General features: G+C 41.4%; 2 long non-coding RNA genes across 2 annotated transcripts; both read left to right on the forward strand.

Moving 5' to 3' along the window:
- Positions 1-20,014: 20,014 nt before the first annotated feature.
- On the forward strand, positions 20,015-21,020 carry LOC109200004 (uncharacterized). The gene is made up of 3 exons (XR_002060235.2): positions 20,015-20,194; positions 20,274-20,423; positions 20,498-21,020. It is a non-coding gene; the product is annotated as an uncharacterized LOC109200004 (long non-coding RNA).
- Positions 21,021-24,901: 3,881 nt separating this feature from the next.
- LOC109200005 (uncharacterized) lies at positions 24,902-25,608 on the forward strand. Its single transcript, XR_002060236.2, has 3 exons — positions 24,902-25,119; positions 25,199-25,348; positions 25,423-25,608. It is a non-coding gene; the product is annotated as an uncharacterized LOC109200005 (long non-coding RNA).
- Positions 25,609-72,089: the final 46,481 nt, after the last annotated feature.

Here is a 72,089-nt window from a genome sequence, read left to right on the forward strand (position 1 = left end):
GCTGTGGGTGAAAACCTGCAAACACCAGCTTGTCTGTAATTGTAAGACAGAGGTGGCAAGTTCTGATAAGACAACATTATATGATGCCTGTGCATAAGAACATCTCAAAACTTTACAGCACAAGTACAATACTAAAAACAAAGGCCCTTATTTTGGGTTTATGACTGCCAGATCCAAAAGCACCACAATTTTGCCAAAAGAGAACTATCAGAAAATGAGCAATTGAGCCTATCAGATGATAACACTAAACAACTTACTCTGTGGGTAATTTCCCTGATCCATTAATAAACAGGTCAACCATGAAAACCTTTCTCACTCACTATGTGTTAATAGACCACTCTGCATTGAATTATACGTGTTATTAATCTCTGTCTTTCTTCCACAGCATGTCTTTTATCCTCCGTTTCTACGGAAAAGGAAACACTGGGAGCCGCAAATACTTTCGGACATCTAAAATGAAGATAACACTGTGTATATTGTTTTTTTTTTTGTTTTGTTTTGTTTTTTACCTTTGCGCTTTGTATAAACAACTATAGTGTGTTGCTTATGAAATCCATGAAGTTCTACGGAGAAAATTACATTTTATTTATGTAATGAACACATTGTCAACCCTTAAAAAATAATAACTAAAAAGAAAGTCAACCAGTTGAAGGTCTCTTTTAAATGAATTAAAAAGCTGAACTTAAATTATCCATGTAGCAAACAAAAACAGTGAGCCCTCATCCTTAAATCGAGTGTAGCGGAACCTTGACCAGAATTTAAAAAAATAATTGGAAAAAAAGCACTATGCTCCTAAAAAAAATTTAAAATAAATATTTTCAAAATATCTGCATAATATTTATTTTACCTGGTTAATGTGCTTCGCGGGGCGTGGCCTGCAGTGACGCTGCAGGAGAGGCAGACGTACCTGAGTGGCATCCGCAATTACGCCTCACCGGCTTGCTCTCTCTGCTTTTGTGTTGTTGTTTGTATGTGTCGGGCTGTGAGCTGGAAAGCTACAGCCGGCTGTGTGTGTGAAAAGTGGTCAATAAAGAGATGCTGAAGAGCATGTTCATGTAAACATCGCCGGTTCTGCCGTGATGTGTTTACAATCGGACTTCTGCTCCTGCACCTCTGCACACAGCGTCTGCTGTACGATCGGGGCTGTACGAAGTCACTTTCATCTTTACGCAGGACTGTAAGCTGTCGTCTGTGAGGCATGAGCGGTGTTTGTTTTTAACATAGTTCATGGTGGAGAATAGCTGCTCACATACGTATGTGGATCCGAAGATCGACACTCCACAAATCAGGCATACTGGTAGGCCACTCTCGTCAGAAGTAAATACAAATGAATCTGCCCAGGCATAATTAAATGTTGTATTTTCTTCAAATATTTTTCTTTTGTTACATTTCTCCATACTTGGTCTACCTGGGGCTGAAAGTCTCGGTCAATGCACGTCGTTTCGGCGAGTATACCGGCTTCCATGAGTGTGACGCTTATTTTGAGCAACGAAAAATAATAAAATATAACTTTATTTTTATTATTCAAGATCACAATAATCTTCCGATTTAGAACTACAAGTTTTAAAAAAGAACTAACACAAACAAAATACACTTCAGTTAAATACTTATAATTTATTTTTCCAAACCATGCAGAGATTGAAAATGTGACGTCATTGAGGGGTAAAACCGCAAAGGATTCGGGGAACTCGTGGCAAGAGGTACTAGCGCATGCAGGCTTTCAATTAAAATCAGACACACAGCGATAAAAAGAAACACAAAAAATGGCAAGAAGCTGTTGTATTATTAACTGCAATAGCCGGTCGCATGACAGCCACGGAAGCCGATGGGTAAAGAGATCAGTTGTTATCGGATTACGTCGTTGAAGAGAAATTGTACAAGCCACGTTTCCGAAGTAACAAAGAGCCGACGGATGGCCTGGATTGCAGACCAAATATAACGTCCCAGAACACTCCAGCTCACATGTTAGTCTGCTCCAAGCATTTCCACAAAGGTAAGTGTTTTGTAGTAGTTAATACGTCATTTTTCTTAACATAATTGGTGATATAGGTTACAAGCAAGTCTGGCGCTGAGCAGAAATGGTCACGCTATGCTCCTTTGTTTATTGTGCATAAATAGTGAATTGTCCTGACACAATATTGTGTTTCGCTTCTGTTATTACCATGGTACATTGACAAAAACATTTTATTCACAGGATAAAACAGATTTTTTTTTGTATCACTACTTGCCCAGTACGATTACAGCATACAATATTATTGTCACTGCTACATTTCTGTAATGCGTACCAGAAATTATTTCCACTACTAATTAATTACCATTGAGCTCAAAGGTTATATTAATAAACGGTTAACGAATGTGTATTTATGAAGACGATTTGTGAGACTGGTAAACTTACGATACGTACGATGGTCTTTCGTTCTACACGGTGCATTTCAAGGTCCTGTACCCATCTGTCGGTAAACTGTACCTGGGCTTGTTGCAGTGACCTGAAGTTACTAAAAACTTCATGAGTGTATGAACTCACTCCAAGAACCGTATAATTATAAATATGTGGGTGGTGAAAGTTGGGCAGCACGCTAACATCTTTTGTCCACTCTGTGTGCTCGTAAGGGTCAAACCCTTTCACTCCTTTGATTTTTTCCTCGTATCTTTTCTTTGACTTTTCATCAAATCTGTCTTTGTACGGACCGGCATTGTTCTCCTTCATTTTGTACATAACTTTTTTGGGGGGCAAAGAAAAAGCAAGAAGGTATTGGAACCGGAGAATGAATGTTTTGCGGTGCTGCAAATGCTTGCGTTTGATGCATTGCTTTGATTGTTTTGCCACGAGTACCCGGCATGCAATGTGGTCTGTCAATGTGTCAAAGTCAAGGCCTGCGGGCCACATCCGGCCCGGCGTACATTTATATCCGGCCCGCGAGATCATTTTATATAGATGTACTATTATTGTTATGCATGGCCCGGCGATATGAGGCGCTAATAATATACAAACTACAGATCCCATAATGCAGCGCTGCAGCCTCCTTGCTGAACACTAGGCTAACTGGGAAGATTCCCGTGTCAATCAAGTCAAACTTCTGTTATTGCGAAGCTAGCCGTGCACAATGGTGGAGAGAAAAGTTGATTCTGAAAGCAGAGCCTTTCAGCGCCAGTGGGTGACTGAATATATGTTTACAGACATTGCTGGTAAACCCGTGTGTCTTATTAGTGGAGCTAATGTGGCTGTAATTAAGGAATTTAATTTAAGACGGCACTACGAGACAAAACGTCAAGATAAGCTGAAAAACCTAAATGCAGAGCAGAAAGTACAGAAAGTAGAAGTCTAAAGAAGAATCTGACATTTCAGCAGACTTTTTTCACCAGAGCAAAATGACAAAGTGAAGCTGTTGTGAAAGCAAGTTTAATTGTAGCAGAGGAGATCATATGATTGTTGGGTTTTTCTCTGTATGTATTATTGTCAGTGTTGGGGAGTAACGGAATACATGTACCGTCGTTACGTATTTAAAATACAAAATATGAGTAACTTTATTCCATTACAGTTACTGTTTAAAAAGGTTGTATTCAGAATACAGTTACTTGTTGAAATAAATGGATTACACGGCGGTCTTTTCCTGTTTCATATGTTAGGCTATGCCCTCTCTATTTTTGGTAATTCCACGCCGGTGGAAACTGAAGCGAGATCGATCAACTGGAGACCAGACAACAAACGACGGAGGCACCAGACAAGTGCAATCAAACGATGAGTTTATTAACAGGAGAGGAAACATCAGCATATGTCTTCCTCTGACAGAAATACACTGGGTTCTGGTTTTATAGCATAGAAAATTAACGCCCACACATACACGTCAATACAGGTCAAAAATACATTGTGTACAGTCATGAGCACATCTCGTACATCTTAATAACTATAAACAGTCATGTAACTTCTCTTTTCTATAACATTTGCCTTTTAAGGTAATAAACTTCAAGCTTCAGGGTCTCTAAGGGCTAATAATGGACCCTCGTCACCAATCACTAAGTAGACTGAATAGAAATGTTGGAGGAAATCTCCCAAATAGAAGGCTGCCAAAGTAAAACAGAGACACAGTGAGACAATATAATCAATCACATGTACATGGGGTGAGCGTCTCAAGAGACAGTCACCCAGTACTCTTCTTTATTGCAGGTTATATAGGCATGTAGGTTACACAGCAGACGGAGGCAGTCTCCGCCTGTTCTCAGAATATAGATTGCTTAACTGACAAATGCATATCTTACTAAACATTCTGTCCGTACTATACTAAACGTCTGCTTAAGTGGCATTTTCCGTTCTTCTTTACACAGGAACTTGTCTTCACAGGCATTTGATAAGCATAGGCAAGGCTTCATGTTTATCAGGGTGAATCGTCATTCAGAGTTTACACAATCACAAGCAAAGCATATTTGAATAATAAACAAAATCTTTTCACATGCAGCAAGTCTCAAAAAGAAGCAGAAGACACTTGGGCCTTCGCTCAGGCCTGCTACTAGATTAATATGTGTATTGTAAGCATGCATGCAATTAACCTGCTATGTTCTCATCTTCCATCAACATGTATCGCCTGGACACTCTCACAAGTGAAACCCTCTTGGATGGAACATCCACTCTAAACAAGCACAGATATGCAATGTGTATAAAATGAACTCTACCTGTGAATAGAAAGGTCAATGTGATAACAAACAAATTCAATGCAATATGAACCCTGTAAGGAATATTACTGATAAAATAATACTGTAAACCATGTTATTAATGCATTCATCATAAGGCAGATTATATCGTAGCAATAAAAGAATCTCTGAATCCCAACAAAACCCAAACAAAACACGCATTAAGAGGCTCTAATGCCTGTCTCAATCTCGCGGCCCATGTCACCTCTACTTGCGGCCTGCATAATGACGTAAAGAAATATTTTTAAAAATTATTGTTCAAAAAAATTATTAAATATGAAGGCAACGGGCAAAGTGTTACAGGCATTGCCCTAAAGAATGTAGCCTCATGGGCACTGTAGCCCAGTTGTAAGTAAGCTATTAAGACTCGACTGTACACTGTGTGTTTTTCTCCAAAACTACCCATATGGAAAAGAAATAGAAAAAACTTATAAAAGACTTGCATCAAATGTGGCCTACTTCATATAGTGAATCATATAACACTTATATGATTTACTCATAAAAGTGGCCACTTTCATATATTGTTTTTGTAAGTATCCAAAACATACAAGTTTCATTTATATAATTTTTCTAGGGATCTTATATCTGTTTTCACTCTTGTATGCTTTTCATACAAGTTTCACACAAGACAGATACAAACTTTATAAGATTTATATATATCTTTTCCATATGGGTAAAGCAGACTTTCAATGCTTCTTTCTGTCTCTCGCTAGCAAAGTTGACCCAGACAACAAAGTAAAGCTAGTTTTTGGCTACGAGCCCAACACGGACCCCGGCGTATTAGCCAGAGGTCCCTTTACTACGGTTCGGAGCCGCGGACCTGTTTTATATATGCGCAGAATAGTTTTCTGTACGAGATCGCTGCAAAAAGTGCAGCCTACTGTTACTCATTTTATATTAAGATTTTAAAAATCTAGTCGGTATTGGTATGGCGATTAGCCTTCACTAATAGTAATAAATCACACAGCAATAGTACATTCATGTTGTTGTAGAAAGCTTGATAATAAATTAAGTAATCCAAGTATTCAGAATACGTTACTCTTATTGAGTAACTTAACGGAATACGTCCCAAAATAAATTTTGGGGCATGTATTCTGTAATCTGTAGTGGAATACATTTTAAAAGTAACCTTCCCAACACTGATTATTGTAGGGTCTACCTTACAATATAATGTTGTTGTGATTTGGTGCTGTATAAATAAAGTTGAATTGAACTGAATTGAAAAGACAGCAATAAATGCCTCTGGTTGGTTTGTAGAAGTCATGTACCCACTTTTCTGGAAGTTTCAAGTGGTGCTACTGAGAGGGTGTGTTGAATAGCTGTGCAACTTTTGCCCTAAAGCAAAAGTTGAAACCCAGGGGTGTCAAATTCCAGGCCTCGAGGGCTGGTGTCCTGCAGGTTTTAGATAACACCCTGAATCAAATAATTAGTTCATTACCAGGCCTCTGGAGGACTTCAGGACATGTTGAGGTCATTTAGCCATTTAAATCAGCTGTGTTGGATCAAGGACACATTTAAAACCTGCAGGGACACTGGCCCTCGAGGCCTGAAGTTCGACACCTGTGCCCTAAAGCAATGTATGACCTGTCCTGTATCAAAACACCGGCAACCTCACTTTTCTGTTTAAATTCATGATACCCTCATCATACCATCACCATATCCTCATGAATTATCTCATGCTATCAGAATTTGCCATTTAATTGCCATTGTTCTCCTAAGTTTGGTAAGGAAGGGACAAAAATATTCTGACACAAATAAAAAAATACTTCCAAAAAAAGAGCCCATTTTGCTTGTTAGCAGGGTCAGGGTTTGGGGTTAGCGTCATCACTGATGACAACTCAAATGATTCCTTTTTTATCTATCAAAGTACTAGGAACAGCTGTGGGATGTGCTGTGATCATGTTATTGCAGGATACTTACTGACAGTGGAGGCAAAAAAAGAAAAAAGAAAAATGGTTCTTTCGTGTCCAAATCTTTTTGCTGCTTTCAGTCTGCAACCAGCATAGCTACCGGTGTTATCATTTCAGGGGGGATTATCAGATAATATATCTGTGTGTGATAATGTGTCTATAGAGCTAAATGTTCTCCCAATAACATTTTTGTTCAACTTATTTCTTGGATTGTATTCCTTGTTTGAGTTGTGGCTCCACCCACATTTCTTTCCCAGCTTTGATAGAAGCAATAAGTGAAGTATGTAAAGATGTCCTTTGGCTAAACAGATTTGCATAATGAATTCATTGAAAGCAGTCAGCCAGACTGCGACTAAGAATCTGACAAACCCAACTCATTCATCACTCCCACTCTTTTCGCTGAAGAGAGGCATAGCAATGACTGTCATGACTTCAGCTGAAACTAGCGCTTTTACCAGACCTCTGCCTGGGCATTCCTGTCACATCAGCTGTCTTCTGTGCTAAGCACGAGCTAGTAAAGGAAACCTATTTTCCTCCACTCAGTGGGTCAGTGTAAGTGTTGAAGCATTGCCATTCCTCAATATCCTCACATCATGAAGATCAACAGTGTGCAGTATCCTACCACTGAATTATGTGTTGGTAGACTAACAAATGAACAAATTAACTTTCCCTTGGAGTTGAAATTAAAAAAAAGAAATGCACCACTTACATTAATGCACATTAAAGCTTTATGCGGCCTGCAATTTGTTCTGTTTAGTATTTATTCTTGAATAACTGTTCTGAGCCTAGTGATCTTTAAAATCAACAAAATACACTGCATGTTTAAAAAATCCATGCTTAGAAACGCCAAAGTTGACCTTAGAAAAATACAAGCTGTTGTGACCAGTGGAGTGAAATTAATTCCTCAGTACAAGTTCTTATCTTTGCTTCTTCCAACCAAAGCGATAGGGAGTGAACCCAGCTGAACTGTAATGTATTATACATTGTTATGAAATGGTAATGTGAAAAATGAGAAGTCCTTCAAGCTGCAGAAAGCAGAGATGTAGAAATGGCTTTTTGCTCTTTAGACTACTTTACCCACTGATCTGGGCTGACGTTTATATTTATACAAATATTTTTATACGGTGGATATGAGTTTGCTTGTTCTCTGTGTAGTACAAGGTTATGCTCTTGCTTGATGGTGTTAAAATATTTATACATAATTCCTAAAAGGTTACAGATAATTTTTTAGTTGGATTTCTTAAAAATAAATACATTCATAATCTCTCATATAATTAATTCATTTTAAGTAAGTTTTAGAATATATCAAAAGCTGTGCATTCGCATTTTCTTCACACCATCCGAGTTTTTCAAACTGAATTTCTTCCTCGTTAGAAGACACTTTCTGTTGTGTGTGTGTGTGTGTGTGTGTGTGTGTGTGTGTGTGTGTGTGTGTGAGTGAACGTGCACATCAGACCTGTGCTCTTAAGTAATCAGTTCAAAGCCTTCCTCTTCCTCCCTCTGAATTTGTGCCAAGGAAGGCATTTCCGAAGGAAATGGGCATCTTGCACTGCCAAGTGGAAGAGAGAAATTGCTTGGCTTGGAAACAGTGTTAAAAAGAAAGGAGTATTGATGCATGGAGCCACTGGTTGTTGCTGGAAGTGTGAGGAGAGGGCACCTAATTCCCTGATTTACTTGATTTTTAGGATATTTATTTACTCAGCCCACATTTAGGGGGGTGCTTGCAAGTTTGGGGTGAGAAAATAGAATATGCATTTAGTTGTACTTGTCTTCAAATGCAAAGAAACAGTGCTAGTTAGTAGGTAGGGCTGTGCGATATGACCAAAATCTCATATCCCGATATAAGAATTCTATCGTCCCGATAACGATATAAATCACAAAAATGTAACATTTTCTGTAAAATCTGTGAATCTCGGGCAGCTGTCTTGCGGGAAGTGTTTCCAGCTGCGTGTCATGTAGCTGGAGTCGAGTGTTTTAACAGATGCATGAAATTATACATTTTTAGACATAAGTTGTAACAGCCGCCGTTTTCTTTGTATTTATTACACGGCGTGCTGCGGGGAAAAGCCTGTTCTAACGTTTTAGTCTAAGGTTTATTTTTTAACACCTGGCGGCTCTTTTTTACTTCTCATCCGTAAATAATCTGCTCTTTCACGTGATTCAGTTTATTTTGAAAAGTCTCAACAGGATCTTGAGCTTTATTGTGAAAGGTTTATGTGGAACATAAACAAGCGGACACGTGATGCTGTTACTATCGTTGTTGCTAACCACAACGCATAAAAACAGTCGCTTGTCCGTCCATAGTGTGGTTATATAAAATATAAGAGAAAGAGAGAACTTTAAGAAATTAATATAGCCACTACAGTGATCATCAGAACGATGAAAAAATATTGCCGTAAACAGTTTATTTTGCGACACCACGAAACAAACGATAGCGTAAAATGAAACGATAGACGTTTTTATATCGTCATCCGATATATATCGTTATATCGAACAGCCCTACTAGTTAGCCTGTTTGTATGCGTTGACTGTAATCAGTGAGGGCATAAAATAACACTCATTGGCAGAGTGTTGACTTTGTACATATTTAACCATGATCTCTGTGAAATATCACACCACATGACATCATGTTAAAGAACAATTTCAGTTCATTTCACTTTAATACTACTACTACTACTACTAATACTAATAATAATAATAATAAATTAAAAATAAGATAACAATTACTTTGATTTATATAATGTCTTTCAAGAAAACCCGAGGATGCTTTACAGAAGAGTAGCAAAAAAAAAGGTTAAAGGCTAAAGATTTTGTTGAGGAGGTGAGTTTTGAGAAGTTTTTTCAAGGACTCAAGTGATCAGGCATTGCGATGCTCATACAGAAGAGAGTGGGGTCCAGAGGGTGGGGGTCGCCACACTGAAGACTTTTTACCTAAAGGTATGAAGGTTTTTGCGAGGGACAGGAAGAAGACCTGTGGCTGAGGACTGTAGCACCCGAGACTGTGTATGGGTGCAGCAGGTCAGAGAGATACTAAGGCTATGTCCACACTAGCCCGGATAGATTTGAAAATGGCGTTTTCAGTCGTTTTCACAGAGTTGTGCGTCCACATTGAAACGGATGAAAACGCTTACGTTCCAGTCCTGCGAATGCGCAAAAGCGAGTGAGAGTTAAAGAATTTGAAGAAAAGCTATCTGGAGCATGTACAAACTGATATTCATCTTTTTTAGGGCTGTCAAAATTAAGAGCAATCACAACAACCGCTGTCTTTCTTTAATTGGTCACATGACTGCATCACATGACTAAAATACATCATCGTTTTAGAAAGTCTGTGTTTTCCTGTGTCCACACTGCAACGGGACAGCTCCGTTTGGAAATGTATGCATTTTCCGAGTGTCCACACTGCGACGGGACAGCTGCGTTTTGAAATGTATGCGTTTTCGAGAGCGTTTTCAAAACGCTGTGTTTTTCCTTGAGGAAAAACCCCCGTTTTCAAAACAGAGAGAAAACGATGCGTTTTCAAACAAAAACGCATTAGTGTGGACGTAGCCTAAGAGGCCAGGGCATGGAGAGATTTGCAAGTGAGAAGAAGGATCTTGTAAGTAATGCATGACTTGACTGGGCGCCAGTGGAGATTTATGAGGGTGGGAGTGATATGTTCAGAGCTTAGTGCCTGTTAGAAGGCTGGCGGCTGAGTTCTGGACATACTGGAGCCTATCCAGGGCTTTAGTGGAAATCCCAAAAAGGACCCCATTGGAGTAATCCAGCCAGGTGGTGATAAACGTATGGATGAGAGTCTCTGCTGCAGTCAGTTAGTGATGGCCAAAGTTGAAAGATGTTCTTTAGATGAAAAAAGTCTGTTTTGGTGACAAAATTTGACATGAACAGAGAATGAAAGAATGGAGTCCAAAATGACACCCAGACCACGAACTGCAAAGATGAGTTGAGGCAGCTGTCTATGTGAAGTAGGAGTAGGGCTTTGGGGGCCACAACCAAGAGCTTTGTTTTGTTACCTTTGAGCTTGAGTAGGTTATTTGACATCCATATTTTAATTTCATGCAAACAGTTGACAAGTGATTGTGGGGGGAGCAGGGTGGAGGGTTTGTACTGAGATAAAGTTGTGTATATTAAACATAGGAAAGGAAGCAGAGACTATGGCGATGGATGATCTGACCAGGGGGGAGCCTATAAATGGTGAAGAGAAGGGGTCCAAGCACAAAACCTTGGGGTACACTGTGGTTAACTGGAGCAGAGGTGGAGCAGGAGCGTCCCATGGTGACAAATTGTGCTCTGTTGGAGAGGTACGAATGACACCAGGAGAGTACAGTACCAGTGAGGCCAAGATAGTTGGTTAGGCAGGAGAGAATGATGGTGTGAAAAACAGTGTCGAAGGCTGCAGAAAAGTCGAGGAGGATGAGAATGCTGATGTGGCCACAGTTAGCTGCGAATGCAGCTGCTGTTGGTGAATGAGGGAAGAGTAATAAGGAGCTTTGGCGTGAGAGAGAGCTTCTTTATGGGGTTTCACGTGATATTTATAAGCCTCGTGGTTCTTTTGTAGAGCCTCTAATGTTGGCGGCCACTGGTCTTTAGGTCATGGAGATGCATAGTAAACCATGGGGCAGGGCAGGTAAAAGAGACAGTACAAGTTTTGAGGGTGGGAGAGAGAGTTGAGGCATTATAATAGTCAACAAGCATGTCAATCATGGTGTTGGGTGGGTCTGAGACAAAGTGGGTTTCTATCACATTGTTCAGAGCCAATGTACTGAAAACAGAGCCTTGTTTCTGGTTACTGAATGCAATGTGCAGCCTAGAAACAGGAACAGGAACAGAAAAGCAGACAGTGAAATGGTCAGAAACAGGAAGGTCCAGGCACTTCAGATTGGAAGGAGTAGTGCCAGTGGAGAAAACCAGATCCAGCGTGTGACCTCGGACATCGACAGACATTTAACATGCTGTGTGAAATTGAGACAGTCCGCTAGTGACAAGAATTCACTGGCAAATGAAGACCTACTGGAGTCAGCATGAATATTAAAGTCACCAAGTAGGACTGTGGCTGGAGACAAGGAGCAAATGGAGGTGAGAAGCTCAGACAACTCTGATATGATGACAGAATAGATTTTAGGGGAGTGGTAGATGAGGAAGACCTGGAGCTGTGTTGACCCAGCTAACGTCACTTTAAGGCACTCAAAAGAGGGGAAACTGGGTACTGGCAGTACTTTGACCAGGATATCGGCTTGGTATAATTTAGCTAACCAAACAAACAAATCCTGGGGGAGTGGCTTGATTAAGTGACATAAAGTCCTGCGGATTTTGCCATACCTCTGTTAGGTAAAGGAAATCGATCTTCCTGTCAGTAATGATCTCTTCGATTAGTATTGCTTTATTGCAAGCGAGCATTCAGCAGTATGAAAGATGCACTCTTGGTAGGTGAAGTTGAGACATCGCAGCTGTACCTTATAGAACCGCAAACACGAGAAGAGTCGTATCAGTGCCGCTGTAAGTAGAAAGGCCAGGATGGGGAGAGAGAACCAGAAGAGCACAGCATGGACGAATCCTTGCATTGATATGTCCCACTGAAGGCCAGGAAGGATTGAGTGTAGTCAGATGGGAGAGCCAGAAAATTGTTTGCTAGCTGCACTAGGCTATCAGCTGTTCAACAGACAGTCAACTGCTCAGTGGCATCCAGGTAACAGTAGACTTGTAGTCAAGACCGCCTAATCCGAGACCAAGACAAGACCAAGACCAGAGGGTATCAAGACCAAGACAAAGACCAAGACCAGAGGGTATCGAGACCAAGACAAGACCAAGACCAAGACCAAGTTGAGACGAGACCAAGACCGAGACCGAGTCGAGACGAGACCAAGACCAAAACCAAGACCGAGACAAAAAAAGTCTTTAAACTGCAGCCAGATGCTGCTTCGTTTACGGGTGTCAGGCATATTTATGTGTTTTTGCTTTCGCACAGCCCTCCTCACCGCTGTCTACTGTCTCACTCACTTACTGAGAGGACAGACGCACGCTCCACCTGACTGTCGCGTCTCTCACCCTCTCTGTTTTTCACATAATGATATTATCCTATATCCTCGCATGTGATTGGCAACAATATGGAGGGATTGGAGCATAACTGAGCCACTGTGTGAGAGCTGAGCAGCGAAAAGGAATTAAGTGAGGGTAGAAATGACTGAAAGATTATTAGGCTCTGTTTTGAGTTTTGTTCAAAAAAGAATGACTTCATATAGGAAAAAAAATAAATATCACATATGCAGGACACCTTAAACTAGTTTTTAATTAAGCAGCAAGGCAGAACAAAGTCGGGCCTGTATCAAGACACAGGGACTAAACCCCAATTCAACCAGACCCAGAACTGATCTGGAATTAAAACAGGACTACAACAGTTCAAAATCAGGACTACTTAGGACTTAACCAAGACGGAACCAGAATCAGAACTACATGATACTAGCACTAAAAATCATCATAGACCTGCACTACACTTATTTTTTTAATTCTACCAAAGTACGCTATTTAGATTCTGAAAAGTTTATATAATTATTTAGCCTTGTTGTGCAAACAAGCCTGCATAACTTAATAAATATAGAATTTGAAAAGTAACAAATGGTATCTAAAAAGAAACAGGTACTAGATACATGTTCTGATGAGTTTTGGCAAACAACCATTTGACTGACATGTGTGTCTCACCTGCTCTTGTTCCACCTCTGTTCTGCCCTCATTCTCCTCTCTCTCTCCCTCTCTGCTCCTCTCTCTCCCTCTCTGCTCCTCTCTCTCCCTCTTTGTGCTGACAATCAAGCCAAACACCAACATCATCAAATATGCAGTTGAAACCAGATATTTACATACTCTTCAGATAAAAATACAAACACTTTTTTAATTGTAACATCAAATCAAACTAAATGTTTATTTTTTTAGATTGATAAATATAAAAAAACATATTTGTTAACTTTAAGAGTAAAGAGAAAAACTATATGTATTTCTTAATTGCAAATGGCACCAAATTGTATTCAAAATTGAGCCACACTTATGGAGCTCCACAATTCTGTTCCTGGTGTTTTGGTTGACATCTCTTGATTTTCACATGTCACAGAAACAGGCTCTGTGTTTTGCCTTATATGCATCCACAGGTGTGCCACCAATTTACTCACATAGACTCTACTAACCTATCAGAAGCTTCTTAAGCTCAGAATGGAATCGTCTGGAGTTTTCTTATTAATTAACAATAAACTTAGTGTATATGTTCTCCTAAATTTGATGAAAGGGATAAAAATAGACAGCTCTGTCTCTCTTTATTCTGTCATTAAACTAATTCAAAAGATATTTCAACATTTATTTATCTAAAACAAAAGTTTACTCTAAATTAATGTTTAACAGTAAAAAATAGTTTTTATGTTTTCTCCCTAAAGTGTATGTAAATATCTGGTTTCATCTGTGAATATACTGCTGTGTATTGAAATTTCTCTTGTTTTGCATAGATATACTGAACAACATACAAAGCATAATATATAAAATAACATCTACCTGAGTTTTTTCTTTGAAAGAAGCTTCTTATGTCCATTGTTGTGTTCATCAGTACACAATTGAAACCGATTTAGAGAGTTTGTTTAGCCATGGAGGGTAACAACTGAAAATATGAAATGTAAGCTAAGACTCTCTAAAAAATCAGCATTGTTGTTCGGCTTTTTATTTATCCATTTGTTGATTCACTCGAAGAGCAAGTAACGCAACCAACTGATCAGTTTGATATCAATCTTTTGTGATACACTGTCATATTTACATTATTAGTTCAGTACGAATGATTTGCTTTGGTACCTGGTCAAACTTAAGCTGTCCTCTGTCTGCAGCAAACTCGCAGGCAGCAGCTTCTCCCCCCTCGCTCACATGCGTGTTGTGCTCAGTCGCCCAGTGCCTGAGCTCGGATCATACCAAAATTAGGGGGAATTTACGACGGTGCCCCATGCTTCTGAAAAAATGACCCGGGCTTAAGCCCAGTAAGCCACCCCCCCGCTCCGCTGATGGTTGACTCCAAATCTCCCGAACACTATGTCGATTTGAGAACGGAAGACCGAAACAGCGAGACCAAGACCGAGACAAGACAAAAGTCCGTCGAGACCAAGACAAGACCAAGACAAAAGTCCATCGAGACCAAGACCGAGACCAAGACAAAAGTCCGTCGAGACCAAGACGAGACCAAGACCACGTAAAAGTGGTCTCGAGACATCCAACTCTAGGTAACAGCTGATCGGCCAGGAAGGTAAGTGCACGCAGATACATGGAATCATACATACATACAGTCAACAGATGTAGAGACAAGATAACCAGGTCTAATGTGCAGTGAAAGTCAGGCTGATTCACACAGAAAGCAAAGTTTTATCACAAAGTGAGAGGGGGCAACTTGCCAGCATCCTCTCAAACCAGAAGAGTTGTAGATGTAACACTTTAGGCATATAGTGCTCTGTAAAACTTTTCACACATTATTATGTGAAAAATAAGAAGGAAAAAGTAATGTTCCACAGTAATATATATAATAGGGATGGGAATCGAGAACCATTTCTTGTAGAGAACCAGTTCCCAATAGTCCAATTTCTTGGAATTGTTATTCTGCTTGCCTATAAATCCCGCTTATCTGTTTTTGCACTCACTTTATAATTATCTGATTTCAGTTTGTGTGCTGGACGAGAAAAGTACTGGTGTGGATCTCGACATGCTCTCATTATAATTGCACAAAAGGGTGAGAGCAAGATGGTAAAGTGGAGACTTCATCCAGGACAGAAACAGCTACATTATGCTGCTAAAACAACTTCAGCTCTTAGCAAGCACCTGCACAGACAGCAGGCTTTAAAACCACAGTTCAGAATAATAGTTGGAAGGTTGTAAAGCTGCAATAGCTATCATGTTTTATCCACTTAAAATCATAAAATACTTAAGCTTAAGTTGTCTGCTACATTATAACCAATGATCTTCTTATGGCAGCTGACTCTGGTTTACTTTCCATTCTTATCCTCCTCGATCTGAGCGCTGCCTTCGACACTATTTCTCACTCCATTCTTCTCAGTAGGCTAGCCTCCATCGGTCTCTCCCATACTCCACTAGCCTGGTTTAAATCATACCTGTCTGATCGCACTCAGTTCATTCAACTCAAATCCTTTACTTCTCAGCCCTTTCCTCTGACCACTGGCGTGTCCCAGGGATCTGTCCTGGGGCCCCTTGTTTTCATTATTCAATTCAATTCAATTCAATTCAATTCAATTTTATTTATATAGCGCCAAATCACAACAAAAGTCGCCTCAAGGCGCTTTATATTGTACAGTAGATAGCACAATAATATAATAATAATTATCTACCTTCTACCGCTTGGACATATTTTCCGTAAATACAATATCCATTTTCACTGTTATGCCGATGACACCCAGCTTTATCTGTCCACTAAACCTGATTCTGCTCTTCCCCCATCTTCCCTCACCCTTTGCTTAGCTGAACTAAATTCATGGTTCTCTTCTAATTTTCTTAAACTCAATAGTAATAAATCCGAGCTCCTCTTAGTAGGCACTAAATCAACATTATCCAGAACCAACAGTTTCTCTATTACTATCAATAACTCGCCAGTCTCCGTTTCTTCCTCTGTGAAAAGTTTGGGTGTCATCCTCGACAGTACTCTATCTTTCAATTCACACATTAATAATGTCACTCGGTCTGCATATTTTCAATTGCGCAACATTAATCGTCTCCGTCCTTTTCTCACCTCACATGCCACTGCCATTCTTGTCCATAGCCTTGTTACTTCCCGGATTGATTATTGTAATTCACTTCTTTTTGGTCTTACTCAAAAATCCATCCACAAGCTTCAACGCATCCAGAATTCTGCTGCCCGTATCATCACCAGGACCCCTTCTATCCACCACATCACTCCTGTTCTGCAGCACCTTCACTGGCTCCCGGTCAAGTATCGTATCAATTTCAAAATACTCTTGTACGCATTTAAAGCTATTCATCATCTCTCGCCTCCATATCTCTCTGATCTGGTTAACATCACCGCCCCATCTCGTTGTCTCAGATCTTCTTCTTCCCTTTCACTCTCCGTCCCCTCCCCCCGTCTTGTCACCATGGGGAGCAGGGCTTTCAGCTGCTCTGCTCCTCGACTCTGGAATTCCCTACCTCCTGATTTAAGAAATATCTCTACCTTCTCTCTCTTTAAGTCCCAACTCAAAACCCACTTGTTCAAAATAGCTTATCCCACATAACCTCTCCATTCGGCTATTTTAAATTTGTTTATGTTTTATGATTGTGTAAACTCTTTGCTTTTATGTTGCTTTTTACTCTACTGTGTACAGTGACCTTGAGTGTTTTGAAAGGCGCTTTCAAATAAAATGTATTATTATTATTATTATTACTGATTGCAGACTAAGATAAATGTACTTAAATAAAACCCTAATTATAACCTACAGTAGCTTGATTACCACAAGGCCAAAATGAAAAGTCAAGACACAAACAAATAAAAAGAAACTTTTTGAAGTAGGAAGCCAATGCTGGTGGGGCTGGATGTTTTAGGAGCATGAGGCATGAGTTGTATGGCAGCTTTTCATCCACAAACGACTTCCAGTGTTTTTTTCCTCCATCACAACAGCTTTCAACAACTTGCCAAGAAGGACCTTCAGAAATGTTCTTTTGTCCCCAAGGGTATCTTGCGATGCTGCATTGTTTGAAGTGGGTACAAACAAACCAAAGTGGGACTCGTGACTGTCAACTTGTTTATTCTGTCAGTGCTTCTGTGGAACATTTTTGCCATTGTACTTGGTGTAACAACACAAATTGTTGCAATCTTGAAATTTCAAGATATCCTTGGAAATTTCCATATTTTATGTTACTGCTAAAAGCTCACAATAGTGTTCAAATTTGGATGTAAACAAGTTACGACTTTATTTACCTATTTTAACTCCAATGTGTGTGAAATCAGAAAAACTGGGGCTTAATTGCACAGCCAATATCATAGTGTGAAGTTCTGTCATAAATGATTTATTAATTAAAAATACCTGTGTCTGTGTGCTGCTCCTATATTCTAACCAAACTTGCTAAATATGGTCAGAGCAGTAATGTTGATGATATTAGTGCTCTGACCATATTGGATTGAGGTGGCTACGTCCATCTTTTATATAAAGTCTAAGCTTGTGTCTTGTATTGCTGCAGTTGCATAAGAGGGAATGAAAGAGTCGCTATTTTCGTTCTCATATCCCCACTGTAAGACTGTATGCTATCAAAATGATTTTAAAGCTGTGTTTTTAAGGTAAAATCTTTGTATAATGTTGCTTTACGATACAGAGTAATGCTGCATTCATCTTCAGAATTGCTTTTCAAGTATGAAGTGTACGCATGCATGAATAAGTGATGACTGTGTTCCACTTAAATGCACATGTTTGTGCATTTATTAAATCATACAGTAGTGTGCAGACAGCCACACGCATGCAAACTGATAAAGTAAGTGTGCTATACAATTTCACATATTAAAACTATAGGCCGCCTTGATGATATGCACAAGTCATGACAGTGAGATGATTTCCATTCAAACGTAGAGAAGAATTGGCACAATTGATTTTTCTAAATTGTGTCACTTGCATTTTAAGTTGGATGTTAAATGCATACGGGTAGTTTGAGGAGAAAAAGGCTGTCAAAAGAAAAAAGAATGCACTGCCTTACATGTTGAATAATAATGCACAGAGGTCATTACTTTATCTTTACTTGTGTGATGTTTGCATACGGGATGTGTGCAATGATTGAACTTTGGAATTTGGTTTGCATGTTGCGTGCAACCCGTTATTACTCAGCAGGAGAAAGACATTTATATGGAAATGAATTGTACGGGGTAATCAGCTTGGCATTTGTGTAATTGTGGCTTGGCTGCTAAAACATTTTTTACTATGACTTGATGTCACAGCTTTCATCTAGAATGCATTCACCTTTTATAATTAGTTCTCATCCAATTTAAAATATATAGGAAGCCTTATCCGTTTGGATTGAATTCTGCCATGAGAAACCTAACTGCTGACATTTCTAATTAAATCACAGCCTGTAATAAATCTATAGTTTGTCTTAATCCAAATGACAGTGAAAGAAGATAAACTTCAAACCTCAGGACAATAAAAATGAGAACATTTAAATTAGGGTGGCAACATGTCCTATTTTACAGGCCTGCTTTTAAGTGGAGCATCCTTGTATCCGGAGAGTCAGTGAAATATATCAAAATGTCCTGGTTTCAGCTGTCGGGTTGTCATATTTGTCAATTTCGTCACACAGCACTGACCACACAGGCAAAGAAATCTCTGCAAAAGTATGTTATTATAGACCTGTCTCCATTTCTTTTGCAATTTACTGGATAGAAAAAAATACTGAGTAAACACAAACGTTTCCTGTTGGTTTTCTCTCACTTCTTCCAACTCATCATTTCATGAATGTCTCTATTGTTTCTTGTTTTCACATCTGTTCTTACAAAAATTGTAAAAAAGAAAAAAAAAAGAAGTATCTGAATGTTGGGGCTCCAGAAAAATACCACAAACCTGCAAATTTACCAAAATGTAAAAATATGGAAATATTCTTTAGTTAAAGTATGAAAAATTCAGTGTTTTTACAAGCTTAAGATTAAAATACATTTCTGTAGCTTGACGAAACCATAAGAAACAAAATCCTACCTACTCTTTGGTCTGAATGGCAAAGACATGCCAATGTCTGGAGATAAACAGCACTCATCACCTGGCCTCTACCATCCCTATGGTGAAGCATAGCGGCAGCAGTATCATGTTGTGGGGATGTTGTCTGGCAGCAGGAACTGGCAGGCCTGTAAACCAGTACAAGGGAAAGATGCAATGTACAGAGACATCCTTCATGACAACAAGAGCGCTCTGGAACTTAGACAACCCTAAGCACACATCCAAGATAACAAAGGAGTCGCTTCTGGAGCACTCTGTGAATGTTATCAAGTGGCCCAGCCGAATTCCAGACTTGAACTCAACTGAACGTCTGTGGAGAGATCTGAAAATGGCTGTGCAGCAATAACACCCATCCAGCCTAATGTAGCTTGAGAGGTTTAAAAGTCTTTAACAAAGACTGTGAATACTTATATACATGTTTTATTTTTGTTTCTTATTTATAATTATTGGTAGAATATCAAGCAAACATTTTTTTTTACTTTGTCATTAAGAGTTATTGCATTTAGAATCTTGAGATGAATTGAATCCATCTTGGAGTAAGGCTTTAGCATGACAAAATGTGGAACAAGTCAAATACTGTAAACACTTTCCGGATGCACTGTAAGTGGCTTTCTTGTTACAGCATCCCTTCAGTCCTTCCATTACTCATCTTGTTCAAGCAAATGTAAATAAAAAAAACCAAACGTGTATAATTTGTGGGATTTTTAATGCCTTTGTTATAAAGACTCCTTGTCATGGTCCGCGGCCCGGCGTCCGAGGAGCTGATGCGATGCTCACGCCCACGGGCGTGGCTGTTAACTCTACACCTGCATCTCATCCCAGGCGATTATCAGGTGGACTACTTGATCCAGCCCAGCCTGCTGCTCCACGCCAGTCCGTAATCGTCTCACAGCGGTAACGTATGCCTACAGGGAAGCGATTGTGAAAACCCTCATTTGTCTGCATGAGCGCTGATTTCTCCCTGTGCACTCAGATAACTGCTCGGCGTGTTTTTGAGCCACCTGCCTGTCCACCTGCCCGCCTGGAGTTTTTTGATCACCTTCAGTATCCCTCACTTTGCCTTCCCTGGAGCTCCCCGCGGACCTTCACCCCTCCCTCCGGCTCTCACGGCCCCGCTTTGACTGTAAGACTCAAACTCTCCCTCACGTGTGCCGCTTTTCCCCGCATCCCAGTAATTCTTCTCTTTTTCTGTTGCAGCCTCCCTCAGTCCCGTTTTCGGCGTTCCTGCGCGACTCTTCTCCCGGTGCCTTGGTTTCTCTAGTTTCACGTGTGTTTTCCTTAACCCTCCCGGGACACCTTTAGTTAGAATAAAGTTTATTTTCTCGTACTCCTGCGTGTGTGTTGGCTCTGCTTCTGGGTTCAGCTTGTGCACTGAACTTCGGTTCATGACAGTACGGACTGGCCAGTATGGACCCAGCAGAGCCACTACGCTCCGCTATTAACAAACAGGGCGCTATTCTCGGTCGCCACGATCAGCAGCTCCAGTCACTCCAAGACCGTTACCAGGAGCTCAGTGACACTCAGGATCAGCTGCGGGTCAACCAGCCCGACCCCGTGCACCGCAGCGTTTCACCTCCTCCGCTGGAACCCTTCCACGGTGAATTAGACCTGTGTGGGGGGTTCCTTTTCCAATGCTCCTTATTTTTCAGCCGCACGCCGCACGCCTTCCCCACGGATGCTGCTAAGATTTCCCACTTTGTTGGGTTGTTACGGGGACGGGCTTTAGCATGGGCTGAGGCTTATTTAACCTCTCACCCCATTCGTAGTTGTGATTTCGACGATTTTCTGGAGGAGTTCAAGGCGACGTTCTCTCCTCCTGTCTCGGAGGACGACGCCGCACAGAAAATACTCGCGCTCCGTCAGGGCGGCGTAGTATTGCTGAGTATATAGTCGAATTTCGTACCAGGGCGGTTGCTGTGGGTTGGCCCGATTCGGCCCTCCGTGGGGTCTTTTTACGGTCGCTGAACGATCAGATGAAAGACCAGCTAGCGTTCCACGAGGAAACGAAATCCTTTGAAGAATTGGCTTCCCTCGCCCGCAGGATCGATAGACGCCTGCGGGAGAGGGATGCCGAGCGGCGGCTTAAGCCCTTGAGTCCCGTATTGCGCCCCGGGATTCGGGCCTCTTCGTCCCCTCCCGTGGCTGCGTGCGCGCGTCCTCCGTCGCCTCCTCCGCCCGAACCCATGCAAATCGGACGCTCTCGGCTTTCTCCGGAGGAGAGGGAACGCCGCTTTCGGGCTGGGGACTGCCTGTACTGCGGGAAGTCCGGTCATCACATCGCTGTTTGCCCGGTCCGCCCAAACGAACCGGCCCACCGGTAAGTCCGGGGATACGGGTGGGCAGCACGTTAAGCACAACTAGACCCCGATTGTTACTGTCTGTTACCATCGTAACTAACAACCAAACTTTCACATGCCCCGCGCTGGTGGACTCCGGGGCGGAACAGAACCTCATGGACGAGAGACTGGCTAACAAGTTAGGGTTATCACTTACTCCACTTGAACCGCCCATCCCCGCGTCTACGTTGAATAATCAGGTGTTTGCCTTTATCACTCACCAGACCGAGCCTGTACGGTTAATCACATCAGGAAACCACAACGAGCGGCTTTCTTTTTTCACTTTTCCCTCCCCTGACACCCCGCTTATCTTAGGCTATCCCTGGCTACAGAGACATAACCCTCATATTGATTGGGCTGGGAGAAGAATCACCAGCTGGAGTTTGTTTTGCCTGGCGAACTGCTTACGATCAGCCGTTCCCCCCTCCTCAGCTGAACGGATTCCTGTTCAGCCACAAGCACCAGACCTCTCTTCCATTCCCCCCGAATATCACGATTTACAGCAGGTGTTTAGTAAGGACAAGGCGCTCTCGCTGCCACCTCACCGTCCGTATGACTGCGCTATTGATTTACTCCCGGGAGCTTCGCTGCCCTCTAGCAGATTATACAACCTGTCTCGTCCCGAAAGAGAAACTATGGTGAATTACATCCAAGAGTCGCTAGCAGCAGGAAGAATTAGGCCGTCATCCTCCCCCGTTGCTGCGGGTTTTTTCTTTGTAGGAAAGAAGGACGGGTCGCTCCGCCCGTGCATCGATTACCGGGGTTTAAACGACATCACTGTCAAGAATAAATACCCCCTCCCGCTAATCAACTCTGTTTTCCAGTCGCTCCAGGAAGCCACGGTTTTTACTAAGCTGGACCTGCGGAATGCCTATCATCTGGTTCGAATACGAGAAGGTGACGAATGGAAAACCGCATTCAATACTCCATTAGGGCACTTTGAATATTTAGTGATGCCGTTTGGTTTAACTAACGCCCCGGCGGTTTTCCAAGCCCTGGTCAATGACGTGTTACGGGATTTCCTGAACGTGTTTGTTTTTGTGTATCTGGATGATATCCTGGTTTTTTCCAAAACGCTTGAGGAGCATCACGTCCATGTGAGGAGCGTACTACAGCGGCTGCTCGAGAACAGACTGTATGTCAAGGCAGAGAAGTGTGAGTTCCACACTGCATCCATTTCCTTCTTGGGCTACGTCCTAGCAGGTGGGCAGGTGAAGACCGACCCAGTGAAGGTCAAGGCGGTCCTAGAGTGGCCGGTCCCGGAGTCACGGAAGAAGCTCCAAAGCTTTCTCGGGTTTGCGAACTTTTATCGCCGCTTCATCCGGAATTACAGCCAAGTGGCCACGCCTCTCACCCAGCTCACCTCATCTAAGGTACCTTTCACCTGGTCTCCAGAGGCCCACGCGGCCTTCGTTAAGTTAAAGCACTTATTCACATCCGCACCTATTCTAACCCATCCCGACTCCTCTAAACAGTTTATCGTTGAGGTTGACGCGTCTGATGCTGGAGTTGGAGCAGTTCTCTCCCAGCGATCCGGGCCTCAAAACAAACTCCGGCCGTGCGCCTACTTCTCGCGCCGACTCACCCCCACGGAGAAGAACTACGACATCGGCGACAGGGAACTCTTGGCTATTAAACTCGCCTTAGAAGAATGGCGCCACTGGCTGGAGGGGGCTAAACAGCCCTTCCTCATATGGACAGATCATAAAAATCTAACGTACCTGAGAACTGCCAAGAGATTAAATCCACGCCAAGCCCGCTGGTCTCTGTTCTTCGCTCGCTTTAACTTCACTCTCTCCTATCGTCCAGGGTCACGGAACATCAAGCCCGATGCGCTCTCCCGTCTATATACCTCCGACGATGAAGCGTTCTCTCCCGCCACCGTCCTACCCGCCGCCTGCGTGGTGGGCACTCTCACCTGGGAAATCGAGGAGACCATTCGCCGAGCTCTCCCGGAGGACCCTGATCCAGGTACCGGTCCACTTGGGCGGCGCTTCGTTCCCGCTGCCGCCCGTGGGCGGTCATCCACTGGATCCATACCGCACGATTCACGTGCCACCCAGGCGTGAGTAGAACGATACACCTCCTCAGAAGACACTTCTGGTGGAAGTCACTAATAAAGGACGTGAGAGCTTACGTGTCTGCTTGTGCCGTCTGCGCTCGTAATAAATCTTCCACCAAGCACCCCGTAGGTCAGCTCCACCCGCTCACTACACCCCACCGGCCATGGTCTCACATCTCCCTAGACTTTGTTACCGGTCTCCCTACCTCCTCCGGGAAATGTGTAGTCCTCACCGTTGTGGATAGATTTTCTAAGGCCGCTCATTTCATCCCGCTGACAAAGCTGCCTTCGGCCGCGGAGACAGCCCAAACATTAATCACTGATGTTTTCAGACTCCACGGAATCCCCCTTGAAATCGTCTCCGATCGGGGGCCCCAGTTCTCCTCACAAGTGTGGAAGACCTTCTGCTCCATTCTAGGCGCTAGGGTCAATCTGAGCTCCGGTTTCCACCCGCAGTCCAACGGACAGACCGAACGTCTAAACCAGGAGCTGGAGACTATGCTAAGGTGTGTAGCCAGTCAAAATCCCTCCTCTTGGGCCACTTACCTGCCTTGGGTGGAGTACGCCCATAACACTCTCACCTCGTCCTCCACCGGGTTATCCCCATTCGAAGCGTCCCTCGGTTATCAGCCTCCGCTCTTTCCAGAAGAGGAACTAGCCCTCTCCGTCCCGTCAGCTCCACATCACCTCCGGCGCTGTCAACGGGTGTGGCGCAGCGTGCGCCGGGCCCTCCTGCGCGCGAAGGAACGGCACGCGCACTATGCGATCGCCGCCGTGCCCCGGCCCCTGAATATCGTCCGGGACAAAAGGTCTGGTTGGCAGCTGGAAACATCCCGCTTCGGGGCTCGTCTCGAAAACTGGCACCCCGCTTTATTGGACCGTACGAGGTGGACCGAGTCATCAACCCGGTGGCAGTCAGGCTCCGACTTCCGGCCTCTTGGCGGGTGCATCCCACGTTCCATGTCTCTCAGATTAAACCGGTCCGCCGCAGTCCTCTGTGCCCGCCTCCCGAGCCCCCTCCTCCCGCACGGCTCGTCGGCGGCCATCCTGCCTATGCGGTCCGACGGATCCTGGATGCGCGCCGGCGCGGGCGGGGTTGGCAGTATCTCGTGGACTGGGAGGGGTACGGCCCCGAGGACCGCCTCTGGGTCCCGCGCTCCTTCATTCTGGATCCCCGTCTCATCTCTGCCTTCCATGCTTCTCTCCGCAGGCAGCAGTCCGGCCGGCCGCCTGGGGGCGACCCTTGAGGGGGGGTACTGTCATGGTCCGCGGCCCGGCGTCCGAGGAGCTGATGCGATGCTCACGCCCACGGGCGTGGCTGTTAACTCTACACCTGCATCTCATCCCAGGCGATTATCAGGTGGACTACTTGATCCAGCCCAGCCTGCTGCTCCACGCCAGTCCGTAATCGTCTCACAGCGGTAACGTATGCCTACAGGGAAGCGATTGTGAAAACCCTCATTTGTCTGCATGAGCGCTGATTTCTCCCTGTGCACTCAGATAACTGCTCGGCGTGTTTTTGAGCCACCTGCCTGTCCACCTGCCCGCCTGGAGTTTTTTGATCACCTTCAGTATCCCTCACTTTGCCTTCCCTGGAGCTCCCCGCGGACCTTCACCCCTCCCTCCGGCTCTCACGGCCCCGCTTTGACTGTAAGACTCAAACTCTCCCTCACGTGTGCCGCTTTTCCCCGCATCCCAGTAATTCTTCTCTTTTTCTGTTGCAGCCTCCCTCAGTCCCGTTTTCGGCGTTCCTGCGCGACTCTTCTCCCGGTGCCTTGGTTTCTCTAGTTTCACGTGTGTTTTCCTTAACCCTCCCGGGACACCTTTAGTTAGAATAAAGTTTATTTTCTCGTACTCCTGCGTGTGTGTTGGCTCTGCTTCTGGGTTCAGCTTGTGCACTGAACTTCGGTTCATGACACTCCTCTGTTTGCCACAATATTAACAAAGGATCCACACAGAGGTTGAGCCTACTATTCCATCCCAAACAGAAAGGTTAAGCTCTTTATTGAACAGTTCGTTATACTACACTGTGCTTCAGAGGCTCAATAACCCCGCACAGAAACTCACTCATGGTAAAACATCTCTTTGCATCAAACAACAACTGTCAGTGCATTACCAGGAACAGTTAAGAGTCACGTAACAGTAACAGATGTAAATAACACAGTTTCCTCGTCTTAAATAGTAATACATGTTCCCAAGGCGTAATGGGAGATAACTAGCCGCTCCCAACACGCCACAGTATTATAACATATTATAATTTAAGTGTTAGAAGAGAGGCTGCTAATGTGAGGGACTTTTATCATAGTTTCCAGTAGAGAACTATGATAAAGTGTAGCTGGGTAGGTTATGCTCCCTGCTCTGTTTCTCCTCTCTCTCTCTCTCTCTCTCCTCCACTTGTTGTTGTTGTGCTGAGTGGTGGCTCACATGCAATTTCATTAATGGGCAGTGTCTCCCACAGCATAAAGTAATCTGGGCTTTGAGTCTCACTCAGTATTCCTTTGCCTTCTTCTGGGCAGGATTTATGCTCTCATCAGTTTGTGGGTTTAATCGAGATGGCTCGATTGTGTCTTACGACAGTCGGCTACATGCCTGTCCCTTTGTTGGCTTAAACAATTAGAAGTATGGTGAAGCTACAAACACACTGTTTATAGTTTTGCTGGCTATTCGCTTTCAGCTGTTGTGGAGGAAATGACAATATAACTACCAGTAGATGTGATACAGCTTTCTTTTACTTTGGTGAGTGGCTTTGGAGGCAGTGTGCTTATTGGGTTTAATTGTTTAACATAAGCAAGTATGTGTTTATTATCCTGCCAACAGCATTTGCTTCCAGTGAACTGCCAAAAACGGGTAAAACTTAAAGGGTTAAGGCTACAGGATCACAGAAACTGTTTTCTATCCCTCTCCAATGGAAACCTAAAAAAACACTATTCATTTTCGGCAGCAAAACTATATAGTGTAACAGTTTGGAAATAGATACCGTACTACAAAATAAGTCACCACTCCATAATGCTGATATTGTGGGGCACGTTCAGTGAAGAGCAGAGCTGAGTCTATGTTCAGAAAGCCCCTTGTGGACAAAGGTAACTCCAAGAAAGCTGGTACTCCTGGAAGTCCAATGGCAGGAGATCTGCTAAGGTGGTCTCACAAAGCCCAGGGACAGTGAATGAAATGGGAGAAGATCAAAAAAGCAAAACTCAACTCCTAAATATGATAGAATAATACAAATAATACGTTAACATCAGAATCTGAGCTTTAAAATGTGTGAACCACAGGCAATGACCAAGTGTCATCCTAGCCTAATCAATAAAACAGAGCTGTGGTGTGTGGCTCTTTTTGGAACAGCTGAAAACCATGTCATGTCATTCAGAATTTTTTACCCATGAGTAAGTACTTAAAGAGCTTCTACTCGTCTGACAGTAAACACAACTTGTCGCACATTCAAGTGCTTTAGTGTGGAAATGTTAAGAAAAAAGAACAAAATGTGTGTTTTATCTTTCATAACTGTTGTGTTCTGGGATGTGCACTGTGAGGATTCATGACAGATCCCAAATGGCCATGGAAATGGGAACACTTTTACTAGTTTCGCTCCATCGCCTTTGTGTGCAAAAAGCATTGACACTGATTGAAAGAGTTACTCTCTTATTACAATTGTCTTACTAATGCAGGTTCATATAAAAAGCACTTTCATTATTATGAAGGAATTTGTTTGCTATGTTTAATGTAACATGTCTACAGAAGAAGACTTTCTTTGATAATTTTTGGACAGTAGCTTAGTTGAAAAAAGTTGAAGCCAGAAATGGAACAAGAACAGAACAGCTACCGAGGAGCAGGCAGCACACCTCCAAGCCCTTACACTGTGTCGTCTTGATGCATGCTCAACCATCCAGGTAAGTAAATCTCCAAAAGTTGATTCTGTTCATCTGGATGTAGCGTTTTGTGGGAGAAACGTTTCGTCACTCATCCAAGTGACTTCTTCAGTCTCAGCTGACTGCAGGTTTCCCCAATTTTATAAACAGTACATTGCATAATGACTGAAACCAGCCCAGTGAAGGAACAATGGGCTGGTTGTTACATAGGTATGCATGTAAACAAAGAATACCTTGTGTGTGTGTGTGTGTGTGTGTGTGTGTGTGTGTGTGTGTGTGTGGGTCAAAGCATGACCCCATATATGACTTCCCTAAACCTGCTGGCCTGGAAGTCCAGCAGTTCATCTAAACAAAAAGCACTTAGACTAAAACACGTTTATCCTACCATAGAACAATAAGACAAGGTACGACCTTTCCCATGCTCCCAGAGTGCTCTGGAATGCACACAAAGTTTGCAGACTATTAAGGATCAGACCTCTACCAATCTACAACTAATTATAAACTCTAAGCATATATAAGTAGATATTTCTAAGCATAAATGACAATCACAATACAAATCTAACACCTATGGTGGTGTTAGATTTGTATTGTGATTGTCATTTATGCTTAGCAGCATATCAAAGTCACTATATTTGTGCAAACAAGTTGCATGTTGTGTGGTTAAATGTTTGTGCATATTGGAGGTATTTCCCCCTTTTTGTTTTAATCAGTATCGAGGTTGTAAAAGTTATGTATCAGATATATTATACAGAAAACTTCTTTAAAAAGTAATACAGTACATTACTCCCAGGAGTAATTTGTCATATTACTTGTTACTATCGCACTTGTCTGTAAGATGACCTGAAGCGCATTGTCTCGTAATTACCTTTTAACAATATAAACCTATAAGCTACATTCTCAGACACCAACACAAATTCCTGCCCTAATGAGGACACAAATAGGATCTTTGTCTTTGTGTTTAGGTATCAACATAAAGCTGACAGCACAAACCAAAGATGAAGACCAGCAAAAAGATTTTAAAGTGATCACCACGGTGATTCAGGTAGAAATGGAGGGTATAAGGTTGAGATGAGATTAGTGGATGACAACAAGAGGCTACAAGCCGCCGAGGAGGCATAGCCAAAATGCTAAACACTACATTACTCGCCTTTAAATCATTTGTTATTATTTATCTCTAGCTGTCTTTCACAGTGTGTCTTTGTCCTGTCTTCCTCCTTGGTTGCAGCAGATTGCCGATCCTCCCTGAGCCTGGTTCTGCTGGAGCTTTCTTCCTGTTGAAAGGGAGTTTTTCCTTCCCACTGTTACCAAAGTGCTTGCTCCCATTTTATTGAGCATGCATCGGTGGTGACTTGTGTGTACTTGGTCCCAGGACGCATTTCGTCCAAAACTCAAACACGGCAATGGCAGAGGAGAGTGGCTAAAAGTTCTAAATATTACCAGTGTTGGGAGTAACGCGTTATTAAGTAACGCGTTACAGTAACTACGTTATTATTGTGGTAACGAGCACGGTAACTAGTTATTATGCCAAAACCAGGAACGCGTTACTCGTTACTGGGATTTAGATAGGCTCGTTACTCGTTACTTCGTGTGGTGGATATCGCGGAGCTTCCACAGATTCAATAACATTAGCAAGTGGTGGAAGCCAGCAGGTGGATGAAGGAAAAGGGAGGCAAGAGGAGAGACCCGAAGCGGCCGCCCGTCCGAGTGTCAGGTGAACTGAACTTCAGGTAAGAAGTTATGACCTGCAGTCTATCTGGGTCAGATATAAACCAAGTTTAGGTGGAGTTTATTTTTGGTATGCTGACATTTTCGTACTGCGTGCTAGCTAGCATGACGGAGTTTCTATACAGCTGTGTGGGTGCTATGTTACTGATGTTGAACTTTATTTTGTTCATATGGTTAATTATTAGAGTTGCCAACCGTCCCCTAAAAAACAGAATCGTCTTGTATTCAGAGAAAATATTACGCGTTTCGTACTGAGGTGAAAAGGAACACAGTTTGTCCCGGACTTCAGCTACAATGAAAAAGACACAAAGCTGAAGCTGCACAGCTGCCTCTTCTTCTCTCATTCTCTCCTCTCCTGTTTCTACTTCAATCACGAAACTGATCAATGATCAGCTGATCGGCTTTTCTCTCTTGTTTATTTATCGCCCACTTTGCGCCAGAAAGAGGAAACCAGCGGATGTCGCGTTAAACAACAGCAGCACGTTTAAGCTTGATCAGCTGTTGTTAGAATTTATTTAATATTAATTTCTAGTATCAGCTGATGTTTGCTGGAGCCACAGCTGTAAAGCTGCTGGTCATGATATGGGTTTGGTTATCTGGTGAGAGGGAAACATGCAGATGAAACCAGGAGATGTCCTTACTGAATCATCAGAGCTGAACAGGTGATGTAGAAACAGGTTTACCTTGTAGGTGACATGAATGAGTTGAAGGGAAGTTATGAACTGTTTCTGAGAGACAAATAACACCAGGATCCTTTTCTAAGTAGCTGACAGCTGGTAACTGTGCAGGGGCGGGTCTAGCAAAGTGTTGCCAGGGGTCCATTTAGGGCATTAACAGGGAAAGGGGGGGGGCAAGGAAATAGTTTTCTTTATTATTCTCATTTAAAATGTCTCGCTTTTAAAAAAAAAATTATCTGAGTCTTACAACAAACAATTGATAGATTGATACATATATACCATCAGAACAGTGTACATCACTGTCACAACAGTGTTTATTTTCATTCAAAGGCTTTATGATTTTTCCTATAATGGTGGGCCGGTCTCGAGTCAAAATGCCCGGGACGATTTTTTTGTCCCAGTCCAGCCCTGTATGCAGCTCATCTGCAGTCTGGTGTTACCTACATCTTCCTATTCAGAAGGCAGAATTTCCAAGTTCTGAGTACAATCAAAAGCACCACGACTGCAGTTTTTGTGTTGGATGTAAAAAGCAGGCTAGAATCATGGCGGCGGTCAACGACGGTCCAGGCGTCGGATTTCTCTCGTGGAAATGTGCACATTATTTTTTCCTTTCTGTTGGTAGGTGGCACAGTGCACTTGTGGCAAGTAAGCAAGCTAGAAGACTGGCAATCTTGCTGGGTATCCAGTTAGGGAAGCAACACATTAACAAGAGAATTCTGAGTAAAACCAAAGTTACTTTCCCTAGTAACTAGTTACTTTGAAAGTAACGAGTAACTTGAAGTAACTGAGTTACTTTTTTAGAGAAGTAACTAGTAATGTAACTAAGTTACTAATTTAAAGTAACTTACCCAACACTGAATATTACTATTTCTGGGTCACAAAATAATCTTAAAAGATATTTTCAGGCGAGAATGTAGCTGTGTAAACTTCAAATAATTGCTTGATTTATCAAGACATCACATATTTAAAGACTCTGGAACAAAGATGTCATCAAGTACACTGCGGTTCCAATTTTAGAATGATCACGCTGCGTTCTTGGTAGTGATGTGTCAGTCGTGAACAAAATGGCTGTTAGAGCCGGCTCCTTCAAGTGAACCACGCGAGCCGATTCCTTATTGGGAGCCGTGGTTTAGTTTTTTTTCATTCTCTCACCCTCACTCTCGCACTTTTTTTCCACTTCACTCTGCAAGCGAGCCTTGTGCTTTGCGCTAGGAAGAGGGGGGAGGGGCAGTAGTTACACTCTCAGTAGCACAGGAACAGAGCAGGAGGGAAAGAGAGCGAAAGAGAGCCAGGGACAACAACGTCACATTAGAAAGGTATAGTAATCATCCACAACTATTTTCAGTTGCGGATGATAAAGGATTCAGAAAGTTTATTCATGCAGGCCCATATGACAGAGAATGTGCATCTTCTTTTTGTTTTCATATTTTTTCATATTTATATTTAATTCTGTTGTGGTTTGCAGTGTTTTGTGTTGTTTCACTTTAAATTTATTTAAAAGGAAAAAGCTGAAAATAGTTAAATAGTTAAAAGTTGAAATGTACAAACTCCAAAACACGTAAAAACTCCAAAACACATAAAAACTCCGAAGCACGTACAAACTGAGGGAGTGGAACCAGCAGGTGATGGAGAAGGTCATGATGCTTTCCAGGAAGGCATAGTAGAAAGTCATCATGATGGGTGTGCTGACTCCAAAGGAGTTGAGTTTCCTAAGGAGGTATAGCCGTTGGTGACACCTCCTGAGAATCTCCTCTGTATTGGCAGAGAATTTCAGGAGGTTGTCAAAGATGGCTCCCAGGTATTTGTACTCCTCAACTACCTCCACTGGCTTCCCGTGGATGGTGGTGGTGACTGAAGCAGCCAGATCTCTCTGCCTACTGGAGAAGGTCACCACCATCTCTTTGGTTTTGCTCACGTTCAATTCAAGTTTGGAGCTGTCACACCAATTTACAAACTCCTGAAGAGCAGGCGCGTGGTGTTGTGAGGGGCCTGACAGCAGTGACAGGAGAACTGTGTCGTCAGCATATTTAACCAGGTGACAGTTAGGATGAACCGGACCTGATTTGTTGTGAACATTTTGGACTTTGAAACCATCGCGGTGAGTCAGAAGCTGTTAAGCTAACCTTGAAGCTAAAAAGCTAACAAGAAGTTAACAGGGAATATAATGGCCCAATTTCAATGTTGTAGATCTGCACGGGTGCGGATGAAGCGGACAAGATCCTCTCTGAGAGTTGAACATTAGAAGCGTGCTGGTGAGTTAAACTGGGACTGGGCGAATCAGGCTAATTGAAAAGCTAACTAGCTAATGCTCATAGCTGTAGCTGACCAGTTTTCACTGTGGGAGAACACACGGGGTTTCTTATGGAGTTCAGCTACTCTGAGCACTCAGCTTGTGTGCTGATGATGGTTTAGTATTACTTGTTGAATATTAAACGCACTAAAATAAGATGTTGGGATAAGTTAATTTGATCTTAAAGGTCATGAATCTATTTTATTTTTTTGTTACATTTGATGCTCGAGCAGCACTGTATAGATGTCCCTGCATATTCTTATTGTGCCAGTGCCTTACCACATACTGTAAAACTACAGCCTGTGGGCTTTTGTATATTTTTTGGTAATTTTATTCTGTACATTGAGTGTAAGTAACATGTTGCTTCATTGCTATGCAGTGCAAAGCAATGCTCCTGTAATTCAGTTAAAGGGGCAGTACTATAAAAAATAATCTACCATAGTTCATGGTTTATTTATGATTTCTGATAGAAATGTGCACCTTGATGATAGAATAAGCTGATTGTGATTTAAAGATTGCATTCATGATTAAGATGCACTGTATAGACTATAGTTAGAAATTAGAATTAATGTTTTGTGCTTGTTTTGTTATAGCACTTACATTATTTACATATGGCCATATATATCATAGTGTGTGAACTGAATTAGTAATAGCCCTGTTGTTTACAGGCTAGGTTTTTTTTGTGGGATCGTGAGACCTGGATTTCTTCCTGACGAGGAAGATGGCGAGCCTTTCCCTTTGAACCGAACCACAGCCATTCCGAGTTGGCCCAGAAGGGCAGGTTGCTCTTCTCTCACGAACAATTGCAACAGTGCGGTAGGACGAAATTGCACCAATCACAGACTTTTGACCTTTTGGATTTGACTTGACTGAACACTGACTATTAAGCCGGCAAGACTGACATATCTGAGCTCAGATAGGATTCTGATGGTTATTATTATTGCTGTCACTGTACTTTATTTTATGTTTTCATTCCTGTTTATGAAGTGCTGTTAAACGTCTTGATGCATTCTCAGTCATCCAGGAAAGTAAATCTCAAAAGTTGAATCTGTTCATCTGGATGTAGCGTTTTGTGGGAGAAACGTTTCGCCACTCATCCAAGTGACTTCTTCAGTCTCAGCTGACTGCAGGTTTCCCCAAACCTTATAAACAGTACATTTCCATAATGACTGAAACCAGCCCGCTGAAGGAACAATGGGCTGTGAGGTGAAACCTGCAGTCAGCTGAGACTGAAGAAGTCACTTGGATGAGTGGCGAAACGTTTCTCCCAGAAAACGCTACGTCCAGATGAACAGATTCAACTTTTGGAGAAGTGCTGTTAAATTGTTTCTAAATAGTTCAATACAATTCAAAGCAACTTTATCTATGGCTCCACTCATTCTTCTCCACGCAACTCACTTTATCCCTCCTACGAATCTAGCTATTGGCCGATTCTCTCCATCTTGCTTTAACTTCCCCTACCCTATCCTGTACTTGGCTACAGCATCATCAACACCTCTGCGTGCACGGTAAGCAAACTGGAGTGGGTCCATCAGGGGGTCAGTCTCCATGGCCTTCATCACCAGGGAGGTGAGGGCCACAGGACGAAGATCATTCAGAGACTTTGGGTTGTTTCTTTTGGGGATGGGGATGACTGTGGAGTGTTTCCACAGTGTTGAAATAGAGTCCGGAACACACTTCCTAGTTGCCCTGCACAGTGCCTCAGAACTCGACTGCTGATGTTGTCAGGGCCAGGTGAGCTCCTCTCCCTGGTCCTCCTGAGGGCTCTCACCACATCCTCAAGTCTTAAAGGTGAGTGCAGAGCTGCCAGGTTTGAGTGAGGATCTGGACTCCTCAAGCTGGGCCATGTTGTCCGTCTCAAACCTGGTGTAGAAAGCGTTGAGGTCGTCAGGGAGGGAGGAGGGGTTGCTGCCCTCCACCTGGATGGTTCTGGGGGTGGTGACCGCAGTAGTCACAGAGGCCATGGTTTTGAGGCCCTGCCAGGCTGAGTGGAGGTCCCCTGTGGTGAATTTTTTTTCAACTGTGTTTTTATACTCCAGTTTAGCAGTTTTTATGGCCCTCTTCACCTCCCTGTGGACATCCTTTTTGTCCAGTGCAGAGCCGGTGAAGAAAATCCTCTTTTTTTTATTAAGGATTTCCTTGAGTTCCTTGGTGATCCAGGGTTTTTTGTTGGGGTAGATGGAGACTGTTTTTGAGGGGATAATGTTGTCAGCACAGAGGGAGATGTATGATGTCACCGTGTTGACTTGTTCGTCGATGTCATCAGAGGGAGAAAGAAGGCTGTCCCAGTCAGTGGCTTCGAAACATCCTTGTAGGGTGAGGATACTTTCCTCTGTCCACTGCTTCATGTTTTTGGTGAACTTTCCTCCCCCCCCCTTTATACAAAACAGAAGAACAAAAAAAAGAAAAGAAAGAAAAAAAGAAAGAACCCCCCCCCCCACACACACACAATAAGCAGTGTGAGACATGTAAACGGAAAACTGATACAGTATATATAATTCGGTCTACCAGTCATTTACACATATCTCCTGACAAACTCAACCCGCCAATGAAGTGGGGCTGCCCCTCTCACTATGGTTTTCTTCAGATCATCAGGTAAGTAATCCAATAGCGGGCGCCATATATCCCAAAAAATATCATTATTGCCACTTAATTTTGCACTCAGTCTTTCCATTGGTAATACTCTAAAAATTTCTTTATACCACTGAGTTATTGTTGGTGGTTTTTCATTAATCCAATTAAAAAGAATACATTTTCTTGCCAAAAACAGTAATTTACATAGAAGTATATGTTTGTTTTTATCTGGAAATTTGTTCGAAATTGGCAGCCCCAATAGATACTGAGCTGGATCTTTTTGTATTCTGCTTTTAAATATACCTTTTAGTTATTTTGTTACACAGAGCCAGAATTTTGAGATTTTTGAGCAAGTCCAAAGACAGTGCAAGTAGGACCCCGTCACAGATTTACATTTAATACATTGTGCAGACCTGCTCGGATCTATTTTATTCAGAAAAATAGGTGTTCTATGCTGTCTATGTAAAATTTTATATTGTATTTCTTTAAATCTGTTACTAAGAAATAAAGAATGCACAGATTGTATGCACTCACTCCAGGCATGATCATCACACTGACACTGGAGGTCACCCTCCCAACTCCTAATCAGTTTTCCAATATTGTGTTTGTTATAACCTTGTAGTGCATTGTAAAACTGTCTTATAGTACTATTATCTGCACTTAAGTGTAAAAAGAAATTTTCCATGGGTCCTAGTTGCATTGTATTATGCAAAGTATCAAAACTTGAAGTAATTAGGTGACAAGCCTGTAAAAATGCAAAAAAATCCATTTGATATATACCATATTTCTTTTGGAGCTGCTCAAAAGACATACAAACATTCCCATCAAACAGATCACCCACCACACGTATTCCTGCACCAAACCATCTCTGAAATACTGCACTTTTCATTCCCGGTGTAAAGTGCCGATTATTTATAAAAGGTGTTAGATAACTAAGTATAGGATTACTTTCAGTGTATTTAGTCATATCACGCCATGTTTTTAAATAAGTATCAATCATTACTTTGTTATGTTTTTTATTATATTTACTCACTAGTTCGCTTAGAAGATTAAATGGCCGACATGTCCAGGCTTCGAGGGGATCATCTGTCTCTTTTAGATATGCGTGGATCCATTCATGTATAACTCTACTATGACATGACCAGTTATACAGCAAGATGTTAGGAAAGGCAAGACCCCCTTTATCTTTGGGCAGCTGTAACGTTTTCATACTTAATCTGGGTTTCTTACCCCTCCAAATAAACCTTGACAGATCTTTGTCAATTTCTTTTACAATTTTTTGGGTAAGTGTTATTGGGAGCATTTGTAAGGGATATAAAAGCCGGGGCAACACATTCATTTTAATTAAATTTATTCTTCCCATCCAGGAGACCGGGAGATCCATACATCTGGAAAGATTTTTTTTGATGCTTTTATGAACTATGTCAATGTTCTGTTTCAATATACTTCTTATATTAGGTGAAATGTGTATCCCCAAGTACTTAAATCCCGAACCCGACCAGGTAAATGGGATATTGCATGTCCTAGGCAAATTTCCTAGTGGCATAGCAATAGTTTTATTCATATTAACCTTATACCCGGACAGATATCCAAAGGTTTTGTAAGGAAGGAAGTATTATTTTTCTGTTATTTTTATTATTTCCATTTATTATTTCATTTTTATTAATTCTATTTTTATTATTTTGTTATTACTGTTGCATCATAATCATATAACAAGCATTTGCATTGACGCATTTATTGAAGTATTGGTATTGTATTCATAGGGTTAAACATATTGGCACCCAATTAATTAGTCTTTAGTACAGGTCCAGTGAGAACCATTTTAAACTGTTGAGTTGAATCTATAATTCTAAAGGCTTTTGAATGTTTTTATACTCTTACACTGAAGTCCAGACTTCAGTGTGTGAAAGACTGAGTTGCAGGCTGACAGGAAACTGCAGGTTTGCAGGGCATGCTTTCTGCAGAAGTGAAACCGAAAGCATAGTCTGAGTGCAAGTTATTTTGAGCAGGTTATTTTGTATTATCTTTTATGCATCTATATCTTTGATTAAGCTTGTAGTAGAGGTTCTTGATTGAAACAGTTGTTTAATACATTTTACATATAAGTCAAGATCATTACACACAGGATGGCCTTAGCCTGGTTGCCTAAGCCGAGGTCAATTAAAGTGCAGCACGAGGATCACACATGCACAGACATACACACACACACACACACCAGAAGCCAGTGTCCTTTAATTGTGTCACAAGTTGTCAAACAGAACATTTGTGGTTTTGAGTTGACATATCCATGTATTGTATCTGATGACGCAAGAGGGGGCGTTATACCCCGATGCATAAAGACTGTATTTTGAAGTTTGGAGATGAGATTTTGATGCTGTCTGCGCACAGGGTCAGCTCATTCTCCCACGCGTGTGTTTCATTAAAATCATCGTTTGACTCCACGTGGCAGGGTCAGTGTGTTATTCCGATTTCCTCCATCTCTCCTTGACCTAAAATGAACCTTAACAGTTTCTATAATTGATAATACAGAGGGTATAGAATCCTGGGGATTGGTGACAAACAGCAGAACATCGTCTGCGTATAGTACAATTTTAAATTCAAATCCTTGAATTTGGTATCCAGATATACTTTGATTATTTCTGATGGCCTCTGGCAGTGGTTCAATAACTAAAGCGAAAATTAATGGAGAAATCGGGTCCCCCCTTGGTGAACTTTCCAATCCTCTTGGTGACTGGGGTGTAAGCAGGGGCCAGCAGGATGGTGTGGTGGTCTGCTGAGCCGAGAGGGGGGAGGGGTAGGGCTTTAAATGCATCTGGTACCAACACGTTCTCACTCCCAAAGCGTAACATTTTACGCTAGATGACAAATCGTCAACATATTACGTTTTCGGGCACCCAACGCGTTCTTACGTGACGACATCGGAAAACTGCGGACACATGAGAACCGTTTGGACTCAATCTACACATCTTCGCTTTTTCCCTTAAAATCGCTTGGGAAAACACTATTTCACGTCATTAAAGTGCTGGTTAAGGTTTAGGGATAAGGTTATGGTTAGGTTTAGGGATAAGGTTAGGTTTAGGTGTAGGGATACGGTTATGGTTAAGGTTAGAAATAAGGTTATGGTTAGGCATAAGGTTATGGTTAAGGTTACAAATAAGGTTATGGTTAGGCTTAGGGATAAGGTTAGGTTAGGTTAGGTTTAGGGCTGCAATACAGGGCTAGAACCCGCCGCGTACCATAACAACGTGGAAGGTCACCTTTCGCGTTCCTCAGGAACACCGCGGGACGTGACAAAACATCTGGATGTTACGCCTCGGGAGTGAGAACGGGCTCCTGGTACAGAGTCATAGCATTTATCCAGAGTCTTCCCCTGACGTGTGTTGCATGAAACATACTGTTGGTATCTTTTAAGCAACTTGTCAGGGGAACAGTGATTGAAATCACCCAGGATGAACTTGGGAGAGTCCGGTGATAATTGTTCCAGTTTGTACAGAGTATTGGTGAAGTACTCTGTGGCTTTAGCTGCATTAGCTCTGGGGTGGATGTAAACCAAGATGATGAAAAGCTGTGGGAATTCTCTGGGGAGGTAGTAGGGGCGCAGGGAAACAGCCAGAAGCTCGATGTCTGTAGTGCACGGCTTCTCCCTCACAGTGACTGTAGAGCACCAGCTGTTGTTTACATACAGACACACGCCACCGCCATGTTGCTTCCCGGTGCGTTCGCGGTCTCTGTCCAGACGAAGAGATGGTGAAAAGCCATCAATGTGCAGCGCGCTGTCGTCGTTGTCGTTGTTTGTGTGTCTCCCTCTTTAGTCTGGCTCTCACCTCACTCTTCTTTAATCCCCTCCTTGTTATTGTGAGTTTTTCAATTTCCGTGTCCACGGAGTATTTCCTCGGGAAAGTAGTCCGTGGAAGCGGAGCGGAAAAGCCGGAGGCCAGGCTGCAGCTGCGGCTGCAGCTGGATGAGGGAGTCCCTGGTGTAGGTGAGCCTTGGGGTCATGTCGAGTGTCGAAAACAAGTCTGAAAAATCACAAAAATGAGGAAAAGGAAACGAATACAAATATACCGAGTAGACGGCAAAATACAATAACAAAAAGAGCATTAAAGTTAGAAAAAGAATGCAAAACTGCTCAGCTGACTGGCCGGTCGACCGCACGAGCAGCGACCCAGAACCGGAAAAAATAAATACACAAACAATACACATATGCTTTCAATTGTGTAATTTAAGTGATCTAGGTAGCTCTGTTTTGGAAGTTCAGTTAACGCTAGAAATGTGTTTTGGAGTTTGTACGTGCTTTGGAATTTGTACATACTTTTTGGAGTTTGTACGTGCTTTGTCTCTTGGGGCCTTGTCTCTTATTTATATATATTTATATATAAACATATATAAATAAAACCACGTGTTTTTTTTTTACATCAGCAATTCCTTTTGCGCATAATTTTATATTGTTGTTAATAATATAAACAACAAGAGTGTCTCATGACAATGACGTAATAATAAATTAATTAAAGCAACAAAACAACCTGAAGAACCGGTTGGGAGCCGAACGAGCCAGCTCTTTTTAGTGAGCCGAGCCGAAAGAGCCCATTCTCTAAAAAGAGCCAGAAATCCCATCACTAGTTCTCAGGAAGTACAGACTCCCCTGTGAACTTACGAAGTCCGGACTTGTGAGAACGCGAGTACGGACTTGCGTACTTGAGAACTGAGAAACGGCCAGTGATTCCTACAGAGGTCAAAGGTCACCAGTAATATAGTAACTATAGTGTTCTCAAGGAAGACTGCAAGCTATTCACAGCTATTTTCTCACGCAGACTGGAAAAAGTTCTACCAGGCTATCCTCTAATTACTGGAAGGAAATATTAATTTTCAGGGGTCGTCAACTAATTCAGTGTAGTAAAGAAAATGTTGCTGGAAAATATCATTATACTTTAGGACTCCAGGGGGAAAACAAGAATACGCACTCAAAATGTTGGAGACAGTGCGGATCATCAGAAACTAATCACTATCATATTTTGGGGATGCCGAAACCTGGATTTTTACTAGAGGGACATATGCAAAACACTGAATACAGTATATAGACCTGTATTCCACTACAGTTTGAAAACCTCTACCTAGTATTTGTGGCCTGAAACCAGAGATGGGCAGTAACGCATAATGCGTTACTGTTACAGTAACATTACTGTAACGTTAACGCGTTAAAGTAACGCGTTACTGTAATCCCATTACTTTTTTCAAGTAACGAGTAAAGTAAGGGATTACTATTGCAAAAAAGGTAATTAGATTACTGTTACTTTCCTGTAAGCACGCTGCGCGACTGTGTTACTAAAACCGTGATTTTTTGCGAGAGTGTCTCATGACAATGACGTAAGCGAATGTGACGTTCGTGGCAACAGCTGTGTGCAGATCAACAATGGATAGTATATCGAGTGCAGTAGAGAGTATGAGCGTGCAGCGTTTAAAGTGTGGAAGTACTGACCTTACTTTGAGTTTGATTCTGTAAAAAGTGACAAAAACATTAGCGTGTGCTGTTCACTGTGTGGGAAGAAAACTTCTTTTTACAGCGAAAAAACCCCTAAACTTCTGAGCAAGCACCAAATACGCTGCCACTGAAATGTGAAATTCACAGAGAAACTGCCGGATCCTTCCACTGACCGCTGCAACACACCTGCACTAGGGCAAACCTCCCCCTGCCCCCTGCCCCACTCCTGCTATACAGGTGAAAATAGAGCAACAGGACCACTGAGTCTTTGATTTTTTTTATTTTCTGCTGTGTTTTATGTGCATCTATTTGAAATAGTTACTGTAAACACAAAAAACTATTTTATTTTATTTTATCTGCTGGAATATGCAGAAAATAGGTTTAAATGTTAAACAAATTTCTTCCAGTCAGAGAATGTTGCATATAATTTAATGTTTGCTTGATGCATAAAGTTAAAAGATTAAAACTAATAAAACAAGTTTTAAAAAAGAGACTTTTTAATTTGATTACATTTGTATATGATGGATTATGCAGAAAAAGTAGAATTGGGCTGAAAGATCTATTGCTTTATTACCTATTCAGGGTGTAAATCATGTTTTAAAAAGTAACTATGTAACTAAGTAATGGGATTACTTTTTCGGGAAGTAATCAGTAATTAGTTACTGATTACTTTTTTCAAGTAACTTGACCAACACTGCCTGAAACTGAGGAGAGATACAAAGGTGCTGCAAGCTCTTCTGGCTGCCGGTAAAAAGTGTATAATCAGAAAATGACAAAATTCAACACAGTTACAGTGTAAGATTGGTGTCGGATTGCATTGAGAGCATTTGAAAGGAAAAAACTGATATACTATCAGAGAAATTCTACCAAATTTGGAATTATTGGACTGAATTCTTAAATTCAATCAGAGCAGACTCTGTATGAGTTACTAAGGTTTTATATCGACCTCTACCTTCTTGAATGGGAGACCATTCCATAGCAGTGGTGTGCCCAAGCTGGTGACTGGCATAAGGTGTAGGCTTTTGTGGCTTTGGATGGTTCTTCCACATGCTACTGAGGCCTCTTGCTGTTAAATGAATAAATTGTTAAAATTGCCAATATGTCTTGTTTCTTCAGTTTTCAATCATCCAAGTTTTTCATGGGTGCAACCCACGTTCTCAACTCTGCTGCTTAATCCACGAATGAATTTTCCTTATAAATGTGGCACAGTTTGAGGGCAAATAAACAGGGATTCCAACAGTACCTAGTTTATTGCCATGAAGCAGTGTCACTACAAAGAAATATTCAAACACAAATTTCTTTACTTTTTGTGCTATATTCACAAGGAAATACACGATAGCCAGGACAGCTAAAAAGACATAAAATTTTAAGAAAAGACATCAGTACAAAAACATAAATCTGTTTTCAAGTGTCTGCTTTCAGTCTAAAGAGAACCATCCAACAGCTGCCTTCCTTGGTTAGTAATTTGAGCTGAGTGAACTGTTGTCACTTGTGCTGCTCACACACTGAAACACGCAGTTTAGTTCTGAGAGTCGCTACAATTTCCCAGTGTCACTTGAATTACAGTGTGAAGCAAATGGACTCTGCAACAGACTGGCAGAAGACTAATGATAGTTATCTCAGCACCCCTAAACGTGTATTTGTATGTGCTGATACTGATGTGTGAACTTCCTCTTGTTTGTCATGTTTGGATAGCCAATATGGGTTTATCTGGCTACTTGTGTAAAGCAGTAGCATGCATGCCTCATTAGTTGTGACACTTCTTTGGCAGAAAGATGCTGCAAAAAGCTCCCAGCTGTTACATCTGAAGGTGAAGCTATGGTGCTTTAGAGAGTTACTGCAGAATATTTCAAGTATTCCTTTTTCTCCCACTCCTTTTGGACAGTATGGGAATATACAGCAGTTTATACCCAGACTGCACTCACCCACATTTGCCAGTTTACCTTTACTGTTTCACAACAACAGCCATCTAAATAATTAAATTCAACACAACACACTTGTTGTTAGGATTTTCCATGATGGATAACAGTCTATTCCACCACAGCCCCAAGCATGTTCATTTTATAGCCAACCACAGAGCCTGATACTGATCAGTTTATTCATTCTGTTTATGTCAGAGTTAGAAACTCTCCAGTATTTCTTTTGACACACATTGACAACAGTTCTGTAGTAAAAATCAAGACCCAATATTACAGTTAGTTAGGTGTAGGTTCAAGGAGTAAGGCATTAGGCTTCCAGACAAAAGATCATCAGTTCAGTCCACATTAATGCCTTTCTGAAATTACCATGTGCTTTCTTTTACTTCAAATACAGTAAATATATTTAATATAGTAAATATAGATTCAGGTCCTAGATTCAGGTGTTCAGTAAGTCCTTTCTTACCCTTCACAACTGTGTGTGCCACACACAATCAGGTTTCCAAAACTTCAGGGCATATTTCTTACAGATTGACCTAACCTAATCTTAACTCAACCTTAAAGAAATACTTGCTGAGCTGAGACAAGTGCGCGACCACAGAGCAATTTATGTTGCTACTGCAATTCAAGTATTCAAACACAGGCACAATCTGTGTTTTGTTTTGGGGGTTTTTTTTGTGGGGGGGATGTATTTTTTCTGAGGTATTAGTGGTCTTCTTTGTCTCAGCAGAAATAAGGTGATACCAGGACATGTTCGGTTATTAGACAATTAACCTTTGCTGTGACCCTGATGACGAGGTAGGAGTGAAGTCACTGAGGCCCGATAACAGTTTTACAATTCTCGTAGGTTAGCAGAATATATGTGTGTATGTGTGTGTGTGCGTGTTTGTGTCTTTTATGCTTTTCTGTCAGTTAACAAAGTCCACTCAGTGTCGTGTGTGTGTGTGTGTGTGTGTGTGTGTGCACGCTTCTTCTTTCTCTTTTACAATTAACCTCTACTGAGACCCTGAAAATAATGCTGGCTGAACAGAAATTGAACTAAGCAGTAAAACAGGACCTGCTTGCAATAAAATGTTAAATGACTGGTATTCAAGTTAAAGTGTTGCATCTGTCCAAATTGGATAGATGGAAAGAAAATGAGTCAATTCACACAAATGAGTTCATTTGAAACTGCATTCCATCCTATATACAGCTTTATTTTTGATTAAAGATCTGATGCTTCCGTGTACAAATGCAGTTATAAATTAAATTAAAAGTACCTCAAGACTTGAACAAGTGTCAGCGATCTTCATAAGAGAAAAATGACACAGGCAAAGCACAAAGAGATGCTGAACATAAAAATATTTATTTACCGATGCAAACATAAACCTGAGGTTTGCAGAACACTGAGGACCAGAGTCTCAGTTTGTAAGAGAAGAGAAAAATATACCGAGCAGTGAGAGCCACAGTAAGGCTTCACTTAAATATACTGAAGCTTCTTTATTTTAAATGAAATCTAAAACAAATAGTAAAGAGTAAAGATTTCACAAACAAACATAAATACTATAAACACAGTGTCCATCATATTAAACACATATTGCAAGAAAATGTCTCTGGGATATTAATGGATAAAGTGCTTTGAGTCCCCCGGGAGTGTAGAAAAGCATTATTTGAAAAATCAGTCCATTTACTATATTGAAGAGTTTGGAATTTCTTTAGTTTATTCCTGACATTCAGCTTTTCTCTGGTTTGTAGTCTGGAACTGAACCTGACTGGATGCTGATTTTACTAAAGCTAGCTAACAGAGTAAATGGAGTGATTCTTATATAGCGCTTTTCTGCTCTCCCGGAGTAAGCAAAGTGCTCTATACAACATGCCACATTCACTGTCTTCTATGCTTTGAAATGCTTTATAACTACCATTCACACTAACTATTGATGCATCAGAAAGCAACTTGGAGTTAATATCTTGCCCAAGGATATTTGGCATGCAGACTAGGGGGAGCGAGGAATCAAACCACCAACTTTCCGATCAGTAGATGGTCTGCTCTACCTCCAGACCTACAGCCATACAGTGCTCCTGATTTAAACAAAACAGTCGGGGCGTCTGTTGTGGCAGAGAATGAATAGGTGGAGAGATGGGTGAAATATGCCCCTAGATTGAGGCAAGGGGGTGTTTGCTCAGGTATTGAACTAGAAGAACTAGAAGCCATAAACCAATATGCAACATTTACAGATCCACTGTTTGCATCCATTACCTTGTGATAGTCAGGGACGTGAGACGAATCTGGGAAGCAGGTGGTTAGCAAAAATTTAGGCATTTACTGTAAATGGAGGACGTTTTCAAACACAGACTATGTCTCACAATACAATGGCACTGTATTATTTAGTGATCTAAAAATAGCTGCAACAACAGAGCCCTTGTAGACATCTGAAGATTACTTTGATCTTAAGATCTGCCAAATTCAAATCAGGTAACATTTTTACACCTCACACTGTCCCATCAACTTATTGAAGCTCTTCTTCCCTCTGGCTTCAGGCAGCAGCATGACAATCAAGCTGCCTGTATCTCCCTGTGAAACAAAAAAGAAAAAATGGAGTGGGGGTGTCAGAAGATCTGTGCTCCAGCAGTTTAAAGGGGGCACACAGCAGTCAGTCAAATACAGTTTTATCAAATTTAGTTACGTGCAGTGATGATCTAGAGCACTGACGAACTGCATGTTACAGCGTTTACAGTCTGTGTAAGTTGTAAGTGTGCATGGGCGTGGTATGGAAAAGGAATAAACAAGTGGAACATGTCATTGCCATCCATCCATCCTCATCCGCTTTATCCGAAGTCGGGTCGCGGGGGCAGCAGCCTAAGCAGAGAAGCCCAGACCTCCCTCTCCCCAGCCACCTCCTCCAGCTCATCCGGGGGAACACCAAGGCGTTCCCAGGCCAGCCGAGAGATATAATCTCTCCAGCGCGTCCTGGGTCTGCCCCGGGGCCTCCTCCCGGTGGGACATGCCCGGAACACCTCACCCAGGAGGCGCCCAGGGGGCATCCTTGTCAGATGCCCGAACCACCTCATCTGGCTCCTTTCGATGTGGAGGAGCAGCGGCTCTACTCTGAGCCCCTCCCGGATGGCCGAACTTCTCACCCTATCTCTAAGGGAGAGGCCAGCCACCCTTCGGAGGAAGCTCATTTCTGCCGCTTGTATCCGCGATCTCGCGATGTCATTGCACTGAATGAATATATATAAAATATATATAAAAGAACAAGGGTAAACTGAGTTTAGGGAATATGAAAAACCACAAAGGGTATGTTGCTACATGTGTTACAATTTGACTACATTACCTGGGAAATCAGAGCTGTTAAGGACATCTGAAATAAATCAATAGGTTGTCTTTGTAAGGTTTTAATTTGTCTTTGCAAAAGAGACAAACAGTAATACAGACTGCAACAGTAGTTTGCGTTGCTTTTGACAAAGAATAATAACAACTTCAGTTACTGTGTGTGTGTGTGTGTGTGTGTGTGTGTGTGTGTGTGTGAGACACTTGTGGCTCAGCTGCCACACTGGCATTTTCTGTGGAAACTGGGTCAGGGTTGTTAGTGTGAGTTTAACACCTAATAATACAACCACTTTGTCATGATGTAGGATAGGTTTTCAATCAGGATTCAAAAACTTCCTGTGTTTCCATAATGCATCGAAATCCTGCGGCATGCTAAAAGTACTTCCTGGAATCATGGATAAATTATAACTTTTTTTCCTTCAGGCAGTTTACATGCTTCAGTGAGTGCAACCAACTCAGTAGTGCTTGTATTAAGTATTAAGAAGGCCGAGGACCAGATTTTAAAACTTCATGCTGTGTGGCAAATGCATAGCCTACTTGATTTTGTCCAGTGGTTGGATTGTGAGATGCTGTCATACACAGTGGGCCAGTCCTGCTGTAATAGCATTAAACTTTGCTGAAAAATAGGCTGCAGGTTATTGTCCTGTAATAAATCAGTAGTTGTACATCCATTTTTCTCATCAACTGTCTGTGTCTGAAATGTCTGATGGGGTCAGGCAAAGGTGGGTGCAGACTAAGGAGGCAGTTTTAAGTCACAGGCTGTGGCATCACATGAGCGTAACTCTTTTCCATGAGCATTAGCACTAAGTTGAGTTTCCAAAGCAGTATAAATGTGCGATAGTTAAAGCACATTCCTAGAAATGTCAACACTTGCTTTTGGGTTACAGGTTTTGGTACAGTACGTTTTAAATTGCTCCAGCATTCTTTGGTGAGAGTGATTTGCCCTCAGCTCTGATCAAATGATCCAAAAAGTGACCTTTTGCTTTAGAAACTATAATTTTAGAAAGGCTGACCCATCATATACAAAGCCTTTAATAATCAGTTCCCATCTTATGTTAAATAACTGTATCAACCAAATAGAGCACTTTGCTCTGAGGCTGCTGGCTTACTTGTGGTTTCTAGCGTATTTAAAAGTCTAAAGGAGGCAGATCCTTCAGCTTTCAGGCCCCTTTTCTGTGAAATCAGTTTCCAGTTTGGATTTGGAAAACAAACACTCTCTCTACTTTTAAGATTAAGCTTAAAACTTTCCTTTTTGATAAAGCGTATAGTTAGGGCTGCATCAGTAAGGATGAGAATTGATGAGAATTTATTGATTCGATTATCAGTTCCATTATCAATTCTCTTTAGCTCCACTTTGAGAGTCACCCCCACCTCTAAGCACCATATCAAAGATATTCCAATCATGCAAATTAATTACATGAACACAATGCTGACAACATAGAGCAAAGATAAAAACCAGCACAAAGAGACTTCAAAGCGGTCATCACTGTGATACTACTATAGGAACATGAACAGGTAGAAACGATGCAGCCTGACTCCTCATCCGGTTGCAGCAGATGACTGCCCCCCCAGTGAAAAAATCATTTGTCAGATCCACTACAGAAAACCAGCAAGCCACAGGAGGCACCTGGGATAAGTTAGCGTAAGGGTTTGGAACACTAGGACCTCTCAGCTTACAGCTGCATTTACTGCCTATAGCTTCATTCAGTAGGGTGAACTTTATCAAGCATTTTCTTAAAAGGGAAAACTGTTGAAAACACATTGAAAACAATTCAGCAATGTGAAAACACATTTCTCAAAAATCAAATCAATCAATCAAAATTTATTTATATAGCACATTTAAAAACAACAGTTTTGATCAAAGTGCTTCACAAATTATGAAAATAAATAAATAAAATAAGACAAATACAACGCAAGACATGACAAACATAGAAACCAACCAAATGATAATCAAACTATCTTACATCAAAGCCAGAGTAAAAAGATGGGTCTTTAAACGAGATTTAAAAGACTGAACAGTCTCAGAAGAGCGAATGGCAATAGGGAGGTTGTTCCACAGTCTAGGAGCTACAATAGCAAAGGCACGGTCGCCTCTGGTTTTCAACCTAGACTTAGGTTGCATTAAAAGCATCTGGTTAGAAGATCTTAGTGCTTTTATAGGATTATACAAATGAAGAAGTTCTGTTAAATAGCTAGGGGCAGTGTTATTTAAGATTTTATAAGTGAATAAAAGAATTTTAAAATCAATGCGAAATTTCACAGGAAGCCAGTGTAACTTGGCTAAAACTGGAGTCATATGATCATGCATTCTGGCACCTGATAAAAGGCGTGCAGCAGCGTTCTGTACTAATTGCAACCGGTGAAGAGAGGAGTGAGGGAGGCCTAAATAGAGGGAGTTACAATAGTCCAGTCTAGAGGTAATGAATGCATGAATAAGCTTTTCAAGGTCCTTGGGGGACAGGAAAGGCTTAGCTTTAGAAATTTGACGTAGCTGATAGAAGCTAGATTTAACCACAGTAGATACTTGTTTCTCTAATTTGAAGGAGCTATCCAGGAGTACCCCAAGGTCTCTTACAACGTTGGAGAGGTAGCTAGCAAGTGGGCCAAGGGTAACAGTTAGTTGGTTCAATGGAATATGGCTGTCAAAGACAATAACTTCAGTTTTACTGTCATTCAAGGTTAGAGAGTTTTGAGATAGCCAGGTTCTCACATCATGAAGACAGTTAAACAATGTATGCAATGGATCTCTGATATTCAGACCCAAAGGGAAATAAATTTGAATGTCATCAGCATAACAATGGAAAGAAATATTATATCTTTGGAAAATAGATCCCAAGGGCAACATGTACAGAGAGAATAGCATAGGGCCCAAAACAGACCCCTGGGGCACACCACAGAGAAAAGAAGCAGAGGAGGAGGAGTATTGCCCCATTCTGATAGAGAATGACCTCTCTGATAGATAAGATTTAAACCATGATAAGGCTGTGCCCTTAAGGCCAACTATTTGCTCTAACCTTGATAATAAAATGTTATGATCTACTGTGTCAAACGCAGACGTCAAATCCAGTAAGACTAGAACCATAGAGCAACCTGAGTCTGTGGTTAAAAGGAGATCATTAAAAACTCTTAGCAAAGCTGTCTCAGTACTATGTCGAGGCTTGAAGCCCGACTGGAATTTTTCAGAAATACCATTGGAGTCTAAGAAGGTCTGAAGTTGTTTATAGACCACTTTTTCCAGAATCTTTGACATAAAGGGAAGCTTAGAAATCGGTCTATAATTTGAAAGAACACTAGGGTCAAGATTAGTCTTCTTAATAACGGGTTGCACAACAGCATGCTTGAAGGCAGACGGTACGCAGCCCAAAGACAATGATGCATTCAAAATTAATAAAATAAAAGGCCCAATAGTATTCAACGCTTCCTTAAAAATACGGGCAGGGAGAATATCATGTGGGGAATTGGAGATTGTTAAGTGGTCAATTATTTCCTTTACATCAGAAAGAGTCACAGGCTCAAACTGCTGAAAGACAGCAGAGCATTTAGAAGCTGGAACTTGATGTGGAACTACCAATAAAAACGGGGCTCTTAAAGTAGTAATTTTTTCAATAAAATACCTTAAAAAACTTTCACAAAGAGCCGGAGAAGCCTCCTTGTGTGCGGTAGCACGAGGATTAATCACAGAGTTAAAAATCTTAAAAAGCGCTTGGGGCTTGTGACAATTGGTCAAAATAAGACCTGATAAGTTGGCAGATTTAGCAGCTTTGACAGTCTTCTGATATTTTGACAAACAATTATGAAGGATTTCCGCTGACACTACGAGCTTATCCTTTTTACACTTCCTCTCAGCACGACGGCATTCGCGCCTGAGAGCACGGGTAGTTTCATTCAGCCAGGGTTGGCATGACGACTTACTACGTTTAGTCTTATGTGGAGCCATGGTGTCCAGAATAGAGGAACATGTGGAATTAAAAAGGTTGGTAAGCTCGTCAGCCGATAAATCCACAAGACAGACGGAGTTGGGGAGCGCAGAGTTGGCGAAAAGAGTAGAGAAGTTAGTAATGGTTTCAGAATTAATCGAGCGCATCTGGCGTAAGGGACCCTCGCAGTTAAGCTCCATATGTCGTAACTTAACATTAAACATAACCACAGAATGATCAGAGATCCCAGAGTCCTTGATATCCGTTATACAAATATCCAGACTGTAGGACAAAACTAGGTCAAGCGAATGACCTTTTAAATGCGTCGGTTCACTTACCCATTGCATAAGATTAAAAGTGTCAATAAGGGCAAGGAAATCCTTTGTTAGTGTGCTTGCCTCACAACAGACATGTATATTAAAATCACCAACAATTAAAACACGGTCGTAGCGTAAAAACAGGCTCCCTAGTAGTTCGGCAAACTGAAAAAATAAAATCCTTAACAGATTTCGGAGGTCGATACACCACAGCACAAAGAATTGGGGGAGCACGGTTCAGTTCCAGTAGCTGCACCTTGAAGCTGGTGAAAGAGACGGGTGGTAGTTCCTGGCATCGAAATTTGTGTTTAAAAATCGAAGCCAATCCTCCACCTCTGTCAGAGATCCTAGGAGAGCTAGCAAAGGCACAATCTGGGGGAAGAAGTTCTGAAAAAGCAGAAGATTCCTCAGGACGAAGCCAGGTTTCCGTCAGATAAAGAAAATCCAGCCCAGTTGAGACGAAAAAGTCGTTTAAAATAAAAGTCTTGTTTGCCAGCGATCTAACATTTAGCAAAGCCATCCGAAGTGTAGTCGGGTTGTTGCTAGTTGGAACAGATCTCAGCAGGCGAAGATTGCTGTAGTTCACACCACCTCTGGAAAGCCGCACCCAGCTCCAAACAGGTGAACACTCTGCCGGGGAGTCTGGGTGAGCATAGCGTCCAACAGGACTTATCCAGCGATGGCAGGGCAACCTATAGCAGAAGCGGCCCCCGAGAGCATGAGAAGAAGATAGAGTATTTACAAATACGTGGTAACTGGTCGCATCAAGTGAGTTTAAGTAAGCCTTGAGGCGAACACGAATACCGCTCCATTTACCCCGTCTCCTATGATGTTTCCTAGGTGGAAGGGTAGCTGGAAAGCGGCATAAATGATCAGAGATATCCGTCGGAGTTGAGAAAAAGTTCCCTGATTGCCACTTGAAACCGGGCGTTTGGTGAGTCAATGGCTGGAGATTCAGAAGAGTTTGACGATCATAGGTAAGAAGCGCAAAGGCGTCAGGATAACACAGAGAAAATAGGATAGCAGACAGTAGACAAAGCTCGAGGAGACGGCACGCCGCAAACACTGGCGCCATCTTGACGAAGTGGATCAGGTTCCAGGTTCCAGTTCAGGTTCTGAACTTCTGAATCACAATAAACAATTATTCATGCTTCGTTAAGTTTTAGGGATGATCATCACTGGTTTTGAATTTTTAATCAGGTATATTTGAGGTATGGTGCAAAGAGTCATACTGGATGCATTGCATGTACAGGGAGTGCAGAATTATTAGGCAAGTTGTATTTTTGAGGAATAATTTTATTATTGAACAACAACCATGTTCTCAATGAACCCAAAAAACTCATTAATATCAAAGCTGAATGTTTTTGGAAGTAGTTTTTAGTTTGTTTTTAGTTTTAGCTATTTTAGGGGGATATCTGTGTGTGCAGGTGACTATTACTGTGCATAATTATTAGGCAACTTAACAAAAAACAAATATATACCCATTTCAATTATTTATTTTTACCAGTGAAACCAATATAACATCTCCACATTCACAAATATACATTTCTGACATTCAAAAACAAAACAAAAACAAATCAGCGACCAATATAGCCACCTTTCTTTGCAAGGACACTCAAAAGCCTGCCATCCATGGATTCTGTCAGTGTTTTGATCTGTTCACCATCAACATTGCGTGCAGCAGCAACCACAGCCTTCCAGACACTGTTCAGAGAGGTGTACTGTTTTCCCTCCTTGTAAATCTCACATTTGATGATGGACCACAGGTTCTCAATGGGGTTCAGATCAGGTGAACAAGGAGGCCATGTCATTAGTTTTTCTTCTTTTATACCCTTTCTTGCCAGCCACGCTGTGGAGTACTTGGACGCGTGTGATGGAGCATTGTCCTGCATGAAAATCATGTTTTTCTTGAAGGATGCAGACTTCTTCCTGTACCACTGCTTGAAGAAGGTGTCTTCCAGAAACTGGCAGTAGGACTGGGAGTTGAGCTTGACTCCATCCTCAACCCGAAAAGGCCCCACAAGCTCATCTTTGATGATACCAGCCCAAACCAATACTCCACCTCCACCTTGCTGGCGTCTGAGTCGGACTGGAGCTCTCTGCCCTTTACCAATCCAGCCACGGGCCCATCCATCTGGCCCATCAAGACTCACTCTCATTTCATCAGTCCATAAAACCTTAGAAAAATCAGTCTTGAGATATTTCTTGGCCCAGTCTTGACGTTTCAGCTTGTGTGTCTTGTTCAGTGGTGGTCGTCTTTCAGCCTTTCTTACCTTGGCCATGTCTCTGAGTATTGCACACCTTGTGCTTGTGGGCACTCCAGTGATGTTGCAGCTCTGAAATATGGCCAAACTGGTGGCAAGTGGCATCTTGGCAGCTGTACGCTTGACTTTTCTCAGTTCATGGGCAGTTATTTTGCGCCTTGGTTTTTCCACACGCTTCTTGCGACCCTGTTGACTATTTTGAATGAAACGCTTGATTGTTCGATGATCACGCTTCAGAAGCTTTGCAATTTTAAGACTGCTGCATCCCTCTGCAAGATATCTCACTATTTTTGACTTTTCTGAGCCTGTCAAGTCCTTCTTTTGACCCATTTTGCCAAAGGAAAGGAAGTTGCCTAATAATTATGCACACCTGATATAGGGTGTTGATGTCATTAGACCACACCCCTTCTCATTACAGAGATGCACATCACCTAATATGCTTAATTGGTAGTAGGCTTTCGAGCCTATACAGCTTGGAGTAAGACAACATGCATGAAGAGGATGATGTGGACAAAATACTCATTTGCCTAATAATTCTGCACTCCCTGTATGTGTGCTGTGTGCATTTTCTTGCCTTCTCCCACAGTAAGTACAGACTAGACTCCCAGTTCCTGCTACTGAAAACCGTCCCCACAGCATGATACTTCCACCAGCAATGTCTCCATTCTAACATATATAACAAGGGTGTAAGTGAACAGAATGTTGGAGATTATTAAATACCAGGTGCATTCATTGATCTGTGTGCATCAGTGGAAATTCCAGCAGACTGCTGTGTTTACCCACTGCTGTGAACATTTTGTAAATAAAAATCTGTCATCATCACAACCCCCTGCCCGAGTTTGGGTTCCTTCATGCTACAGTATGGATAGCGAGTGCTTCCAGCGACTGTGTATTGGACAAAATGCGCTGCCTTAGGTATTCTCACTGATGAACAAAACAGAAACAGATGAACAAGAATATGTTTAATGGTGCAATGAAGGCAAATCTGTCAGTTTTTATCTAAAGACGTTGATATTATTGAATAAGTCAATGATTTTCCATAGGTCTGCAAGACCAACACAAACATGTTGCTAAAAGCCTCATTGACGTGATTTTGGCAGATAATGAAAACAACAGTTTTTAACTGATTCAGGGAAAACCAGAGGACATCACGAACTTGCTGCATTGCTGGATGTCTTATTACTCCCATAAACCACAGTTGTTTTTAAATGTGAAGCTTAGGCAACTATAGAGCAGATGCATTAGCAGAAGCTGCAGTTAAACAGAATTTGAAACCAGACCACAGCACACTAAAATCATGATAACTCCACCTCCTAAAACAGATTTACAGGCTAACCATAGCAAGACTACCCCAGAGGAGAAATAGGCAGGAATAACAGCAGGGGCATAGATGACAGCCCCAGTCCCAGGTCTCCTATGGCTCCAGTAACAAACATATGTCTCCACTGACATGATTTTTTCCACATTATACTGTACACTATGACACATGGGAAGAACCATGTGTCAAGAGGAGGGATGGTTCTACAAATACAGACACACTGGTTCATAAAACGATTCAAAATTTATTGTCAAAACTTTGCAATTCTTGTCTACTTGGTGTAAGTGACAATTTGGGTACACGTAGTGTCCCCAATACAGGTATTATCAAAAAGCTTACCTGTATTGGGGACAATCTACAAATGCATTTTGTAGAACTAATAAGAGTAAGAGTAAGAGTTAAACATGGTCCTTTTGAGAATGTGTTTGGATGTCCACCAAATGCAAGGATAAGGCCCCCAGGACACCTTCTTCTAACCACAAAACACTGAGGATGTAATGTTGGGCTATTGTCCAAATCTCTCATAGGCTGAGTAAAAGCAGGGTTACGGTTTTGATGTTAGGTATATTTCAGCCAGCTGCTATTCTTTTAGTTTGCTTGATATTAAACAACTCTGATGAGCCAAGGATAAGGCTCAGGCTGGTTGTGGATGTACCACTTGACCAATGGTGTTACGGTGAGTAAGCGCCTCAAACAAGAGGTGTGCTAAGCTACAACCAAGTGTTGTGCAGAGTGAGACTGTGACATCCATGAAGGATCAGCAATGTGTAACACCTGGTTTTTTAAACACTAGGCTGCTGTCGCTTGAAAGGTTCTTGAAAGGTTTTTTGTTTTGTTTTTTAATTGTAATTTTAGGTACACATCTGAGTATTATTACACATGATAAACATTCACATGAATCCACCTTGAGTGATTAAGGCAGGAAACATTATTTTACATTTGTGTGTGTGTGTGTGTGTGTGTGTGTGGTGTTTGGTGATATATGTACATTTACTCTTAACAATACTGTCACAGATGAGTTTTACAAAATCACTCAATAAATTGTCTCAGTGCATGCTTTGTCTGGACACAGCATTTTCAGTGAGAGAAACGTTTCGCAGCTCATCCATGCGACTTCTTCAGTCTCATCTGACTGCAGCTGAATGTTTATAAAGGCTGGGGAAACCTGCATTTAGCTGAGATTGAGGAAGAAAGAAAAAAGGAAGAAGAAAGAAAAAAAATCTCAAACTAAATGGATCCTTCACTGAAGAACAGTGAAGACTCCTCCAGTCTGCATGCCAAGAATCCTTGGGCAAAATACTAACCCCAAGTTGCTCTCTGATGCATTCATTGGAGTATGACTAGGAAGCACTAAAAAGCTTAGAAGAAAGTGATTGTGTGAATGTTGTATAGAGTGCTTTGAGTACTCGGGGAGAGTAGAAAAGCGCTATATAAGAATCAGTCCATTTACCAAATTCATTTAAATTAACTTTTAAATCTCTCTTTACCGTTTTTTACCGTTTTGTGTTCAAATTGTATACTATATAAATAAAAATAATCAAAAGGCTGGAAATGTAATCGAAAATGTGTGTTTCAACTCATCTAATGTCTGTGTACCATTGGTATACTTTCTTGCACAAAGACTGTGTATGAAGTAAGTTGTGTTCAAGGTCATGACTTGCTTTATAAGAGTGATACGTACATATTGTGGGAAGAATACTTACAGACAGTAATATTCAACATTACGTACCCACACACTGGGTATAAAGGAGCTGTTATATTTTTCTTTCTTTATCAATTCTGAAGTGAAGACTGCTCATACTGTATTGTAGTTTTCTTTCAGCGAATCTCATAAAATCAGTTTGGTTTCAGTGTTTATTTCTCTACAACACCCGCCCTCGCTTTTGTTATTTATTGTTCACTGTAAATAGACTCACTTGCATCACCGCCACTGTCTGCAACTTGGGTCCTCCTTCACAGTGCTCTTGTCACGGCTGAGGCAGCAGGCTGCCTCAGCCGTGACAAGAGCACTGTTATAAAAAATAACTTGTACATCATGTGGTATAGCTGAAAAATAACATAGAGATAGAAGATGTCAATATGGAGCCTTCCATTCATTAAAGTCATCTCTACACAAAAAAGTAGTAAAATCTTAAATTCTGCAATGTAAAGCATGTCTACAAGAGCAGCTGGTGAGTGGTTTCATAGTCAAACTGAGATAGATCCAAACCAGACTCTATACCAACTTTAACTTCAACTTCATCTCAACTTTAAAGTTTAGATAAAGTTAAAACACATAAGCTACAAATTAGAAAATCACAGCAAGGCAGTAAATAATGGATAGTAATGAAAAGCTAAAAGCTGTGCAGAAGTAATAAAAAGAGACAAACTGAAACAAATGAAAGAAAAACCATAACCAGACAATTACAGAATAAATAATGATATTAGAAATGGACAATTTCAATATGGAGTGAAGCTCAGTTGTATTAATAGGAATTTTATGTAGAGAAATTAAAGTATTTGCTGGCGCTACCAGGTTGATATTTGTTTGATTAAAATTCAGTCTTCACCTTTTACTTTAGACCAGCTCACAGTACTGTAATACTGTGAACTATACAAAGTAGGTATTTGTTGTTTTTCAAATTGGCTGCCTATCATATGTGTTTTTCTGCACTTATAAGAATAAACTTTGGATCTGAGAAGATAATCCTGCTCATGCATCTTCTCTGATCCTTTTTTTAATTGCAAGTTTGCATAATTGTTTACTTTAAAAATTTGTTTACTTTCTTAGATGCGAATGTAGTGTGAATGTAGACCAAAAGGCACAGACAACATTTTTTTTCTTTTTTTGAATTAAATTTAAAGTAGGCAGATCCCTGGTTAATTTTGATTTTCTAGGGAGAATAACAACTTAGAAGCACATTTGACAATTTGCATCTCCAGAGAAGTTTGTTGTTTAAGATACACACTGGTTTCTTTATTGAGGTGTTTCGATTTCATCTAATATTTCCCAAACTTTGAAAGAGCTTCTGTCAGTTAGAGCTTATGATTTATAAGTTAATTAAAACAAATCTGCCTATTATCCAACTAATCATTAATCACATTTGCACAATGGTTTAATTACGTCCTTAATTCCACATTAAACTCAGAAACTCTGTTCAAGAATTTGCACCTAAGGACTAATTTTGGAAAAAAATAACAAAGGCAGATTAATAGTCACATTTTTAATTTTTGTTTGGATGCCTCTTGTCGTTTCACCACCATATAATTCATACAAACAATATTTGTGTTCATCTGCGCTCATTTATCCTCAGACTGACATAGTATGCTCAAGGACAATTTAGCGATATGTTTCAGTAGATTACCAGGCTTAGGGTTAAGTTTATCAAGTTGCACAGGACCTGTGCTATTCAAATGAACAGATGGCCTTTAGAGTGCAGCCCCACTGAACTGAAATGATTTTTTTGGGGGGGGGCATTTGAAGAGCAAAAAGAGAAATAAACTGAAACTATTCTAAACTCAGACATGCCTGGAAATGTCTATTTGTCGAAGTGTGCAACAAATTTTGGAAGCAGTGCTAGGCTAATTAAAATTTTGTGCAGTGTGTCAAAAAAAAAAACACAGACGGGATCAGCATTTGATGGATGCTGACGGGACCTTAAGTTACTTAATTACTTGGTGGAGAAAATGATTTGTTACACTGCCCATTACATTACTTTCTTGTCCATTGTCACATAATTACCTGTTAACAATATAAACTATAGGCTACAGTTCCACACATAAACTCTGTATCCTAATGAGGACGTATATAGGATCTTTCTTTTAGTGTTCACATATGAACACAAAGGTTGCAACAAAAAGAAAAGATGAAAAATAGCATGAGAGTCAGAAAACAATGGAAGAAGTTGGTTTAGCAGAGAGATATTCACAGCTCACATGTATTAATAACAATACCAACAAGGATACTAGATACAGATAACAGATATACCAAAAAAAGAAAAAATGCAAAGTGGTAAAAGAAGATTAAATAAAGACAGAACTAAAGCTGAAGCTATGAAATGCAAGAGCATCAAACACCTGCTGTAACCTGCAGCTTTCAGAGACACAGAGATGGATGAAACAGTAAGACTGCTGAGAGAGGAGATGGCTAAATTAAAAAAAGAAAAAAAAGAAGTACCACTACTCCTCACAGACCCACTGACCAAATAGGAAGCAGTGTCTGAAGAGCACGTCAGGAACAGCAAACAGGTGATCAATTTTTGTTTAAAGTGTGATCAGCCAGGACACTTTTCCACAGGCTGCAGGTGGAAAAGGACACTGCTAGAGAAATCTAAGGGGACAAAAGTGGCAATCCAGTCTGTTGCAATGTCAAAATCACTCATTCTAAATTCATTAATACTTAAGCAGATGACAAGTTGCTTGAAGTGCTTTGGAACTGAATAAAACTGCTGGAAAGAGAATTAAAGAAAAGTGGCAAGGCTAAAAAGACTGTAAGTTCAATGTATGCCAGCCATCTCTCACAATGCTGCCAAACTTTGGCTAGGCTTGGTCCTTATTGGAAATGAGTGTATGGTGGATTCTTTCAGGGGGGAGCAGAACAAACATTGTGGGATCCAGGCTTATAGGTTTATTGTTAACAAGAAATAGGAGAAGTCCTGCTTTTCACATGTCCAGTTAAGTGAACTCCTGGGTGAAGGCTTTTGTTTGCAAACCAGGCACCCACTCTTTACAGGCTGGCTGGACTGTGTTCAGACTGTGATTGAATAGCCAGATTTACTCATGTCAGTACTCATCTCCAAGGAGCCAGGAGTAGCAGATTATCAGCTGCACAGAAGTTTCACCTGCAGTGGTAAGAGAAGCCTTCTCTGTTGTCTTTAAGTAAAGTAAGTAAGTAAGTAAGTAAAATTTTATTTATATAGCACATTTCTAGATAAAAGATCACAAAGTGCTTCACAAGGTATAAAACAAAAACAGTCCAAAGTTAACAAAATGCAGAAAAAATGAAAGGATGAAAAAATGTTTCATCCTTTCAGTGTTGGACCAGGGCAAGGCATATCATCAGGTGGAGGAGAGTAGCCATTCAGAGCCCTTATCACACCTTGAGTCTCATACAAGTAGGTAGAGAATTCCCTTCAGCTTGTCCTCAGCTCCAGCAGACTTCCAGCGGAGCATGGATGAGTGCTTGTAAATTTGAGAACCTGAATATCTCAGCCATATTTTTATGACAATCTAGTCCACGGCAGATGATTTGAGGACCATCCGCACCGTCTTGAGTCACTACGGCACATGGTGTGAAGCTGACTCAGAAAAAGTGAGGTGATTAAAGATGAACTGAAATTCTGTCCATCCATCTTCTGACACTTGTCCAGGTCTGGGTCACAGGTGCAACAGTCCCAGTAGAGACACTTTAGTATCAGTTGCTTGTTTCTCAATTTTGTCCTTTTAGTAACTAACAACAGCGTGCGGCTATAGCTAAGGGTGGGCATGTAGATTAACCCATAAATCAGCAGCTTTGCTTTCACTCTCAGCAGTCTCCTCACCATAGCAACCCAAGCATCATCTGTATCACTGCAGAGACTGAAATATTCTGTCATTTTCATGCTTCCTCCCTCCAACTCATTCCCAACTAATAGTGAGCATGCCACTGATAGGTGTGGCTAGTTTTGCAAGTGATTTACAATAGTTGCACTGTTTTTTCAAACACAGGCAAAGTTAGTTCATTTCCACAAAACATGCCCAATCTGCCAAGACTTGTTTAGAGTAGAACGGAGGGTTTAATTTTACATGGCTTATGGCTTCGAAAATTTGTTGTGAAATAAGCTCCATGATGCAGAAACATATGCATGGCACTAGTTTATACTGGCTGTGGCAATAGCATTATTTTTTATTAAAGATGATATGAAATGTCCCTCCATAAAAATTATTATTCATTATTCACCTTCCTTCCATTTTAGCGATGATAAGCTTTCATCGATCCGTCATAAGTATTAGGTGTAATAATTATTATCAGTGTGACGGATATAAACACTAATGCACAATGACTGACAGAAAAGTTAAAAGACATTAGATATGGGCTGTAATTTAAGCCATTTTATGCCATTTTCTTAAATGGTGAACAAAACCAAATGGAAAATCTCATTATATCATTATGCCATCAATGATGTACCTAAATTAAGAATAAAACAAATTTTATACTTAAATGTAGATCTGAGAGCAGAGGACCTTAAATCTCACAGTCATTTGTAGTAATGTTCAAAAAATTGAAATTTGAATATGCCACAAGAAGAGCCTTATTTTACAGATTGTCTACAGAGTGAGAAATTTAATTGCTGTGAAAATGTCTTTTAGTTTAGAAAATTAAGTACATCATTTTACTTTAAAATCCTCAGGGATACAAAAGCTTGTTTCTAATATGTCATTAATGTTTGAATAACAGAATGCAAACACAAACTGAGGACCTCAGAATGTTACGTTTCCCATTTCTTAAAAGACTGAAAACAGTGCAACAGCGCTTTGAGTTGATGAGATTTATACAGCCTTTGTGTCAGTTTTTTTATTTATTGCATGCATGTTTGGAGAAAAAGAGAGGTATCACTAGGTTCTTTTTAGATATCAGAGGGAAGCAGCGTCTCCACTATGCTACTAAAAAACTAATGAAGCCAAATGTAAACAGCTCCATTGGCGCAGGAGGGAAATATGTATCAAGATAGTAAATAGCAGAAAAAAAAAAACCCATGATACTTCAATTTACTAATCTTAGATCTGAGTATAGACTTTCTGAGTGGTCAAAAAATTTAGTAAAAAAATCCACTTGTCTCACATTAAGGTTGTGCTGCCATTTTCCTTTCTGTGCATTTACTGAAAACAAGCCATTCACTCTTTTCAGATAGTAACCATGTTTAAAAAAAACAGTTTCAACTTTTATAGGAACAGTCTCTGAATGTCCTGTTTATAATTTGTAGTTAGGATGAGCTGTTGTCTGTCTTTGTTGCCAAACAGCCAAAACAAGCAATATGTGACCTCTTGAAATCAACAGATGTCAGGTGTTTGCATAGATGAATTTTGATCTCTTTCAGTTTGAGTAGCACAGAATGAAAACCAGGATATATTTGCACTAAAACATGAAAAGAAAAGTATTACTTCTTTAATGGGAACTTTAACTGATTCACACCCTCCAGCAAGTTGCTGGCCAGATTTTCAGGAGCAATTTGGTAATTTGGGTATACTGTCCATGGGGATCAAACTGTGACTAAATAATGAATGACCCATTCTCTTTCCTGAACCTCAGCCACTTTTGCTAGTGTTCAAGTTTATCTACATCTAAATTTGTACCTAGTGCCCTATAAGCCTTAATTTTGAGTCTCTTTATTAAATTCAATTCAATTCAATTTTATTTTATTTATATAGCGCCAAATCACAACAAAAGTCGCCTCAAGGCGCTTTATATTGCACAGTAGATTGCACAATAATAAATACAGAGAAAAACCCAACAATCATATGACCCCCTATGAGCAAGCACTTTGGCGACAGTGGGAAGGAAAAACTCCCTTTTAACAGGAAGAAACCTCCGGCAGAACCAGGCTCAGGGAGGGGCGGCCATCTGCTGCGACCGGTTGGGGTGAGAGAAGGAAAACAGGATGAAAGACATGCTGTGGAAGAGAGACAGAGATTAATAACAGATATGATTCGATGCAGAGAGGTCTATTAACACATAGTGAGTGAGAAAGGTGACTGGAAAGGAAAAACTCAATGCATCATGGGAATCCCCGGCAGCCTACGTCTATTGCAGCATAACTAAGGGAGGATTCAGGGTCACCTGGTCCAGCCCTAACTATATGCTTTAGCAAAAAGGAAAGTTTTAAGCCTAATCTTGAAAGTAGAGATAGTGTCTGTCTCCCGAATCCAAACTGGAAGCTGGTTCCACAGAAGAGGGGCCTGAAAACTGAAGGCTCTGCCTCCCATTCTACTTTTAAATACTCTAGGAACAACAAGTAGGCCTGCAGAGCGAGAGCGAAGTGCTCTAATAGGGTGATATGGTACTACAAGGTCATTAAGATAAGATGGGGCCTGATTATTTAAGACCTTGTATGTGAGGAGCAGGATTTTGAATTCAATTCTGGATTTAACAGGAAGCCAATGAAGGGAAGCCAAAACAGGAGAAATATGCTCTCTCTTTCTAGTCCCTGTCAGTACTCTTGCTGCAGCATTTTGGATTAGCTGAAGGTTTTTCAGCGAGTTTTTAGGACATCCTGATAATAATGAATTACAGTAGTCCAGCCTGGAAATAATAAATGCATGAACTAGTTTTTCAGCGTCACTAAGCGACAGGATATTTCTAATTTTAGAGATGTTGCGCAAATGGAAGAAAGCAGTCTTACATATTTGTTTAATATGTGCGTTGAAGAACATGTCCTGGTCAAAAATGACTCCAAGGTTCCTCACAGCATTACTGGAGGCCAAGGTAATGCCATCCAGAGTAAGAATCTGGTTAGATACCATATTTCTAAGATTTTCAGGGCCGAGTACAATAACCTCAGTTTTATCTGAATTTAGAAGCAGAAAGTTAGCGGCCATCCAGGTGTTTATGTCTTTAAGACATTCCTGCAGTTTAACTAATTGGTGTGTGTTACCTGGCTTCATGGATAGATAGAGTTGCGTGTCATCTGCATAGCAGTGAAAATTTATGCCATGTCTTCTAATGATGCTGCCTAGGGGAAGGATGTATAATGTAAACAGAATTGGTCCTAGCACCGAACCCTGTGGAACTCCATAATTGACCTTAGTGTGTGAAGAGGACTCTCCATTTACATGAACAAATTGGAGTCTATTAGATAGATATGATATAAACCACTGCAGTACAGTACCTGTAATACCTACAGCATGTTCTAATCGCTCTAATAGGATATTATGATCAACAGTATCAAACGCAGCACTAAGGTCTAGCAGGACAAGCACAGAGACGAGTCCACTGTCAGAGGCCATAAGAAGATCATTTGTAACCTTCACTAAAGCTGTTTCTGTGCTGTGATGAGCTCTGAAACCAGACTGAAACTCTTCAGTCAGGTTGCCAGGTGCGTTGCAGGTGGCTGCGTTGCAGGTGGCTCTCTCCACCTGCAACGCATTATGATAATCAAACGCAGCATTCTTAGGAGCAGCACGGAGCTCCACTCATCAATATTGTGTCTGCCCTTTTTTTTACCTGTTATTAAAGTAACTGAATTTAACGTCTTGATGCATGCTCAATCATCCAGGAAAGTAAATCTCCAAAAGTTGACTCTGGTCATCTGGATGTAGCGTTTTGTGGGAGAAACGTTTCGTCACTCATCCAAGTGACTTCTTCAGTCTCAGCTGACTGCAGGTTTCCTCAAATCTTATAAACAGTACATTTGCATAATGACTGAAACCAGCCCACTGAAGGAACAGTGGGCTGGGAGGTCAGTTCCTTAATCATAATTATGCAAATTCTCATGACCTCTTCCAATGGCCTCCTTGACTCCACGCTCAAACCAGCGTTTTTTGGGGGGGTTTTCGTCAGTGGCTGTTGATCAATGGTCATGAGAATTTGCATAATTATGATTAAGGAACTGACCTCCCAGCCCATTGTTCCTTCAGTGGGCTGGTTTCAGTCATTATGCAAATGTACTGTTTATAAGATTTGGGGAAACCTCTAGTCAGCTGAGTCTGAAGAAGTCACTTGGATGAGTGACGAAACGTTTCTCCCACAAAACGCTACGTCCAAATGACCAGAATCAACTTTTGGAAACTGAATTTAACCTTCTTGCTTTTTCAGTCTGCATTTGCATTTTCAATTCAAACTCTCTGTCTTTTGTTGATATAGACAACTTCTGTGTAATCCCAGGTTTACATGCAGCCTACAAGGTGCACTGCAGTGGACAGACACTCACATAACCTGCTGCTTTTCTGCTTTTGCAATCCTGTGGTTCATTTGCTAACACTGTTGTACAAGTTACAAGTAATCAGGTTACTGATGTTCCATACAAATATTCATCCATCCAAACCATTCTCTTCGGTTATCCTTATCAGGGTCACAGGTGGGCTGGGGCCAATCCATAATAAGCTAAATATGTGATAGTGTGTAATTATATATTCAAGTCCAATCATGCACAATGGTGTGCTTGAAACCATGATGTAAATATCAAATTCATATATTTGTTTCTGGAATTAGACTGTCACAATTTTCCTACCATGCCCCATTAGAACAGGGTTAGGGTTACATTGAGGAAAGTGAAAAAAATTTATTGGTTCTGTTTAAGTGATATTTAAAAAGTGAACACATGACTGCTCTTCAAAATATATTGGTAATGCTAATGTTCGGTCCAGCCATACATAAAAAGAGTCTTTATCAGCTGTAGTGATGTGTGCCGTTTGCTTAAATTAAATGGCTTGTTGTGGTCAAAACACGAAAAAAACACATCTGTTTGATCAATCACTTGTTGAGTTTCTTGTCAGAACTGTTTTCTTCCTGTTGAACTCCACCTTTTATAAATACTCAACACATCACTCTGCCCTACACATACATGGGTAGTTTGATGAACGCAGCCTTTTCTATATGTTTTGGCCTTTCACCTACACATAAATTGAATCTCAGGAAAATGGAGCTTTTCAGATTTTCAAAAAACACCCATATAGATGTGGAAGTAGCTTCAACGGAAGAAAGCATCTATGCTCAAGCTAGCAAAACATTTCTGTATAACATCTGACAGGGCCGGGGGCGGGGGAGGTGTTGCTTCCACTTTGCAGACATTCTTGAGCACCTGTCACATTTGGATCAACAGTTCAACAGCTCGGTAGATTATATTAATAAAACCATAGCTTAGATGATGCTTTTGTTGGGGTAGAACCAGCAGAACAGCTTGTTTGAGGTGGTGTGTTGTATAAAAGTAGGTCTGAAAGGCATGCTGACAGAATATCAGTAATATGTGAAGACCTGTGTAAGACTGATCAAGAGGAATGATTACTGCTTATACAGCTTAATGCCAGAACAGTGCAATTAGGAACTTAACAATGAAAGATAAAAGGTATAAGTATAGAAAGCAGGGAGTAGAGAAAGAAAATCTCCTGTGGTGTCATAACAGTCAGATATGAGAAAACAGATTTTTTTTTCTGACCTTTAGGATGATTTTTTTTTTAAACCTCTGCTTGTTGAATTAAAAACCTTTAAGTGTTACACTTGTAACAACAGGGATATATTTTCCAGGACCTGAACTGAACCTTTGGTTATTTCAGAATGAATCTCTTCCAAATTAACGACATTTGGATGAACAGTTCTTTGATTTTGGCTATAGGTTCGCTATTTGTTAATACCAATGCTTCCTCTTTGTTAGATTTAATTTACATTAATCCACTGTTAAGCATTTTACCCCAAATGTAAGACATCAGATCGAAGTACCAAACCCTTGCACTTAATGAAAATGACTCCCAAGACCAAATCTGAATCCTCAAGTAGGCCTTTTGAAAAAAACAGATAATAGATAGATAATAAACACTGAAAAGTAAGAAAACCCTTTTAGTGAGACATGAATCTTCAGAATCTGAAAATTGATATTAAACTAGATGCTCATGGGTGTCGTTGATCAGCTACTCTTCCTTTCGGGGTGGCGGTGATTCTGGCAGGTGATACCCGCCTCTCTCCACCTGCAACGCATTATGATAATCAAACGCAGCATTCTTAGTAGCAGCACGGAGCTCCACTCATCAATATTGTGCCTGCCCTTTTTTTTTACCTGTTTCACCAAGTGACTGCTAACAACCCCTTACAAACAGAGCAATGAATACTCACCAGTCAGTTTCTAAGTCTGTATGATTTGGGCTTCAGTGCTTGTATGGAACTCAAACAAAACTAGTCTAAAGTTGTATATTAAGATCTAGGATGGCTGTTAACCTCAGCAGAAGCCTATTTCAGCCTATGGGATAGTACACCAACTTCTACTTTAAGCTTCTTGACAGGATATTTTTAAGGTCCGTGATCTAAGTAGTGTGAAAGGACAAGTGTAGATATTCAACACTGGGTAGCTCATCAAACTAAATTGTAACCAATGCAGCATAAGCTGCACCTGAAGCATTTAAACTTTTTATGGGAAAGGTTTGTGATTTTTCTCAAATGACAACTGGATGTCCTCTGTGAGAACAGCTTTTAATTAGCACTTTCTGCCCCTGGCATTTTGTTCACCTTCCTGTACCCTTCAACAAGTCAATTCAAATAGAAAGGTAGGGAATGAGCACATGCAACATAACACGCAAGCTAACAAACCCAAGTGCTGAGGTCGGTGATAAACTACTGTTACTGTTATCCGTTCAGTTCAAGTTCAGGTTTTTGTGACGTAAAAGTCCAGGTAGTGTATAATGAGAGAGGGATGACTTCTTTTAGCATCCAGGTTGCTTTTGTTTTTCTGACTAATGGCTCAAGCCAAGCTGCACAGTTTGAGGGCCTGTGAAAAGTTGCAAACTGTTTTGCAACTTCTTTACTGTCCCTGAGTCACTGTCATGAAACTAATTCTGATGTGTCAGAAAACACATGTTTAAAATCCAGATTTGTCAAAATTTGTGTCTACACTGGTGACATGTAGACAAGCTAACAAGGCTGCTAATATGCAAACATTTAAAAAAAAAAAAAGATGAGAAATACTAATGGGTAAAAAAGATGGTCAAACTCTAATAGTAGGGTTAGGATAATAATTTTCAGTAAGAATAAGACAGTTATTGAAAAAGGGCGTAACACTTGAGTTGTACATTTTTTCTGGGGACTTTATTTATTAATGACTATCAAAACTAAATGGTTAGGTTGAGAAAAAGACTTGTGATAAATGTAAAGTTATTTTCAGCTGCTCCCTCATTCAGAAAATGTTGCCATAAGAGGTTTTAATTATTATTATTTTTTTACACTAGTTGCCCTGAATCCCTCGTTTGCTTTCAGTAGGAGACACAAATCAACTGAGGGATCCTTTGCTTGTTTGGCAAATGTGTAAACTACGACACTATGAACCTACTGTAAAGACTTCTGTTATGGGTTAAAATGTTGGCTGTATTAATACAGAGACTGAAAAGGGCATGTGAGACCAGTAACTTTTACAAACAACAGTACTAGATGCTCAGAGAACAAGGACAGGCTTGATTGCTGGGCCAGGAGGCCATTGTTACGTTCCCCTGAGGGGTCTAGGCGGCGACGAAGGAGGTCCGGGGGCCGACCGCGACAGCGATGATGTCCAGCCAACGGCCTGGAAAGTGGCTGGACCGGACAAGGACGTGCAGGACGGACCGGACAAGGACGTGCAGGACGGACAGGACGAGGACGCCGGGCAGGCCGGGTAGGCGACACAGAGGCTGAAGCCGGACCAGGCGAAGCTGAAGCTGTAGCCGAAGCCGGACCAGGCGAAGCCGAAGCCGGACCAGGCGACGCAGAGGCTGAGGCTGGACCAGACGAGGCAGGTGGCTGGACGGGCCCCTCAGACCCTCCAGGCGAGGCAGACGAAGGCTGGACGGGCCCTCGGACCCTCCAGGCAAAGCTGAAGATTTGGAGGCTGGACCAGACGAGGATGGCACTGCAGGCGATGAAACAGATTGTGGCGCTGCAGGCGACGGCATGGGAGCCGCAGATGGTGGCGCTGCAGGCGACGGCGTGGGAGCCGCAGATGGCTGTGGCTGGACGGGCCCCTCGGACCCTCCAGCGGAGACGAACAAAGGCTGGTGCGGTACTCCAGAATCCCCAGCGGGAACAGAAGGCTGGACGGGCCCCTCGGACCCTCCAGTGGATGCAGAAGGCTGGTGCGGTTCTCCAGAACCCCCAGCGGGAACAGAAAGCTGGACGGGCCCCTCGGACCCTCCAGTGGATGCAGAAGGCTGGTGCGGTTCTCCAGAACCCCCAGCGGGAACAGAAAGCTGGACGGGCCCCTCGGACCCTCCAGCGGAGACAAACAAAGGCTGGTGTGGTTCTCCAGATTCCCCAGCGGGAACAGAAGGCTGGACGGGCCCCTCGGACCCTCCAGTGGATGCAGAAGGCTGGTGCGGTTCTCCAGAACCCCAGTGGGAACAGAAAGCTGGACGGGCCCCTCGGACCCTCCAGCGGAGACAAACAAAGGCTGGTGCGGTTCTCCAGATTCCCCAGTGGGAACAGAAGGCTGGACGGGCCCCTCGGACCCTCCAGCAGAGGCAGACGAAGGCTGGACGGGCCCCAGGCGAAGCTGAAGACTTGGAGGCTGGACCAGACGAGGATGGCACTGCAGGCGACGAAACAGATTGTGGCGACGGCGTGGGAACCGCAGATGGTGGCACTGCAGGCGACGGCGTGGGAGCTGCAGATGGCTGTGGCTGGACGGGCCCCTCAGACCCTTTTTTAAATTTTTTTTTTTTTTTGACGGGCCTAGCAGGGCCGCCTCCTGAAGTTGGATGTGTGTGTGTGTGTGTGTGTGTGTGTTTGTTTGTGGTTGCAGCTAGTGAGCTGTGTGTTTGTGGTTGCAGCTAGCAAGCTGTGTGTTTGGTGTATTTGCAGTCAGTGAGCTGCTCTCTCTTTTTGACTTACTTTTTACTTTATTGACCAACGCTTGAGTTTTGTTTGTTTTCCTTAAATGGTGATAGCGGCTTGTCCATCTCTTTTAGTTGAGCTACCTTAATAAAATTATTTAATTTAACCGCTTTGCCTCCTTGACTCCTTTTTCTGACCCGGACACTTTTTGTTACTTCCCCCTCACCGCCTAGACCCCTCAGGGGAATGTAACACCATCATCTTTATATTTAGGGCCTCAAATATTGCTGCTTTGTTAAATTGTCTGAAAGATGCACACAGTGTCCTTTGTCTTGATTGCTGCAATTTCTAGCTGTAGAAACATTGGATGTCAAGAGTGACAAAGTCTGCTCCAGGATGTACGAGAGGCAGCAGCAACATTTATAAAACTCAACCAGGAGGCTGTTGTTTGTGTCAGATGTACCTGTTTCCATCCATCCATTCTTTTATCTGATTCAGAGTCGCTGGTGGGTGGAGGGTTAATCCCAGTGGTCATAGAGCGAGAGGCTGGTGGACAGATTGCTTCTGGACTGGTGGAGAAAGCTGGAGTATCCAGAGAAAACCCATGCAGATACAGGAAGACTGCAAACCACTGCATCACTATTTAATGTAATTTTTTTAAAACTCTTGTTTTGTTTTCTCTGTATGGTTCAATTTAGATACCATCTAAGATAAATCTAAATGACAAACATATTTAATATTTTCCAACACAAAACAAACCACAACAGACAAACAAATTTAAAAAAAAAAAGGATTGTGATCTTCTGAAATGACAACTTAAAACTCACTGTGGAGAGTTAACTCCATTGGAGTCGACCCTGTTAAGTCTAAGCATCCATATGTGATGAGGTGAGTGTGAAACTGGGCTGTGTTTGTTTTTGCCAAAATGTCATGCAAAAGCAAGCACATAATAATGTTGCATCAGTGACTGTGACTTGGCTTAGAAAGCTAACAGACTGTGGTAGGGATGACATCATTTTTCACTGTATTATATTCTGAGCTTTTACTTAGCTCAAGCTTTGTTCTGTATGCCAATTCAGCTGTGTTGAGTCATTCTGAAAGTGTCTCCAGATGTTTAAATTTGGTTATTCCCTGTCTGAATGACATTTCAAAAAACTATGGCAACCTATTCTGCTGGTAAAATAAGTGTTAAATACATCACCGATTTAAGTATATGTATTTCTAAAGGTGTTATTGACATAAAATTCTCACCAGATGTCGGTAACAACCAATCCAATCCACACGCAAAGAGATCAAACCATAGATGCCCATAAATTAAATAATCTGTAATAAAGGGAACTGACACAGGGAAAAGTATTGAACAGATGAAAAAAGAGAGGTGCAAAAAGGCACTAAACATCATGACACCAGCTTAAATGTATCAGTAATTAGAAAGCAATCCTGCCACTTAGTGCAAATTAATATCAGCTGGTTCAGTCCCAGCTGATGGCCTATAAAAAGGTGTTTAATTACCAAGGTGTAACACAAGAAACATCTTACGATGGGTAAAACCAACGAGCTCTCTCAGTCCTTTCACAACCTTGCTGTTGCACAACATGCTGATGGCATTGGTTACAGTGAGCACTGATGGGGCCATAATCTGAAAGTAGAAAGAACATTATTTCAGAATAAGCCAAGATTTCACACAGGGGTAAAAAGAATTATCAGAGCTGTCCAAGAGCTAGGGAACAGTTCTGGAGAACCAAAAAAAAAGACCTGGAATTAGCATGTACAATTGTTTCAAGGAAAACAATAAGTAATGCACTCAGCCGCCATGGCCTATATGCATGCTCACCACGCAAGACTATAGAAATGGCATGTTGAAGCATATTTAAAGTTTGCTGAACAACATTTAGACAAGCCTGTGAATATAGTCCGGTCACATGAGACCAAAATTGAACGCTTTGGATGCTATAATACACACCATGTTTGGAGGTCAAGGGGCACTGCATATCACCTCAAAAACACCACACCAACAGTGGCGTTCAGACATGGAAACATCATGGTGTGGGGCTGTTTTTCAGTACATGGCACTGGCAAATCTCATATTACTGAAAGAAGGATGAATGGAAACAAGCACTGCTGCCATCCACCAGGATGATGAAGATAAAATGAGGGTAGACGTTTCAGCAAGGGAGTCATCACAATACTTTTCCCCTGTGTCATTTCACCTTGTATTCATATAAATAACTTAATTTATGAACATATTTATCAACATTTGATTTGTTTGCACATCTGGATTTGATGGGTTGACGCATTCAATACTTATTTTACCAGCTGTATGAAGTCTTAGTAATTATTATTATTATTATTGTTATTACTATGATGATGAAGATGATGATGACAGAGCCATCCTACTCTGCTGGGACCCCTTACATCAGTGTCTACTCAAATTTCTACAAGGTACTAGGTACTACATAATAATCACAAAAGGTGGATCCTGTTCATCTGGACGTTTCGTCACTCATCCAAGTGACTTCTTGAGTCTCAGATGCTGTTTGCTCATACTGACGTACAAGCTTTAGGCAGTCCTTGCCAAAGTGTTTTAAAATTTCTTGATGCATGCTCAATTATCCAGGAAAGTAAGTCCCAGAAGGTTGAATCCTTTGGGATTTACTTACCTGGATGATTGAGCATGCATCAAGATACATAATAATCAGTTTTCAAATCTGTTGAAATCTGCTTGCCAAACAGCTGACAACTAAGAATTTCATTCTGTGGTCCAAATATGACAAAACCAAGATTTGTGCAGACTTGAGCTAAATTTGCTCATTTACTGTTATTTTAGTTAAAGTGATTACACAGTCAAATAAGAGAGAAAACAGCACAAAATAATAAAGTAATAAAATGAATGCAATAAAAGAGAGAAAGAAAAGGTGAAATTCTCATCAAAGTTCAACATTTTGAAACCCAGTGGCTTGCATTGCACACCGTTTCCTGTTTATTCCCTAGCCATGCTCTGCCTTTTGATGTCTGTCTCTAAGGAGAGTGCCTGTGTGTGCATATACTGCAAATTACATGTGTGTTGCTGTGCGGAGATCAGGCAAACTGGCTTGTTGCTCATGTTCACAGACGGTACCTGTCACTGTGAGGGCTGTTCATTAGCAGGAACACACTGAAAATTATCCATAAATTAGCATTAGCCCTCTCACAGCTGCAACATAAAAAAAAAACAACTTTTATTTGTTTGTTTTCTGTTTTCTTCCATCTAATCTAAAGTCAGATCTCCTATGTTCTTCTTCAACCACCTCCTGATCTTCCTTTGTATAATAGCATTCATTTTTGGACAAAAGATTTAGCCATATTTTATAATGATAAGATTGCAGAGTTCAGAAGTTCAGTGCTTTAACTAAATTGATTGGCCTCACTGGGCTTTTTCAGCCAGTATTGGCATCATGCTGTTGTGTTTTGGTGTTGTGTGCAATGAGAAGTCGACTGTGTTCTTTTTCCAGCCATGCTGATGATGCAGCTCACTGTGTAACAAAAGGGAGTCTATTCTTCCAGTCTGATGGTTTTCTTGGTAGGCAGTTGTGCTCACTTATACATAAATTGAAGGTTATAAAATGACAATATGCTCTTTGATTTGTCATGTACCAGTTTTTTGTTTTTTTTTACCAAAACTCTAGAACTAAGACAAATATTAGTAAAAGGTCAGGCATTACTAGAAATTACTAATTTCTAGGGGTACAGACATATACAGCACAACTGTAAACTGCAGTAGCAAAGCAAACATTGGTCACAAGGCATGGGGACAGGAAAGAAAAAACACAAAGTCATAACCAGTTATTGCCTCTTCCAGGAGATAACTTTGGATGAGAAGATTTTCCAAGCTTCGACAGTCGTGGGTCGAGCTTTATTTAATTTTGCTGTGGTATGTTCAAGATTAATGACACGAATAAGACATCGTATCCAGAATGATTCCATACAAATGTCAGGACTGAACCATTGCTTTGTAATAGTCTTCTTTGCAGATGTGAATCCGGCGAACAACATTTTGCATTGTATTTGTTTTAAGGAGATTTCAGAGGTATCATTAAGGAGACAAAGACCAGGATTGGGAATATAAAAAACTTCCAGCACCTCAGATAACACAGAGTTCACAAAGACCCAAAAACTGGATACAACAGGACAGTCCCAAAACATGTGCAAGAACGTGCCTGGTGACGAATCATTGCAAATGTGACAGTGATATGTAGCCTATTGTTTCATCTGGAACCTCCTATAGGGTGTAATGTATGTTC

The sequence above is a fragment of the Oreochromis niloticus genome, linkage group LG2, assembly GCF_001858045.2.
Source record: "Oreochromis niloticus isolate F11D_XX linkage group LG2, O_niloticus_UMD_NMBU, whole genome shotgun sequence".
Classification (NCBI taxonomy): domain Eukaryota; kingdom Metazoa; phylum Chordata; class Actinopteri; order Cichliformes; family Cichlidae; genus Oreochromis; species Oreochromis niloticus.